Source organism: Schistocerca piceifrons, chromosome 4, assembly GCF_021461385.2.
Source record: "Schistocerca piceifrons isolate TAMUIC-IGC-003096 chromosome 4, iqSchPice1.1, whole genome shotgun sequence".
Lineage (NCBI taxonomy): Eukaryota > Metazoa > Arthropoda > Insecta > Orthoptera > Acrididae > Schistocerca > Schistocerca piceifrons.
The window spans coordinates 380,360,245-380,432,333 of record NC_060141.1 but is presented as its reverse complement, the minus strand read 5'-3'; positions in this window follow the sequence as shown (position 1 = coordinate 380,432,333).

Below are 72,089 nucleotides of genomic sequence, written 5' to 3'. Positions count from 1 at the left end.
CTGCTACAAGATTTGCCGCTATGCTTTCAACAGATGCAGCTGCCGACGTCCGTGCGTTTGAGGGACGTCTAAAGGCAACATAGGGGGAGATGAACGCTGTTGGTAAAAGCTTCTATTTCAAAGACGCGGGCGGGGTCTGGTGAAGATGAAATGTGTGTATAGCGGGAGCAGCGAAAAATCGGAAGCTTGACAGAATTATTTGTTTACGTTTCGTTGACGGCGATGGGCACATTTCCAAGTAAAGACTACGCTCTGCGACTTTGTGCTATGTTCCCGGGGCGTGGGAGCAGTTTCCCAGAACGGAATTTCCATATGCTTTTCTTAGGGTCGGTGCTCTACGCTCTGAAAGATTGATACCCTACACGAGTGATATTTTGCAGTACAGTAACGTCTAATAGAAACGCAGAACTAGATGCTGACCGAAATTTCAATAGTTTGTGACAGAAAGAGTTTCAGATGTCGAACAAGGTTGTGCAATCGTTGAAACACCGGACACGCACTCGGTAGCAGCGAGGTTCGAATCCCCATCCGAAAGTCTAGGTTTAGATCTTGGGGTGAGACCTCAATAAGGTTACGAGAATTTTCTGGTACATCATTGTCCAAATTAACAGGTTTTCCGCATACAACACTTTCGTTCCCGGCCCGTCGTTAAACTACCATCTTACCATGCAGAATTTTGAATTTTATAAATATTTGTTATGAAGTATGAGGATCATTGTAAAACTGAAGATAATTTGTTCCTCCAAACGTTATTATTCAAAATTATGAAAGCTGCTTTTATACATAGTCACCGTTCAAGTTTCGACATTTGTCTCAGCGCTCCACCAGCTATCATTTGTCTTCTGAATACTTAGCTGCCACCAAGTTTCTCAGCCAGTCACTAAGAACCTCTTTCTTCAGTCTCGGAAAACGATGGTAATCAATCAGACTCAATCAGAGTTTGGGCCTCAAAGTGAATGTTCGGAGGAACTGTCGAAGGAATTCTTTCGTCAACGAAGCGAAATTCGTTCTAGCTTCATCATGGAAAAGCGCATTGCGCTAAATAATAAAACATACCATACGTTTGAACGCTATTGATGATTCCATTGAGTGTGAACGACGTAAATATTGAAATTCAATCCTGTTATCGCATCTCGTGCGACGCGTGCCAGACCACATCTACAGAAACCAATTCAATCAGAATATAGTCCAGTAAGTTATTACATCGCCTTTCATATACAGAATATTACAGCATACTTCCCACGCCGAATTTGGTTGACGAGTAGACTATCATTCCAAAAGAAGCGTGCTAATAGTTGTAGTTGCTGACGGGCTTCAACTGCACTCGATTTTTGTCAGTCTACATCAGCAGTTACATTTATCGTATTATTTGCGGCGTGTGAGAGGTCTCAAGCTCCAAGACCATCACGGCAATTCACAGTTGCGCCAAATGCTTTCAAGAGGCAGCGCTGAAAATACACTGTTCACAGTTTACACTTTATTTTCAGATTAGTCTGGATATACCCAGAGTGGCGTTATGAATTACCACAGCAGCCGTGGGTGGCGACATGCAAAATCTCGAATGAACATGGCAACACGGTATCAACATCGTTTAGGTATTAATGTACGGGCAGGAGTTGTGAACAGAACAGTCTTGTAGGCCACAACACTTTATCCAACTCATTAACATGTATGGTTTATCGACAAATCCAATGTGACTAACTACCTAAGCTATTGGAAAACGTTATCTTGCAGAAAAACAACGGTCATTGTTTAATAACCTATTGACTGGAAGAGAAGGTCGAACAAGTCCTCTCCGAACTCTTTACTTCAATACTTCCGAATTTTTGGCTTCATCTTCTTTTAAGGTATTAGGCTGGAATTGCCTGTCAAGGTACCCATCTCTGTCGCCGTCTTCTTCTGTCTCTTCTCCAATGGCAATTATAATTTCTTCCCTTTAAGGGAAGTCTCTCACTCTCCATTCTTTGTAGATGTTCGTTCCATTTTCTTCGGTAATCTCGAATTTCATCATTGAGGCTAAAGATTTGCAGTTCTTCTCTAATATCTTGATTTATTAGCGTGTCTTCTCTTGTGAAACCTTAAACACCTCTAAGGAATTGCATTTTTTGTGCCTGAATGCGGTTTTCTTGCTTCTTGGTAATCACACAGGTCTCACTTCAACAGAGCAGTGCGGGAACTGCAACAGTTTTGTAAAATTTAATTATGTGTATTTCCTGGTTTTGTTTTTTAGGTTCCTATTGATTGTTCTACATATCCGACTAAATTTACAACGCTTAATTTCAATATCTCTGCTGTAACAGTATGTCATTTTACATCCGAGGTAACTGAAATGGTTTACGTGCTCTAAAATCTTCTGATATATCACTATTTTGATTCTGATTGGTTATTTATCCATGGAGGCCACTGTCTTAGGTTTTTTTTAATTTCCATGTTTAATTTTGCACTTTTTTTGTTTTAGCAAGTAGATTCCTTACTGAAGGACATCTTCCTTATCCGCTAGGATCACTGCATCATCAGTATATAGTAAATTATTTAAAAGAATGTTCCTGTCTAGATAGATGCCTTTCTGAAATTCTGATTTCCATATATGTGTTATTTCATTAATGTAGGTGTTGAACAAAGTTGGACAGATGCAGCAACCTTGTCGTACCCCTTTGTTGGTTGGTAGCTCATTAGTTGTTTTACCATTGAGATCTAGAGTGATATTTGTGTCTTGATGTAAACTTTTTACTGCATTCATTAGATGCTTTGGATATCCACAATTCGTCATTATTTCCCCAAAGTTTCTGTCTATTGACGTCAAAAGCTTTTCTAAAGTCAATAAAAGCAATGTGTGTTCCTTTATTATAATCTCTCTGTTTCTCTGCTATTTACTGTAGAATAAAAACTGCATCCATAGTGGAGTGTCCTTTCCTAAAAACCACTTGTTCCTCATGCATTTTTGGCTACGAGGTTATTTAAAAGCATTTATGTATGTCATGCCCCTTGACAACTCTCACACTCAACAAGAGCGTGGGGACTGATGACCTTAGCAGTTAAGTCCCATAAGATTTCACACACATTTGAACATTTTGAACAAACATCTCTCTTGTGTAAGATATTGTGTCTGCGGTTGATGTATAATTTCTTGTCATTTGAAAAGTAAACACTCTCTTAGTATCTGACAATGGGCCTGCCGTAAGAAACTTAAGTACTCTGAATATTTATAACTTGCATCAAGATAATAAATTATTCGTTCGTTGCTGGAAGCAAGTTTTTAAATGAGATAACTGTCATATTCATACAATGAAGAATGTCAACGCAAAATTAGTAAACATGATTTACATATACCAGTACATTGTATAAGTTATTTAAATGTGGGAGGGGTGGGGGCGGGGGGTGGGGGATTGCACATACCTGTTCTCTTTCAGCACACCATTATCCCACTCTGCCATTTCATACAGAATAAGGCTCTGTATGTTATGTTTAGAAAGCAAGTCTATAAAATTATACAATGAACTACAGGTTTTAACAAAGTGTTCAGATAAAAATAAATAATCAGTATCTCAGAGTTTAGTTTATACTTTTCTGCCAGTTGCAAAAACCAGAAATTCTTCTGTTTTACTTGCTTCACACTCAGATGATACTCAGCTCAAATAGCACGTGTCTTCTTGTTCCTGTTTGCTATCTACAGAAATTAGAGAAAGGCAATAGTAGTAGGAGCTTCAAATACTGGATGCCTAAAATTAACCGCTGCGAACAATTGCCCAACTACCCGTTAGGAGTTACGAGCGGTGTGGAATGAAACATGTGTTTGTGGACGGCAACAATAATCAGCATATTGCGTCGCTATATGTAGCCGGAGGTATTAAAGGTTAGAAATGCTATTGGTATATTGTACTAATGCGTAATCTGCTAGTGCCGCAATCTGTGGAATACAGTGGCTCTAGATCTGCTTTATCTGCTTTGTACTACACAAGGACAATTGATTCCTCCCCCACCACCCCGCCCAAATACCGTTACCTAATAAAAGCGTCAAAGGCGTCACCGAGTTCTCAACACGGAATAAACAAAGCTAAGTCATGGTAAGACTGTATTTTATTACAATATTCACACGTAAAGTACAACACAATAGTGATTTGCTTTTAGAAAATACTGCTTAAATATGACGCTAAATATGTACATTAAGATTGATAGACTGCGACTTATTCCTAAATAGCAAAAAACAATGCCAGTGGAGCAAGATACTTATTACACAACGTCTCAGCAACGTTTTGCATCACTATACTCAAACCCACCCGCCATCTCACGAATGTCGACGCAGAACCCTTGTGTAGGTTTGTGTTTCAACACGACTTGAACTGTTCGAACATCTTACGCCACGTTTCGAGAAATCTCTGGTTCTGTTCGGTTTTTTGGTCGGCCTGCGATCTAGTGATTTTTACTGGTACTATCAGAAAGACCTGCCTTACCTTTTTAATGCGCTATTGAGTTTAATAATAAAAATAGCTGTGAAACAGGGGCTTAAATATCTTTTAGGGTGCAGGTCATGTGTAACAACAGAAATTAATAAATAAATAAAAGTTTTCTATCACGATTCTGTCCAATTGTTGTGCTTTTGTTCATCTCGCTACCTAGTGACGTCCGACGGTAATATTTCCAAGACGGATCTTGCCATTGTAATCCATTCTCACGATTAACAATAGGTCACTTCAGTACAATTTGTTTCGTTTGTTCGGCTTTTGATTCTTGATAAATTTTCGTCGTTTTTTAATCCGAATGTTGCCCTCTTCTTTTCAAAGTGATTAAAATCTCGTAACGTTTTTATCTGCTATTCTAATATGTGAACAGGGACTGAATTGCTCACTTGCAACGTACTCGGCAGGTCATTAAAATATTGTGCTGGGTTTAGTCACGTGTTATTTTTTGGAGGATATTTTCATCTTCGTCTTTCTCTGTTACCTTTATATTAAAATGAGCAAAACCATTTCTATATTCATACATACCGGCACTGTATGAGGATCTGGATTGCAAATTTGTTCAAATTAAGTAGGAGTTGTGCAGTGGTAGAAATTAATAATTTCTCCACGGTCAGACGAAATTATGGAATTATAAAATTTAACTAAAGCCATAGGCGAATTTGTAGTCTCTTCTATATTCCTTGTACTCCCGCAATGCGTGTCAAATGTCTTGCGATTTTTCGAACAAGCTCGATACTGTATCGACCGCAGTCGTGTATAAGGAAATCTCGAACCCGTTCCAACGCGAGTATCGTTTACCCAGCCCTGCTCTTGTGCATCCACCGCTGACGACGCTTCACCTCCAGAGTGACCCGCACAACGAATTTTCGAGAAAGTCAATCAGGGGCCTGTACTTGCCTCCATGCTGCTACACAGGGTGGTTCAGTTGATCGGTTTTACGCAATCCGCTGTGCCTTCAAAAACCACGAGATTTTCATAGTCTCTCGTTCACTGCATGCATACTGTTAGCCCTTTAGAAAAAATGAACAGGCTCTTTGTGTAGGAAATTTAATGTTGTTAAATCTTGTAGGGATACGTTTTCACTAGGGGCCGTAATTTTCGATATATTCAAGAAAAACGTACAAAAGTGACCATAAAACGCGTTTTTCTTGGATAACTCGAAAACCATGACCTAAAGCGAAAACGTATCCAAGCACGAAAATCAACTACATAAAATTTCCTACAAAAATATCCTGTTCATTATTTCTGTAGGGCTAGTACCTCGCACGGAGCGAACGAGAGAATATGAAAATCACACATGCCATTTCTGAAGGCGTTGTGGGTTGCATGAAACCCATAGTTAGGGGCAGCTGAATCATCCCATATGCCTTGAATATATGACATACACAGTTTAAATAAAGGGCTGTGATTGGTTGATTCAGTTTCTGGGCAGACTCAAGAACTTTTTAGGCGTAGAAGTGTGGGTAGGAACGTTACTTCAGGGCCACCGAGCAGTCAAGGGTTCTAGTCTGGCGCTAGCCCATTGGCGGATTTAGCCGTACCTCATTTCATCCACCTTCCCAAAAAGATCTATTGTATCACTAGAAACCTCCATGAAGTCTCGTTCGCTGCTTTCCATTCCAGTACCTGCCCTCACGCCAGTTTTCATTGCAAACATATCACCTGACACTAAACAGGCTGACTCCCTATTTATTTGCTCTGTAACAGTATCTGTTTCCGCAACTACAATGCATGTTTCTAAGGAAAGTGCACTAGAATTTTAAGAAAGACAAGAAAGAAAAATAAAAGATATTGTTGTTACACTTGTTAATTAACGTTCCACATAATGGCCATGCCGTTCAGTGCAAGTGGTGAGCCTTGGCACAAGCTACTTTATGCCCTCTGCTCGAAGAACCCTCCCGCCAGCTCCTTCCCCCACTTCAGAACCTATTTCTACGCATGCTCCTCGATTGACAGTTTAATTCCACTCATGTGTGCCTTCATGGCCGTGAAAAGATAATAAGATGTTGGCGCCAAGACATGGGAATCCGGGATGTGGTTCAAAATATCCCAATAAAGTGCGCCTAAGAGCCTGGTGGAAACTCTGTGTGAGGACGGGCGCTATCTTGCAACGATCACACTCTGCTCGTAAGCGTTCCCCTCCTTTTGTCTTTTATGCACTTTTTGTATCCTCTTTAGGGTCACAAAATATCGTTGAGCACTGGCGGTCTGCCTGTGAGGCGGTAATTCGATCAAAATGATGCCTTTTCGATCCCGAAACGCCGAGAACATGACTTCTTGGCCCGAAATATTGGTTTTGAATTTTTTGGCAGACGGGGAATAAGTGTAACGTCACTGTGAGATTTATGTCTCAGGCGTATAATGAGCCACCCAAGTTTCATCTCCAGTAGCAACAGAGCTCAAAAAATTCTCGCTTTCCTATTCAAGTCACTCAAGTGCTACTGACCCGATTTTTTTGTGCTGCTCTGTCAGCTGTTTTAGGACCCACCTTGCGTCCTATTTCCGGTATCCCAGCGTTATTCTGAGTGTCTTGTATAAGAGAGCTCTGGAGAGTTCTGGGAACATTGCAGAAATTTCATGCACTGTCAATCGGCGTTCTTCAGGAATAATTTCCTCGATTTCTTGCACCAACTCCTCGGTCAAAATAGAAAGACTTCAGCTCCTCTATTCGTCATGAACATTTGTTCCCCCTATATCACATAAAGGCATTCGTTCTGTTAACGGTTTTCATTCACGAAAAAAATTCGTTACGTTTTATTTCTTCTGCGAGTAGGAAACGGATCACAGCACGTGTGTCACACTACAATGTGAATATACGTACTACAGTATTCGTGCGATGCTCGCTGTGGACAGAGGAACCCCCTCTACCACTCTTGTTGCCAAACTTCAAAAAACAAAAACAAAAAACTACAGCCCGTACTAGTCACATACACTATTTTTCTGAATAGGCCGCGTAGCTGTCCTCAGTTGGATAAGTGGTGTAGGTTAGCGACACGTAAGTCGCCATGAGTTTACGTACTATCGTGTTCCAGCGAGGCTTGCTCTGGTCTGAGGATGCCCTCTATCTCTCACTGTTGCCAACACACAAGAAACAAAAAAACACACAGCCTAATATTCACATTTCACTTACTCCCTGAATATGCCTCGTAGTTTAACCCATTTGGATAACTGGGGTAGATTAGGAATGCGAAAGTCGCCGAAGTAGCTTCCAATTAAAACTGTTGCAGCAGGCTGTTGTACCACACGAGATTATTACATTACTGGCCATTAAAATACCTACACCAAGAAGAAATGCAGATGATAAACGGATATTCATTGGACAAATATATTATACTGTATCTGACAAGTGATTACGTTTTCACGCAATTTGGATGCACAGATCCTGAGAAATCAGTACCCAGAACAACCACCTCTCGCCGTAATAACGGCCTTGATACGCCTGGGCATTGAGTCAAACAGAGCTTGGATGGCGTGTACAGGTATAGCTGCCCATGTGGCTTCAACACGATACCACAGTTCATCAAGAGTAGTGACTGGCGTATTGTGACGAGCCAGTTGCTCGGGCACCATTGACCAGACATTTTCAATTGGTGAGAAATCTAGAGAATGTGCTGGCCAGGGCTGCAGTCGATCATTTTCTGTATCCAGAAAGGCCCGTACAGGACCTGCAACGTGCGGTCGTGCATTATCCTGCTGAAATGTAGGGTTTCGCAAGGATCGAATGAAGGGTACCGAGCCGGCCGCGGTGGTCTCGCGGTTCTAGGCGCGCAGTCCGGAACCGCGCGACTGCTACGGTCGCAGGTTCGAATCCTGCCTCGGGCATGGATGTGTGTGATGTCCTTAGGTTAGTTAGGTTTAAGTAGTTCTAAGTTCTAGGGGACTGATGACCAAAGCTGTTAAGTCCCATAGTGCTCAGAGCCATTTGAACCATTTTTTTGAAGGGTACAGCCCCGTGTCGTAACACATCTGAAATGTAACGTCCGCTGTTCAAAGTGCCGTCAATGCGAACAAGAGGTGACCGAGACGTGTAACCAATAGCACCCCATACCATGACGCCGGGTGATACGCCAGTATAGCGATGACGAATACGCGCTTCCAATGTGCGTTCACCGCGATGTCGCCAAACACAGATGCGAACCAACATGATGCTGTAAACAGAACATGGATTCATCCGAAAAAATGACGTTTTGCTATTCGTGCACCCAGCTTCGTCATTGAGTACACCTTTGCAGGCGCTCGTGTCATTGATGCAGCGTCAAGGGTAACCGCAGTCATGGTCTCCGAGCTGATGGTCCATGCTGCTGCAAACGTCGTCGAACTGATCGTGCAGATGGTTGTTGTCTTACAAACGTCCCCATTTGTTGACTCCGGGATCGAGACGTGTCTGCACGATCCGTTACAGCCATGCGTATAAGATGCACGTCATCTCGACTGCTAGTGATATGAGGCCGTTGGGATCCAGCACGGCGTTCCGTATTACCCTCCTGACCCACCGATTCCATATTCTGCTAACAGCCATTGGATCTCGACCAGCGCAAGCATCAATGTCGCGATACCATAAACCGCAATCGTGATAGGCTACAATCCGACCTTTATCAAAGTCGGAAACGTCGTGGTACGCATTTCTCCTCCTTACACGAGGCATCACAACAACGTCTCACCAGGCAGCGTCGGTCTACTGCTGTTTGTGTATGAGAAATCGGTTGGAAACTTTCGTCACGTCAGCACGTTGTAGGTGTCGCCACCGGCGTCAACCTTGTGTGAACGCTCTGAAGAGCTAATCATTTGCATATCACAGCATCTTCTTCCTGTCGGTTAAATTTCGCGTGTGTAGCAATTTTAATGGCCAGTAGTTAATTATTACTGCAATTCGCTGCACTTGCTTGAATGCAGCCTAACTGTGGTCGCCAACACGTGTGGCTGCTGCAACACTAGAATGATAGCACATACGCCGAGGACAACAGTAAGCGAGCGGTGACGCAGGCCCTTGGCTGGCAGCCAGCAGGTGCTATCGACGGCGGCGCCCGTCTGGCCGGTGGCGGCCGCCGCGTCCCTGCAGCGCCGATAACCGCCCGCGGCCCATGAAAAATGGATGAAGACGCTGCTGCTGCTGCCCGCGGCCATCTGAAAGGTTTTGTGCTGGCTCCGCAGCGGCGGTCCCCCGGGCGTCCGTCCAGCCGGTAGGAGAGCGCTGCCTGCCGCCTGCCGCCTGCTATTAGGAGAAGGCAGTAGCGGTCCGCCGTGCCGCCAGCCACGTGCTTTGGCACCGGCGTCTCAGTGTGCTTCCAGAGGTCCTGCTGAATCAGTGGCGAGTGTTCCGACATTGAACATCTCAAAGAAAACCATCTTTTGACACATAGCCAGCACGGACCCAGAGAATACTGTTCTTGTGAAACGCAACTACAGGGAGGGACAAAAATATGGAAACACCAAAAAACACAATACATTACGGTGCCTAATATGGTGTGGTAAAACCGTTCGCATTTAAAACAGCTCCCACTCGTCTCGAAGTGGATAAATGCAGGCCCCGTATGGCTTTCAAGGAATCTTTTATCAATGTTCCGGTTAAATATTGGCAAGTTCAGTTAACGATGATGAAGGTTCATAGCGAGCACATGCACTTCTCTCGAAAGTGGACCACAAAAGCTCAAGAGTGTTTAGATATGGTGACTGCGATGGCCATGGAGATGCCACAATTGATCCTCGTGCTTAGGCAACCAGTCCTGTCCTCTCACACCCAAACCTCCATATCTCACTCAGATTGGTACCAAAGGTTGTGTGTCGATAGACTATCAACCAAAACACCCGAAACAACGGCATAGTTGATTGGCGACTCCATGGAGTGCTGAGTTATTGATCGTTTCTCAGCTTTGGTTACTGATAATAGCTTGATACCAGCCCCTATGAGTCATTTGTAAACCACAGCACTGAAGATGATCACTATGTGATTGAAAATCAATTTTGCTATCAATAAACCATCAATATTACGGCCAACGCTGACCTCCTTTTTAATTTAACGCCGATTTATTTCATGCTGTGTGCTGTCATACCGTAGAAGATGCGTACAGAACTACGGAGTGAAGGAAAACCGTATCAGTGTAATACGAACGTGAAGATTAGTGGTAGGCCATAAAGGCCCAACAGTACCGACCGACGGCCGAGTCATCCTCAGGCGTCATTGGATGCGGATATGGAGGGGAGGGGCATGTGGTCACTACACCGCTCTCCCAGCAGTATGCCAGTTTACGAGACCGGAACCGCTACTGATCAATCAAGTAGCTCCTCAGTTTGCTCTACAAGTGCTGAGTGCTCCCCGCTTGGTAACAGCGCTCGGCAGACCGGTTAGTGATCCATCCAAGTGCTAGCCCAGCCCGACAGCGCTTAAGTTCAGTGATCTGACGGGAACCGGTGTTACCATTGCGATAAGCCCGTTGGTCCCAGCTAAAATGAATATGACAATTAAACCCTCAATATTTTAAAGAAATCAGGAACTCAGTGCTAAGTTTGTCCAAAGATCTCAATCATGCACCCAAAAGGGCGTTACAGTAACTGAAATACTATGTCAGCTACATCCTAGTCTGGCAACACCCCCGCCGTGGCACTATACAAAAAAAAAAAAAAATAGCAACAAACTACTGAACTTGAGGCTGGAACGGGAGATCCGCAGAATCGTGTGTGACCGCACCACACTTAGACCTCGTGTGATGACAGGGAAGCCGCCATACCAGAAGAAAAACGTGTCCCATCCCCGGACCAGCAAAATAGCAATGTGCCAGCCGCTGCTGATACAAGGTTGTCAACATACACCAAACAACAAGAAACCGAAACAAGTTTGATAAAAATTAAAATACACAGTAATACTTAAACTGGCAATTAAAGATTCAGCTACTAAAACTTCAGTGTAGTAGCGGCTCTCTCATAACATTGCAAGTTAACCTTCCCAGAAATAACAAGAAGGTATGCACAAGGTCATTTAATAGAATAGTTACATAATAATACAGATTTAAAAGTTCGGGATATACCTTTACTGGGGCCTCTTAGAGGCTAATAGACACTGAAATTGGGATACACACCAAATGGCAGATGGCCAGTTAAAGTGTACACCTATAACTCGAAGGGCTCCTCAACACGGAGCAAGAGAGTGTGTAAATACAAGCATGCACACACACGTGCCCCACATGTGCCTACTTTAGGCTGAGCGCACCCAACTTTAGTTACAGGCCAAATCCAATAACTCGCCCCAGGAAGGTCCATGAGACAATAAACAGAAATTACAATAAGTTGTCCTCACAAAAATATTATTCAAAAATACGGCAAGATTTTAACTATAATATTAACATCGCAGAATGTGCTGGCATAAGCTGTTGCCAGCACAGTATTCGGTAAAGACGAAGTACGAAGATCGATAGCAGGCACTGGATCAAGTGTGCCTATCACGAAGAGGCCAGAGACACAATGACAAGCAGCAAGCCGCCAACGCCCTCTCAAATGGTTCAAATGGCTCTGAGCACTATGCGGCTTAACTTCTGAGGTCATCAGTCGCCTGGAACGTAGAACTAATTAAACCTAATTAACCTAAGGACATCACACACATCCATGCCCGCGGCAGGATTCGAACCTGTTACCGTAGCGGTCACTCGGTTCCAGACTGCAGCGCCTAGAACCGCACAGCCACTCCGGCCGGCACGCCCTCTCAGCAGCATGTATTTTGGCCACCCTTGTGGTAAAGATATCCTCACTGACTCACACCGACTCACACTCCAGTTTGGCGTCTGTCAGAATACTTGCGGAGCTGCTCAGCTCACACTGCATGTTATGACAGTACATAGCGGCCAGATTAGTGACTGAAGTTTGTAATAGCAAGATGACCAATACTGTCTGCAAGAGGACTATTACTGATAAGCTTATACTACAACACATGAACTCTCCTCAATAAAGAACCGTGTTAATCTACGTGTGCATTTGTGTTGTAGAAAGAGGATACTGTTCACCCATAACAACACACACTCCTTTGGTTCCTTGCGGTACAAGACTCTACACAAAATACTAGCTTGGTCCATACGCAAACCTCCAGATTCAGACACACAGCCCCAAAGTTGTCACCGAAAGCCATAAAGAAACGTGATTCCTGGCCAGCTCACACCGGGCAGAATTAACAATCTCTAGGTACAGTACTTACTAAACCCACCAGGTTAGCCGAGAGCGATAATACGCTACTTCCTGGACTTGCGTAGGCGCGCCGACTACGGATCGAATCCGCCCAGTGGACTAATGACATGGGCCGGTGTGCTGTCCAGCCTGGATGTGGTTTTTAGGTGGTTTTCCACATCCCAGTATGTGAATACCGGGTTGTTCCCCACATCCTGCCTCAGTTACACGACTCCCAGACATTTGAAACACGTTCACATTATTTCATGGTTTACACTAGAAGCAGACAGCTGAGATACACTGATTCCTTCCTGGAGGGTATGGGGTGGTGGCAGGAAGGGCATCTGGCCAGACCTTTAAATTAACCTTGCCAAATCCGATTGTAGCAATGGCGACATTGCGAAAAATGCGGGACAAAGGCACAATCAAAACAAGAAGAAAGAGGTACAGTACTTAAAATGCCAAGAATGCCAATAGCTTCTGAACTCCAGGTAGACACCGGATAATACTGCCCTGCTGCTCGTGGCAGCTAAGTTGTTGTTCAATACATATCGGTGTGTTTAGCACACCACTAACTTGCACGTGACGAGAGCCGCTCCTTACCCACTAAACTCGCGGTAGCAACGGTCAACGCTGCAGGAGAACGCGGGCCCCCCATAGCCCAAAGTTCAACGGTGTTAATTCGCTGACAACGCCAGGACGCCGAGTACTCGGACACACCCTTCCAGCTCCGTGTCCGACACACCACTCACTATCACACAGCCCGAGAGGGAACACACAACGCAGCAAAGAAGATATGACGAGGGCCACAGTCGATGGTATGCGAGCACAAGTGGCCCAAAGTAGGATGACAAGCGCGCCTTCACGGAAGCCGCCACGGGTCAAGGGCACTGCACAGGTGCCGTGCGTGTTGAAATACAACTTCGCCACTTGCAGGCTTTGTTAGCTAACATCTCCATTTATGTTCAAGTATGCATTTCTCGCTCTTTCAATATTTTCTTCCGAGCCCTTGCTGCTCATTACTCGTGCGAAGAAGTGAGTGCAATCGGTAGCGGATCTAAAATTGATTCCATATTTCTAGATTTCCAAAAGACTTTTGAAACTATACGTCACGAACACCTAATTTAATTGTTTGCCTATAGATTATCGTCTTAGTTGCGCGACTATCTTATAGCCCCTGTCCTAAACGTGACCCAGGCATCAACTTCCTCTCGTAATTGGAGGCGTAATTAAACTTGACCTCTCGCTTAATCAACGTTATTGTGCTCAAGCTACTATCGGAAATTCAGAGCGAGTGGGGATGTTACGAAGCTGCATAAGCAAAATCCGTAGATTGACTCAGATAATGTGTACTGAATCGATACTTCAGTTACACATACAAGAACCTCACTTAATCAGTTAATTTCAAATGGCTCAAATGGCTCTGAGCACTATGGGACTTAACATCCGTGGTCATCAGTCCCCTAGAAGTTAGAACTACTTAAACGTAACTAACCTAAGGACATCACACACATCCATGCCCGAGGCAGGATTCGAACCTGCGACCGTAGCAATCAGTTGATTTGATATCTACATCTACATCTACGTCCATACTCCGCAAGCCACCTGACGGTGTGTGGCGGAGGGTACCTTCAGTACCTCTATCGGTTCTCCCTTCTATTCCAGTCTCGTATTGTTCGTGGAAAGAAGGACTGTCGGTATGCCTCTGTGTGGGCTCTAATCTCTCTGGTTTTATCCTCATGGTCTCTTCGCGAGATATACGTAGGAGGGAGCAATATACTGCTTGACTCTTCGGTGAAGGTATGTTCTCGAAACTTCAATAAAAGCCCGTACCGAGCTACTGAGCGTCTCTCCTGCAGAGTCTTCCACTGGAGTTTATCTATCATCTCCGTAACGCTTTCGCGATTACTAAATGATCCTGTAACGAAGCGCGCTGCTCTCCGTTGGATCTTCTCTATCTCTTCTATCAACCCTATCTGGTACGGATCCCACACTGCTGAGCAGTATTCAAGCAGTGGGCGAACAAGCGTACTGTAACCTACTTCCTTTGTTTTCGGATTGCATTTCCTTAGGATTCTTCCAATGAATCTCAGTCTGGCATCTGCTTTACCGACGATCAACATTATATGATCATTCCATTTTAAATCACTCCTAATGCGTACTCCCAGATAATTTATGGTATTAACTGCTTCCAGTTGCTGACCTGCTATTTTGTAGCTAAATGATAAGGGATCTATCTTTCTGTATATTCGCAGCACATTACACTTGTCTACATTGAGATTCAATTGCCATTCCGTGCACCATGCGTCAATTCGCTGCAGATCCTCCTGCATTTCAATACAATTTTCCATTGTTACAACCTCTCGGTACACCACAGCATCATCTGCAAAAAGCCTCAGTGAACTTCCGATGTCATCCGCCAGGTCATTTATGTATATTGTGAATAGCAACGGTCCTATGACACCGCTGCGGCACACCTGAAATCACTCTTACTTCGGAAGACTTCTCTCCATTGAGAATAACATGCTGCGTCCTGTTATCTAGGAACTCCTCAATCCAATCACACAATTGGTCTGATAGTCCATATGCTCTTACTTTGTTCATTAAACGACTGTGGGGAACTGTATCGAACGCCTTGCGGAAGTCAAGAAACACGGCATCTACCTGTGAACCCGTGTCTATGGCCCTCTGAGTCTCGTGGACGAATAGCGCGAGCTGGGTTTCACATGACCGTCTTTTTCGAAACCCATGCTGATTCCTACAGAGTAGATTTCTAGTCTCCAGAAAAGTCATTATACTCGAACACAATACGTGTTCCAAAATTCTGCAACTGATCGACGTTAGAGATATAGGTCTATAGTTCTGCACATCTGTTCGACGTCCCTTCTTGAAAACGGGGATGACCTGTGCCCTTTTCCAATCCTTTGGAACGCTACGCTCTTCTAGAGACCTACGGTACACCGCTGCAAGAAGGGGGGCAAGTTCCTTCGCGTACTCGGTGTAAAATTGAACTGGTATCCCATCAGGTCCAGAGGCCTTTCCTCTTTTGAGCGATTTTAATTGTTTCTCTATCCCTCTGTCGTCTATTTCGATATCTACCATTTTGTCATCTGTGCGACAATCTAGAGAAGGAACTACAGTGCAATCTTCCTCTGTGAAACAACTTTGGAAAAAGACATTTAGTATTTCGGCCTTTAGTCTGTCATCCTCTGTTTCAGTACCATTTTGGTCACAGAGTGTCTGGACATTTTGTTTTGATCCACCTACCGCTTTGACATAAGACCAAAATTTCTTAGGATTTTCTGCCAAGTCAGTACATAGAACTTTACTTTCGAATTCATTGAACGCCTCTCGCATAGCCCTCCTCACACTACATTTCGCTTCGCGTAATTTTTGTTTGTCTGCAAGGCTTTGGCTATGTTTATGTTTGCTGTGAAGTTCCCTTTGCTTCCGCAGCAGTTTTCTAACTCGGTTGTTGTACCACGGTGGCTCTTTCCCATCTCTTACGATCTTGCTTGGCACATACTCATCTAACGCATAATGTACGGCGGTTTTGAACTTCGTCCACTGATCCTCAACACTATCTGTACTTGAGACAAAACTTTTGTGTTGAGCCAACAGGTACTCTGAAATCTGCTTTTTGTCACTTTTTCTAAACAGAAAAATCTTCCTACCCTTTTTAATATTCCTATTTACGGCTGAAATCATCGATGCCGTAACCGCTTTATGATCGCTGATTCCCTGTTCTGCGTTAACTTTTTCAAATAGTTCGGGTCTGTTTGTCACCAGAAGGTCTAATATGTTATCCCCACGAGTCGGTTCTCCGTTTAACTGCTCAAGGTAGTTTTCAGATAAAGCACTTAAAAAAATTTCACAGGATTCTTTGTCCCTGCCACCCGTTATGAACATTTGAGTCTCCCAGTCTATATCTGGCAAATTAAAATCTCCACCCAGAACTATAACATGGTGGGGAAATCTACTCGAAATATTTTCCAAATTATCCTTCAGGTGCCCAGCCACAACAGCTGTTGAGCCAGGGGGCCTATAGAGACATCCAATTACCATGTCTGAGCCTGCTTTAACCGTGACCTTCACCCAAATCATTTCACATTTCGGATCTCCGTCAATTTCCTTCGATACTATTGCACTTCTTATCGCTATAAACACGCCTCCCCCTTCACTGTTCAGCCTGTCTCTACGGTATACATTCCAATCTGAGTTTAGGATTTCATTACTGTTTACGTCAGGTTTCAGCCAACTTTCTGTCCCTAGTACTATATGGGCATTGTGACCGTTTATTAAAGAGAGCAGTTCTGGGACCTTTCTATAGACGCTCCTGCAGTTTACTATTAGCACATTAATATTGTTATTCCCTGTTGCATTTTGCCTACTCCTACCTTGCCGCGTCTCAGGAGGCGTCTTGTCGGGCCTAGGGAGGGGATTCTCTAACCTAAAAAAACCCCTTGTGCACTCCACACGTACTCCTTGTAGCCGCTTCCGGCGTGTAGTGCACGCCTGACCTATTCAGGGGGACCCTACATTTCTCCACCCGATAGCGGAGGTCGAGAAATTTGCACCCCAGATCTCCACAGAATCGTCTGAGTCTCTGGTTTAAGCCTTCCACTCGGCTCCAAACCAGAGGACCGCGATCGGTTCTGGGAACGATACTACAAATTGTTAGCTCTGATTCCACCCCGCGAGCGAGGCTTTCCGCCTTCACCAATTCCGCCAACCGCCCGTACGAACTGAGGATGACCTCTGAACCCAGACGGCAGGAGTCATTGGTGCCGACATGAGCAACAATTTGCAGTCGGGTGCACCCAGTGCTCTCTATCGCCGCCGGTAGGGCCTCCTCCACATCTCGGATGACACCCCCGGCAAGCAGACAGAGTGAACACTGGCCTTCTTCCCCGACCTTCCCGCTATTTCCTTAAAGGGCTCCATCACCCGCCTAACGTTGGAGCTCCCAATAACTAATAAACCCCTCCCCCCCTGTGCCTGCTCGGACCTTGCTGAAGGAGCAGCCACATGTCCACTCACAGGCAGAGCGGGTGATGCCACACGGCCAGCCTCCACATTGACCCTCCGCCTCGTGCGCCGCGAACGCCGCTGAACCCGCCACTCCCCTTGGGGAGAGGGTGGCCCAACCGCGCCCGGTACCGGCGAAGATGTCTCGGCAGCAGGGACAGTGTGTGAAGCATGTAACACCTGGGGTGTACCCTGCGACGCACCAGACTCCCCACTGCCGCTACACTCCGAGGCAGCAGCCTGAAGACGGCTGACCGCGGCCATCAACACGCTCAGCTGTTCGCGAACAGTGGCCAGCTCCTCCTGCGTCCGTACACAGCAGTCACACATCCTATCCATCCTAAGGAATCAATTTACTGAAGAGAGTTGTTCAACCTTTAACTAGACTGCTAATTCACTAAAGGCGGCTGTTTATTCACTAAACTGGGGTTGCTAGCCACTTCTTGTAGAAAACAATTAAAATTGCACTACCTGTCTCTGGACTGTATTGAAAACAAACACTGACTCTACTGGCACTATGGTTGACAAAAGGGACTCTGACTGTATTCAAAACAAACACGAAATCTATGGAACACTATTAATAGCACCAGACAATTAAAGCTTCTTAAAAGCAAATACACACGGAAGAAGAAGTGACAAGTAAGAAAAATACAGTTAATACTTAAATTAAGGTAGCTCGCTGCACAGCAGACGTGAAGCAGACGGCAGTTACGACGACACTGACTCTACTGGCACTATGGCTGACTAAAGGGACTCTCTGACTGTATTCAAAACAAACACGAAATCTATGGAACACTATTAATAGCACCAGACAATTAAAGCTTCCTAAAAGCAAATACACACGGAAGAAGAAGTGACAAGTAAGAAAAATACAGTTAATACTTAAATTAAGGTAGCTCGCTGCACAGCAGACGTGAAGCAGACGGCAGTTACGACGACACTGACTACTGGCACTATGACTGACTAAAGGGACTCTCTGACTGTATTCAAAATAAACACGAAATCTATGGAACACTATTAATAGCACCAGACAATTAAAGCTTCCTAAAAGCAAATACACACGGAAGAAGAAGTGACAAGTAAGAAAAATACAGTTAATACTTAAATTAAGGTAGCTCGCTGCACAGCAGACGTGAAGCAGACGGCGGTTACGACGACACTGACTCTACTGGCACTATGACTGACTAAAGGGACTCTCTGACTGTATTCAAAACAAACACGAAATCTATGGAACACTATTAATAGCACCAGACAATTAAAGCTTCCTAAAAGCAAATACACACGGAAGAAGAAGTGACAAGTAAGAAAAATACAGTTAATACTTAAATTAAGGTAGCTCGCTGCACAGCAGACGTGAAGCAGACGGCAGTTACGACGACACTGACTCTACTGGCACTATGACTGACTAAAGGGACTCTCTGACTGTATTCAAAACAAACACGAAATCTATGGAACACTATTAATAGCACCAGACAATTAAAGCTTCCTAAAAGCAAATACACACGGAAGAAGAAGTGACAAGTAAGAAAAATACAGTTAATACTTAAATTAAGGTAGCTCGCTGCACAGCAGACGTGAAGCAGACGGCAGTTACGACGACACTGACTCTACTGGCACTATGACTGACTAAAGGGACTCTCTGACTGTATTCAAAACAAACACGAAATCGATGGAACACTATTAATAGCACCAGACAATTAAAGCTTCCTAAAAGCAAATACACACGGAAGAAGAAGTGACAAGTAAGAAAAATACAGTTAATACTTAAATTAAGGTAGCTCGCTGCACAGCAGACGTGAAGCAGACGGCAGTTACGACGACACTGACTCTACTGGCACTATGACTGACTAAAGGGACTCTCTGACTGTATTCAAAACAAACACGAAATCGATGGAACACTATTAATAGCACCAGACAGTTAAAGCTTCCTAAAAGCAAATACACACGGAAGAAGAAGTGACAAGTAAGAAAAATACAGTTAATACTTAAATTAAGGTAGCTCGCTGCACAGCAGACGTGAAGCAGACGGCAGTTACGACGACACTGACTCTACTGGCACTATGACTGACTAAAGGGACTCTCTGACTGTATTCAAAACAAACACGAAATCTATGGAACACTATTAATAGCACCAGACAATTAAAGCTTCCTAAAAGCAAATACACACGGAAGAAGAAGTGACAAGTAAGAAAAATACAGTTAATACTTAAATTAAGGTAGCTCGCTGCACAGCAGACGTGAAGCAGACGGCAGTTACGACGACACTGACTCTACTGGCACTATGACTGACTAAAGGGACTCTCTGACTGTATTCAAAACAAACACGAAATCTATGGAACACTATTAATAGCACCAGACAATTAAAGCTTCCTAAAAGCAAATACACACGGAAGAAGAAGTGACAAGTAAGAAAAATACAGTTAATACTTAAATTAAGGTAGCTCGCTGCACAGCAGACGTGAAGCAGACGGCAGTTACGACGACACTGACTCTACTGGCACTATGACTGACTAAAGGGACTCTCTGACTGTATTCAAAACAAACACGAAATCGATGGAACACTATTAATAGCACCAGACAATTAAAGCTTCCTAAAAGCAAATACACACGGAAGAAGAAGTGACAAGTAAGAAAAATACAGTTAATACTTAAATTAAGGTAGCTCGCTGCACAGCAGACGTGAAGCAGACGGCAGTTACGACGACACTGACTCTACTGGCACTATGGCTGACTAAAGGGACTCTCTGACTGTATTCAAAACAAACACGAAATCGATGGAACACTATTAATAGCACCAGACAATTAAAGCTTCCTAAAAGCAAATACACACGGAAGAAGAAGTGACAAGTAAGAAAAATACAGTTAATACTTAAATTAAGGTAGCTCGCTGCACAGCAGACGTGAAGCAGACGGCAGTTACGACGACACTGACTCTACTGGCACTATGACTGACTAAAGGGACTCTCTGACTGTATTCAAAACAAACACGAAATCGATGGAACACTATTAATAGCACCAGACAATTAAAGCTTCCTAAAAGCAAATACACACGGAAGAAGAAGTGACAAGTAAGAAAAATACAGTTAATACTTAAATTAAGGTAGCTCGCTGCACACTAGACGTGAAGCAGACGGCAGTTACAGCGAAATGAGCAGCAAAGTGTGCTTAAACTCATCTACTTGTACACTCTCTTGCACCGACAGCTCATGCTCCGTCAACAGAAGAGAATCATAGGCAATAAATGCTGAAAAATACGAAAAAATGGAGGTGAGCGAAGTAAAATTGTGTCAAATGAAGCTTTTACGTTACCTAGTGGCAGCATGGATGATTCTAGCAGACGTTAGTGATGATACTTTCAAGCTATCGTAAAATTATGCATTGATAGAGGTGTACGGACAAGCGAGTAACAGGTGACTGCCCGCTCGGTTGGCCGTGCGGTCTAACGCACGGCTTTCCGGGCGGGAAGGAGCGCCTGGTCCCCGGCACGAATCCGCCCGGCGGACTTGTGTCGGGGTCCGGTGAGCTGCCCAGTCTGTGGATGGTTTTTAGGCGGTTTTCCATCTGTCACGGTGCATGCGGGGTGGTTCCTCTTCTTCCGCCTCAGCTGCACTAGGTCGGCGATTGCTACGCCAACAAGTTCTCCACGTACGCGTACACCACCATTACCACGCAAACATAGGGGTTACACTCGTCTGGTATGAGACGTTCCCTGAGAGGAGGGGGGGGGGGGGAGGTCCACCTGGGCCCAACCGCACAATAAGCCTGTTATGGGGCGGCGGAGGGGTGAAGTGGACTGCGGTAGTCGTCGTGGGGTTGTGGACCACTGCGGCTGTGGCGGGGACGGAGCCTCTCCGTCGTTTCTAGGCACCGGGTTAACACACAATACAATCCAATACAATACAACAGGTGACTAAAACGATTTACTCATTAGAACCTGGCAGCCTTCTCAAAACTTCTGCCTCTCTGGCACTCATGAACATAGCCACAGTTGGACGCCTAAATGGCTTAGGGTTGGTTGGTTGGTCGAGGTAACCAGACAGTGAGGTCATCGGTCCCATAGGATTAGGGAAGAGTGGGGAGGGAAGACGGCCGTCGCTTTCAAAGGAACCATACCGGCATTTGCCTGAAGCGGTTTAGAGAAATCACGGTAAACCTAAATCAGAATGGCAGGACGCGGGTTTGAACCATCGTCCTCCCGAATGCGAGTCAAGTGTGCTAACCACTGCGCCACCTCGCTCGGTGTGGCTCAGGGACTGATGCTGACTTTTGCACAGCTGTCCAAACAGTGAAAGCCACTGTTCTGGACGCTGTTTAAAACCTCTGCTCCTAAGGAAAAAGTCAGCAAACCAAAGCGGCACTGTTTTTTATGGCTAACAGAATAGCGTCTTCCGCAGCATATCTGGAAGGGTCGCTATGGGACGTTGTCAGAAACTCACGTTTCCAGACCCCCAACTACACCTGGCCCAGTTGCCAGCCCACCACAAAATACCACGTGTGGAGGCGGAAGTACAGCAGTTAAGCTCTTGATCATCGCCAATGTATAGAATTTGAGCTGAAATGCGCAGGTCTTCTGCTGCGTAAGAAGGTACACTATATTACTTCGCAGCAACAAGCATTTTGAAACATTTCTCCGCCTTATTAACGAAAATTAAAGCATTTTTCTTTGAGAAAGGTGTTAACTGTCTAGAACTACCCAAAAACTTTATTTCAAGATAGATACTGTCTTATCTAATCCATCTTACTTGTAAACTCCAGGAAAGAGGAAACAATTTTTTTTCATGTTAGAAGACCTTTCCTTGTTCGAAAGACGTTGTCTCATTCTGCGCTAGATTTTGAAAGAAACTTTGATTCGCTTTCGAAGCCTGTTGAAACATCGCCATGAAAATAATTCCGATGTTGGCATTTCTATTTTAAGCCAACTGTTTTAAAACTGAGGTAAGCTTTTGTCAACAGGTTTCAGAAATTCAGATACAGGAAAGCGAATTTAGCCTTTGTTAAAGAAAACCTATTATGCTACCTTAACAGAATTAAATTTTCCCCCTTTGATATTGTCAGTTGCAACTTTGAAACGCGATTACTGGATTTAAAAATCAAAGAACTGTGGAGACTTAACTTTGAATTTCTTTTTGCTGATAAAGAAACATTGGAGAAAAACAAGTGTGAACAAAGTTAACACCGCAAATGGTCTGCCATAAGAGATGTAGAGAAAGAAAATTTACCTACTTTTACACTTGGAACGGTATTTCTGACTCATACGTTCAGCTGAAAAAACTTGAATTTGCTGTTCTTTTTTGATTTGGGTATAGTTACATATTCATCCAGACAACCATTTTCAAGCACATTTCTTATTAAGAGGAAATAGAGAGGTCACCTTACTGATGAGGACACACAGTCGTGCCTACCTCTAACAGTAACAACATAGGAACTGTTTATCAGTCATTGTCCTTGTTTAATTTCATGGATATCTTACAATTTAATTTTATCAATAAATAATTTTATTATTAAGTATGAAGCATTATTCAACGTACCTATAGCTTAACTAAGACTTCAGACTTTAAGTTAAGCTTGTTAAGTTAATTCTATGGAGTGTTGTGAAGTGAGAGAGAATCTAGTGTCCAGTATTGATAAAAAACACGTGGAAGTTGACTGGACAAATAGAGGAAATGGACGGCAAAACTACATAAGACGAGTGTGGATGGTAGATTTAGAAGATATCGGTCTCAGTGAACGTACTTTAATCATATTGAGGGCTTTTCAGAAAAGGCCATCTCAAAAAAATGGTTCAAATGGCACTGAGCACTATGCGACTTAACTTCTGAGGTCATCAGTCGCCTAGAGCTTAGAACTAATTAAACCTAACTAACCTAAGGACATCACACACATCCATGCCCGAGGCAGGATTAGAACCCGCGACCGTAACGGTCGCTCGGCTCCGGACTGTAGCGCCTAGAACCGCACGGCCATTCCGGCCGAAAGGCCATCTCAGGAATACTGTAATTACGTTAACAACAAAGTACGTCCCTTTATTATTTCAGTTTAAGAAATTAGGCTCTCAAAAGAGATTTTAAATGTTGTACTATTGAGTCTGGTTCTCTCGACTAATGAGTTTGCCTATCACTGACTTAACAGTTGTATCCTTTTGCGTCAAAGCGTTCATCTTTCTGCAAGAACTGGTTCTAGCAGAAATCATTATCTTGTTGATAATTAGATACTTTTTAATACTAAGTGTTGACTCGCAAGAATCAGAGTAAAATCCTTCGACGTCTATATGTCTTCACCAACCATTTATAATCTCTCGGCCGCCCTGGCGTTACAGGTAAAACTGACGTGCATATTTTCCCATTCATTGATGTCTGAATTTTATGAAATCGTTTTTAGCCGCGAGTGCTTCACCTTCTTTGGTCTGAGTAATTCTGAAGTTTTATCTACATTCTTTGAGGGTATGTCATCTCATACTTGGAAATAGAACACGGGAGGAACGAATTTTTTGGTAAGACTCCTTATGAGCTCACATCTCCGTGATATGAGCGTCATAGATATTTTTCGTGATGATGAAGAAAATAAGGATTGGAGAGGAGCAACAGATGGACTAAAAGACAAGAACAGGAAAGCTGTACGTGGGTGCTTTACTGAGAAGCAAGAAAAGAAGTAAAACAAAACCAGAAGTAAGGGAGGAGCTGGGCATTTCTGACTGTAATCGTACGTGTTCCAATACCTAAGGAATTTAGTTTATTACGTACTTTGGCGATTTTCTCTACATTTATGCTGAAATACTACACATTTACAATCTAATTAACAACAGTAATTCAGTTCTAAATACCACGAACAGTGTTACCATCTCATAAAATCGAAAATTTTCCGGATTCTCCGCTATAATGGAATCATTGTTTGCACCTTTAGTACTGACTCAACAGAACTTGGCGTGTGATGCTGTACGGGACCATCGTATTTCTTCGGATGAAGAGCTTACTGTTGCCGCAGCGAGGTGTCCTTTACTTACTCACGGAGGAACCGTTAACATGGCATAAAGTTTACAACCACTACGTTGACCATAATTTCTACATCTTGTAGCAATACGCCATTAAAAGCACAAAAAGATAACCTGAGTAAGGACAACTCGTAATTTATCATCAGATTTGAATCCTGGCAGCATCACTGATACTACATCACATCGGAGTGCCTAGGAAAGGTCTTATTCTTACAGTCACATAAAGCATAAGAAGCTATTAAGAAGGTTGACGACTATAAGGTGCTTAAGTAAAATTTAGTGTAGGAGTTTATGTACTAAACCCTGACGCTTGTGCTCCGAAGCCAAGCATGATATCAGAGGTCAAGTGTTTTTCCGGCAAGTGTTAGGGCTTCAGGTGCAAATAAACCATGAAAAGAGGTACGTAGTGGCGTAAGTTGCAACTGCTGGATAAAAACAAGAAATTTTGAGTGGAAAGGGGCATGTAGGTTTAAGATACGACCTGAGAGTGGAAACAAACGTTTTTAACCGACATTTTGCCCCGAATGTAATTCTGGAGAACACTTAGAAGGATCTGTAAAGGTAGGTGATTTTAATTATGCGTCAGACTCTTGTTGTGACGACTGTGAACTACTGAGTCGAAATAGGAAAGATTTGGCCGACTCGCTGCTTCAGTCGACAAAACTGCGATCTCTGCACTACGATCTGCTGAACTGCATTGCAACCATCAGACTACGAGAAATAATTTTGAAAGTTCATTCTTTCATATGACTGTGTGCTATGTTCGAGCTCAGCTGAGGATCACAGATAAGTGCACTTCTGTATCGTAAAATGGATGAGTCATTCTATTCGGGGAATCCAAAGTAATGAAGGGTATGTGACAGTAATTTTGGAAGTTTTGTGTATTAATCTTTAAGAGTTACAGTAATTATATACCGTTTTAAATAATAATAGGTAGAATGAAGTGTTACATTTGTTATGAGACAGTTAAAGGATGTGCATTTTATTGCACGAAAATCAGTACATGTGCGTCACATCATACATCGAGTGATGTTCATGAACGAAATGGGTGTTAAGGAGAAGTGGCAGCTTTCCTTTTCAAACGAACCAGTATACACTGCAAAGGTAAAGATCATCGGATTTCAAGCAGCGTTTCTAGTACCGTGCAATACGCAAACTCCCCGCGTACGTATTAAATCTGCAGTTCGTTTTCTGAATACGAAGAACAGCAAACCGGTCAACATTCATCTTCAGCTTTACGGAGAAAACGCGTGGAGTGATTGAATGGTAAGGAGATGCATCTGACATTTCAATGAAGGACGTGATGAAGTGCACGATGACGAAGTAAGCGGGAGTCCATGTTTGGTTTATGGAGAGTAGGTTGGTTCAAATGAAGAACACGTAACAGCAAACCGCAAGTTTACATTGAGCCCCGTTGTTCCGGCGACAGACGGACCAATTGCATCCGAGCGATCGTCGAGCCATCCATCGGCCAGCGGCGTCACTTGGTTGCATTATGGAAGGACGTATGGTCAGCACACCGTTCTTCGGCCGTTGTCTGTTTGGCACTCCTGGAACCGCAACTACTCGGTCAAGCAGCTCCTCATGTGGCACTACGAAGCTGGGTGGATCGCGTTCCAGTCCTCCTACTAGGGAAAAGTCCCTGGCAGTAAAGGGAATCTAAGAGGTGTGATCCACATGGCAGCCATCTTTACTCGGCTACGGAGGCAGGTCGAGCAAAATTTACAGTAGCCCTTTCTTATCAAAACTTTCAGCAAATTTCAAGATCACTTCACGAAACCATTTCTGAAGAAGTCGTGATGAAGCTAGTTTGTGGGGCGCTCAACATCGAGGTCATCAGCACCCGTACAAGGTCCCAATATTTCCGATGTAGCCACTTCCCGAATGATGATGAGGACAATAGAAAGTCCCTGGGTGGAGAAAATCGAACCTGAGACCCCGTGATCCATAGGTAGCAACGATATTCGCTAGACAAGGAGCAGCGGACTTTTCTAGAATTGAATTTTCGGAAATTGCGTGGTCGTTTGCTTCCAGCAGCTCTCACAGAGCAGCAAAAATTGCAACTTCTGAGAACTTCTCTGACATGTGACAACAGAGATGGTGATGATATTCCAAGCAAGACAGTGAAGGAAAATGAGGCATGGGCCGCTTATGAATCCTCTCAACCGAAACGACAGTCAATGGAACTGAGGCTCACTGCGTCACCACTAAAGACGAAAGTCATGCAAACCTTGACACCTCGAAAAGCCATGCACGCAGTCTTCTTGGATAAACAGGGTATTTCACTACGCATTTTTTACCGTGAGATGAAAAAGTCAGTGTTTACACTGAGATCCTTCCGAAACTACGTCTCATAGCCCAGAATAAGAGCCGCCAAAAGTTTCACAAACGGTATTGGTTGATTCATGATAATGTCCGACGTCGTCATGTGTACAAGACGTGACATCCGTAATAGGATTTTCTTGGCTGGAGCCAATTTCTAAATCCTACGTACAGCGCTCACCTCGCCCCTAGCGATCTCCATCTCTTTTTGCACCTGAAAACATTCTTTGGTGGTGGAAAATTCAACAGCTACAACAGGCTAAAAGAACATGTTACTATGGGGGCGCGCTGAAATGTAATGCCTTCAATTTCTAACATGAAAGTTCTTAAGAGTTTTAAGTAACACAAGCATTATTAGCATCTTATATCTTTATTCTTCATGTCTACATATAACGGGTGATAAAAAAGTCAGTATAAATTTGAAAACTTAATAAACCACGGAATAATGTAGATAGAGAGGTAAAAAATTGACACACATGCTTGGAATGATATGGGGTTTTATTAGAACAAAAAAAAGTATTGCTAGACGCGTGAAAGATCTCTTGCGCGCGTCGTTTGGTGATGATCGTGTGCTCAGCCGCCACTTCCGTCATGCTTGGCCTCCCATGTCCCCAGACCGCAGTCCGTGCGATTATTGGCTTTGGGGTTACCTGAAGTCGCAAGTGTATCGTGATCGACCGACATCTCTAGGGATGCTGAAAGACAACATCCGACGCCAGTGCCTCACTAAAACTCCGGACATGCTTTACAGTGCTGTTCACAACATTATTCCTCGACTACAGCTATTGTTGAGGAATGATGGTGGACATATTGAGCATTTCTTGTAAAGAACATCATCTTTGCTTTGTCTCACTTTGTTGTGCTAATTATTGCTATTCTGATCAGATGAAGCGCCACTGTCGGACATTTTTTCAACTTTTGTATTTTTTTTTTGTTGTAATAAAACTCCATGTTATTCCAAGCATGTATGTCAATTTGAACCTCTCTATGTACACTATTCCGTGATTTCTTCAGGTTTCAAATTTATACTGACTTTTTGATCACCCTGTATATTTCTCAACGTAATTACCCTGGCAACGAACACATCTCTCCCAACGAGAGACCAGATTGTTGATACTGTCACTGCAGAAAGTTTGACTTCGTTGACGGAGCCACAACCTCACCTCTGCTTGCACTGCTTCATCAGCATCAAAGTGAAGTCCTCGAAAGCGTTCATTAAATTTCAGAAACGGATGAAAATCGGACGGGATTATTTGAAGTATGATCGATAACAGTGAACCCAAGGCGAAGAATTGTTGCAAATGCTGCAGCGCTCAAGTGTGATCTTGCATTGTCATGCTGCACGGTAGAGTGCTCCGTGTGTGGACGAACTCTCCGAATTCGAAACTCGATTGCAGCACACTGATTCTCACGCAACGACACAATTTCGTTACACACCGCCATTTACACGCTACAGATCGGTGCCCTCTAGCCGATGAGGGCTGCAGGATCGTATACATGGAGAATGAAGTTGTAAAAGTTAATAACGTTTGTTTTACTTAAAGAGCTTAAATAGTTTTCACACAAAACATTTGGAGGCGTTACTTTCCAACACGATTTCGTATGTGGTTGACAACACATTCAGTCAGGAAAGCATACAGAAATTTGTGCCACCAATAACAAGTAGCCTACAAAATGATGGGAGCTACGTGGGAAGATAGTTACAGAATACCACAGCGAGTGTTACATCGATTCGCTTCCGCAGGCATCACGTAGCGGTCTCACGTTCGTCGCCACACGAATGAAACGCCCGAAATTGCATCAGCGCACAGGCTGACCTCACGTATTAAAAGAGAGAAAGAAAAAAATTCTCGAACACGTTTGGCATTCTGATATATCGTGTGTGGTAGCCAACAAACAAATAATTTTGTTTTGTGGACAGGGTTTTAAAAAATGCTGCGGGCCTTCCTGTCCTTCTCCCCGCTCGCCAATTCTCGCAATTTTTGTGGTTTTTTAAATTTTTGTATATTCAGTTATCATTTTTCTTTGGTGACTGCTCTGACTTCAGTGAGCACTCAGCTAATATCTCTGTTCGTGAATGCATGTCACTAAAAGCGGCCGCAGATAGTTTGATGCGAATATTAATAAATCCTGCACACACACACACACACACACACACACACACACACACACACACATTTTCACTGACCGAATTTCTATTCTACGTGGTGTTAAAAACGGTTGTCTATTTTTTCACTTGTAGCAGTACTGGTCAATTGTAGGCCAAAACGTTCTATAATTATAGGTCTGCATCTGTAAACAGATACTTGCTGAGATATCGGTCATTTTATTTCTGTCGAGGACGGTTAGTTCTCGGGGGTGTAGGCTGCCTTCCTGTTGACGTTCCCTATTAATTTATTATCAGCTGATTTGTCTTCTGTACTTAGCCAGCTTAATCTGTTCTTCCAGCCCTAGAGATACCACACAACAATCGTAAATGACTGTTAAGTAGATGAAGAAATTGGAGAACAGTGCTGGTTTTAAAGTTTCTACCGAAAAATCTATGCCTGTGTGTTCTTTCTAACCGTCCCAGAAGCTTTTTTAAATCTTCCATAATTTAAAATGGGATACACTACTTTAACTCTTAAGGATTCGGCGAGATTCTTGGTCGTTATGTCTGATGAAAAACTAAGTTGGCTGTCACACTTGAGATAGCTGAACAAACTGCCTCAAAGAGCGCTCAGTATTTTGAAACATATTGCCACACTAAAAAAAATAAATAAATAAAAAAAGAAGAAGTGGAACATCGCAGGCTGAGAGGGTATGTGATGTTATTTCAGTGAGTTCATTAGTTTGACGTTGCCTGCATTCATACACTGAGTAAATTCCAATTTGTATGTGTAAGTACGCTGTTTATGTTTTCTTATTGGCAATGTTACGTAGCGCTCTGTACGAAAATCATTGGCAGTTCTGTGTGCAGTCTGTGGCTAGTTTGCATTGTTGTCTGCTATTGTAGTGTTGGGCAGCTGGCTGTGAACAGCGCGTAGCGTTGCGCAGTTGGAGGTGAGCCGCCAGCAGTGGTGGATGTGGGGAGAGAAATGACGGAGTTTTGAAATTTGTAAGACTGGATGGCATGAACTGCTATATATATCATGACTATTAAGGTAAATACATTGTTTGTTCTCTATTAAAATCTTTCATTTGCTAACTATGCCTATTAGTAGTTAGTGACTTCTGTAGTTTGAATCTGTTATTTAGCTGGCACTAGTGGCGCTCGCTGTATTGCAGTAGTTCGAGTAACGAAGATTTTTGTGAGGTAAGTGATTTGTGAAACATATAGATTAATTTAGTCAGGGCCGTTCCCTTGTAGGGATTACTGAAAGTCAGATAGCGTTGCGCTAAAAAAAAAAAAAAAAAAAAAAAAAATTGTGTGTCAGCTTAAGCACAGTCTTGTATAATTGTTCAAAGTGGGACGTTTCATGTGGCGACCCTGCCAGGATACCTCACTGGAATCTTCTGATTTTTTCTTGTAGTTCGTGTAATTAGTGTAGATTTTGTTTATTGCTAGTGCATGATTGTAGAGAGAATCTCCTTTGTAGTTGCAGTTGTACAGTAAAACAGTTGTGGCATGAATGTAGATTTGCACCAAGTATTTCGCAGCTGTGCTTGCAATTAACAAGATATTATTTTCTATGCTATGTTAATGTGTTTTCTTATTTTGCTCTTCAAATTGTAGTTTTCTGTGTTGTCGTGTGAAATATCGTGACAATAATGGCGTGTGAAGAACGAAATACTAGGCTCCAAAGTAAACTGAGAAATGACAGTGAAGACGAAAGCAGTGTGTTAGCGCCACCGTGTAATGAATTAACTAATGTTCAACATAGTAATTTGGTAATTGTGCATAGGGAAATGGAGCGGGAGGCAAACAATGGTGTAGGCAGTGAAACAATTAGTGAACAAGGAAGCATTATCGATCGATCACTCGCCAACAGCTTGCCTCAGGAATCCGAAATGGCAGGACACAACTTTGCAAATACTGTAGATTCAGGTTTTGCGTCCTCACCGTTTTCTCATATAAGTCAAGACATATTTTCTGCTTGTCAAAATGTGAATGTTGCCGGTGCAAATTCACTGCCAAAAAGCGTAGAGGAACAGATTCCGGACACTAATGCATTGTTATTACAGTTAATGCAACAAATGGGACAAAGGCTACAAAAGTTAGTCACTACGCTCGAACAAAATCAGAAACAAATGGGACAAAATCTTCAAAAGTTAGACACAATGGAACAAAATCAGAGAGAATCACAGCAAAAGCTTCAAAAGCTAGACACCACACTTGAACAAACACATGAAGATTTAACTACTGAGTTACATAACATTGAATCGAAATGTCAAAAAGCCTGTAATGACGTAAAAACACAAATTTGTGAGCATTTTCAACCTATTTTTTCGCGGCATGAAAATGCATTACAGAATCACGAAGCAGCCATAAAAGAACTACAAACCATTATTCATAAAAATAACGACACCTTGCAAGCTAAAATTGACTCAGTTGCATGTACCGATTCAGTTACACAACTTGCAAAAACTCAGGAAAACTTAAAGGACACGGTAGATACTCTGAAACTTGGTTCAGAAAAACACACTGGCGAAATAAGTACACTATCGGAGAAAGTAGCCGAACTTTCGGATCAGTTCACTAACTTATCTACAAAGGTAGATGACGATCTGAATGACACAAGACCTGTAGCCATCACTGACACAGAAGAGTATGAACAAATTAAGAAATTCAAACAAAATCACAATCAAATTAATAGGCAACACAAAAGAGAAATCCTGGAAGTACAAGATCAGTTGGCACAAGTAATACAAAAATTTTATATTTCAGAGGACACTGGCGCTCCAGTACGGGAAGAGGGACATAGAAATACGGAACAACCACAAAAGAATAACACAGGACATTTCGGAAATTATGAAAGAAATTGGCAAGGTGCACCGAATTTTGAAATGGCACCGCCGAAACGACGTAACAATGACCGATATGCGACTCGCCGACGTGGTGATTTTGACTATAAGCTGTTCATTACTACACGTAAATTTAAAACATTTAAGAATTCTGGCAACGACATTCATCCACAAGCGTGGCTCCATCAATTCTCTCATTGTTTTCCTCCCAACTGGTCATTAGAGCACAGATTAGAATTTATGTGTGGCTATTTAGAGAATGAACCAGCTGTAAGAATGCGATCAGTCATTCACGATTGTCACAGTGAAGGAGAATTTTACCATGCCTTCCTCTCAGCATATTGGTCTCAAGCTACACAATACCGAGTAAAACATAGCATCATAATGATGAAACATTTCGAACAATCTGAATTTTCCAGTCTTGTGAAATATTTTGAAGACATGTTGCACAGGAATCAGTACCTGTCAAACCCATACAGCCCCTCAGAACTCATCCGCATTTGCTTGATCATATTACCTGAACATTTACGACATATTATTTTGGCAGGACGTTGCAAAGACAACATTGAAGCTTTTCAGGGACTGTTACAAGAATTAGAAATTGACACTGACAATCACGGAACGCGAAAACAGGAACACAACAATTACAGGTCACATCCGTCGCAATTCTGTGATGAAAGAAATAATAACTGGACACGACAAGGCTATTTTCACAACACAAACCGTGACCAAAACAGACACCACCCTTATGACAACCGTTGGCAGAATAATAGTTACAGAGAAAGATCGCACTTCCGTAGTAATGAATATGACAGAGATAACCACAGAAACAGACAATACGGGAACCAAAACAGTTATTATCAAGGGAGACAGAATAACTTCAGACGCAACAGTTCAGAGCGCACTTACGATTGAGGGAGAAATTCTCCACCGCTTAACCGACAAGAAAGAAATTACAGAAATTACCGACATGACGACAGACAATATAATCGTAACGACAGACCTTAATTTCATCGGAGCTGGTGGGATTCAAACATGGCAATGCACTCTCGACAAGGTGAATTTGTAGAAGTTAGACCTCCAAATCCCAATAACGACGCGCGCCAACAAAGAGGCAGACAATGACCTGCACCGCGGGCAGCCACGCGCGCCGGCTGGCTCAGAGAAAAATAACATAGACGCTAACCTTGAGAAAAATTTTAGCATTCCTCACCGACGTATACAACATGATAATTACTTTGAAGTTGAAAATCTGCGCACTAGAAAGGGTAAAGGACTTCACCACATTTCACACGTAAAACCGTTTATTGAGAGATAATCTGATTTTTTTTTTTAACTTAGCCGTTGCCATAAAACTTTTCACTTAACGCTACTAGTACAATTTGTCACACTGAGAAACTTAACATGCAACAATGTTTTGAAGTTAACTATCCAGTCTAGAACCTAGGGAACATTTTTAAACAGAAATTACGAATGCATTGTTATAGTGAACAGACGACACACTGTTGTTATTTGTGCATTCTTGCTTGTTAGTTGCAGATTACGTAACTACTATAAGGCTCACATACTTAGAACATGTACCAGATTTGCTAATGAGATTTTAATGCAACATTTAGGTTTACTTGAAAATACATTCTGGATTTAAAGTACTTTCTGAGAGATACCAGATGACACAGTGGTTAGTTTATGTGACAGCTACACGATTTTATCACGGCGCTACTAATGGGTGACAATTTACAATGTTACTTTTGCGGTGTTTCTGTTTTATATCTGCACAGTTTTTCTGAATTCTTCTGGAAAGTAAAACAAGTTTAAGTAGTAACTTTTGTGGTAGAGCTACAATGAGACTGCCTTTTCCATAGCACAACAATACGTTACAGCACAGTACTTTCTTAATCACGGCAATAAGCGTAATAACTAAGATATCTATACGCAAAGCATTTCACTTTTGTTTATCATGAGGTAAGTACTTTGACTTTTGCGGAACTTAGCTTTCGGAGGACGATAACTACGACACTTCCACAGAGATTATCTTACAAGACGCACAGTTTAGCGCTACAGTACACATATTAGACTGATTAATTTTGTACTTAAAACATTTATTTTTAAAGATATTTGAAGTACAATGATACGAAGGTTTTCCATGATACATTTCATTCCATTGCTGTAATCTGTAACACCTGAGGGTATTATTCATTTATCCTCAGGGGGGTACACGATTACTTTGTGTACCATGTGTTTGGCAAGCACAAGGAGCCCTAGCTAATGTGGTATTTGCTTATACAACTTTACACATCGGTACCATATTTCTCTAACACATAAATTACACAGCTATCTGATCATTTAACTGAGAGAGACAAACATTTTTTTTTACTACATCAGTGACATGTTTACGCAATTACACTGTTGGATAACTTCTCACTTATGAAACTGCATTTTGTCTGTACTTTGTGAACTCTTAATATGTTTTTGGAACCATTGTGATACTACGAGAGCGTTGAATAATGTATTTGGTAAGGGAGCATGATTTTAAAGTGCGTTTGAGGTAGATGACACTATTGAAATGAGCAGAGAATTTTTTTAGGTTTTGAAATTATTGCAGAAAGCTACAACGTTTTTGAGATTTGACTGAGGTGCTATGATGTTTTTATTACGACTACGATGTGTATTATGCTGCTGAGGTATGTTTATGATTAATAAGCTGATGCTCTATGAGGAATTTGATTATGCTACGTATTTATTATGATGAAATATTGCAGAAGTGTCGACGAATATGTATATGTGTAATAAGGTAAGGAATAATGAGTAGTGGTTAGGGACTCTGATTTGTGAAAAAGTATGTTGGAAACCAAGAACCGTACTTTAAGAGTTATGAAATGTGTCTAAATGCGTGAATTTATCACAATGCCGACGAATATTTTTTGGACACTGTTATATTTATAGGATTTTGTTTCTACAGATTTGCAACGCAAATACTCGAACTCAGAAATTTTTATGTGAGACTGTCACTGTAGTGCAAACTGGTGTCTAAATATTTCGGTAAGAAAGTTAAGTGACCACCTGCACGTAATGTGTCGTGGGCACCAAACTGCGTGAGACGCCTGGAAAAAAGCATTAGTGTGTGCCTTTCAGAGGCACAGGTGGAGAAAAAAAAAGAGGCCATTATCCTCGCCATTAACATTCCTTTGTAGAAAGCATCGCAAATATGACATACTCAAACTTGAAAACATATGATAACACTGTGGAGCTCTTAATTTATGATATTTACTGAAATGCCTCATGAATTGATGAGAAACATTTTACATTTATTGTCTTTCTAGTTGAGAGATTCTTTTGCCTTTGGAGACGCCATTTGCCTAGTGAATGACTTTTCGTGCATTGCTCTATATAGGCTATATATATTTGCTCATTTCGTTTAATATCTAGTTTCCAGCTGCACTGCAGCATTGGTTATTATAAAATTTAATAGATGTACTAATATCACTACTTTCTGTCTACAGACCCGGGAAACAATACATTCATGATGTACTTTCTTAGAAAAGAGAGCACAAATAGTCATTTCCCTTCACAGGAACTGCATAAATAATTTTTTAAACGATTTGGTAACTTGTCTGCTACAGTAACTTATCGTGATGCATCACTCTAGTATTAAGATGTGACATAGGTATTAGACATGGCCATCTTTAGTGTAATATTTTTTCTGATTGAGCTTTGTCATGTTTAGATATAAGTTATTGCATTTGCTGCTGTTGTTTGCCAGGCGTAGTGCTACTAAATTTCACTTTGTATTACTCTGTTAAGCTAGTTTTACTACTGATTTACTTTTCTTGTTGCTGCACATTGGCTCATATTAGTTGTAATGGTGCATTGCTTGGTAATTTAGATTTACTGCAGCTTGCTTTGACAATTTCCATTTTTTTCATTGCTGTTTGTATTAATTGTTTTATGCTGCTGCATTGCCTCGTCCCATAGTTTAGCATCTGTGCTCAGTAGATTTAAGTTAGCTTAAGGGGGGGTAGACTATATAAGAGAATGAGTTGCGATGAATTGGAAGAAATGCATTGAGAAGTTTTACGAAAAAAGTACAGAAAGCAGGTATAGATAGCACTTTTTGAAATAATGAAGAACGAAGGGAGATCTCCAAGAAGTAAAGAAAGTTTTGTTTGCAAGATACTGCAGTAAAACAAACCCTGTCCTTTCCCTTTCTGTTATTCCGCCATGTGTTTGTGCACTCTTGTATATTTGTGTTCTTCCTGTCTTTATGTGTTTATCTGATGAGAGTTACATTGTAGAAATTTCTGATAATATGTTATTTACTTTGAAAAGATGTTTAGACATTATTTATTCTGTTTTGTTGCTCATATGTGAAGGTGATGTTTAGAAAGTTATTCTGATCTTTTATGTATGTACTTATGTCATAATTCCCGTAACACTGATGTATATGTTATTTCGATTCTTTTGTAAAGCCTGTATTGCCACAAATGTTATGTGTATAGTTATGTTCTTTAATTATGTATTTTGCACCTTTCGTATTGTATTCTTATGTTATAAAATTGTAATTGACACCAGTTCATCATATTATTAATTTGTAAGTTCCATTTCTCTGCACACGTTTCTGTTCGTCATAGTATATGGACAATATGTGAGAAGTAGGGACTGTTAGTGTTTGCAAGTGTGTTAATAATTCAGCAAGGGACTGGATAACAGCATTGGTGGTTCTAAGGACAGTTCCAAAAACTTTGTGAGTGCACAAGTGGTGGTTATGGTCTTGCTATATTATCCACAAGACTCTTCAATGGTGATTGTGCACCTGCACAGTCACAACAGATGGCTGCTGGCCATCTCTACAAGGACTACAGTGGGTCTACACCTTTGATGATCCACCAATACCATTATTTCTACAAGGACTGCAGTGGGTCTGCACCTCTGGTGGCCTACCAATACAGTAATTTCTAACAGGACTACAGTGGTCTGCTCTGTGATGACCTACCTACCAATATTCTTCAAAATTTCGAATGATTCTGCTGTGGGTTTGCTCTGTTGTGGCCCATTACCTGTCTGCATGTCGAGAGTCAGCACTATCTTTCCGTTGGAAGGACAACACTACTTCTTCAAGACTGCATGGAAATCCACTACTTCCGTGTGCATTTTCTTTTACTGCTCAGCCTTTGAGAAAAACACTGCAATTTTACTGTGATGAATGATCAGGACTGTCTTTATAGACTGTGAGAAAATTTTATCTTTTGACCAACATTGCATCAATAAGTGTGTGCATTTGATATTTTTGTTATTGTAATTATGAAAAATTTTATCAAATCATTATTGGCCACTGCCCAAAACAATTTGTAAAATTTTTTGTGGGGAGCATGGGGGCTATGTAAGTAGGCTGTTTATGTTTTCTTATTGGTAACGTTACGTAGCGCTCTGTATGAAAATCACTGGCTGTGCTGTGTGCAGTCTGTGGCTAGTTTGCATTGTTGTCTGCCATTGTAGTGTTGGGCAGTTGGTTGTGAACAGCACGTAGCGTTGCGCAGTTGGAGGTGAGCCGCCAGCAGTGGTGGATGTGGGGAGAGAAATGGCGGAGTTTTGAAATTTGTAAGACTGGATAGCATGAACTGCTATATATATCATGACTATTAAGGTAAATACATTGTTTGTTCTCTATTAAAATCTTTCATTTGCTAACTATGCCTATTAGTAGTTAGTGCTTTCCGTAGTTTGAATCTTTTATTTAGCTGGCAGTAGTGGCGCTCGCTGTATTGCAGTAGTTCGAGTAACGAAGATTTTTGTGAGGTAAGTGATTTGTGAAACGTATAGATTAATTTAGTCAGGGCCATTCTCTTGTAGGGATTACTGAAAGTCAGATTGCGTTGCGCTAAAAAAAAAATAAAATAAAATATTGTGTGTCAGCTTAAGCACAGTCTTGCATAATTGTTCAAAGGGGACGTTTCATATGTAAAGAATGACAGTGCTGGAAAAGCTCTTACGTTATTTGTTTTTCAAACAGCTGAGCAGAAACTCAACGTACTCAGACAGTTTTCTCTTTACTTATTCTGATCATCACTAAACTGACACACAATATTTTTAGCGCAAAGCAATCTGACTTCCAGTAATCCCTATAAAGAAATGGCCCTGACTAACAATAACCGATACGTTTCATGAATCACTTACCTCACAAAAATCTTCGTTACTCAAACTACTGCAATACAACGAGTGCCAATACTGCCAGCTAAATAAAAGATTTTAACTACTGAAGGCACTAACTACTGATAGGCATAGTTAGGAAATGAAAGATTTTCACAGAGAACAAACAATGTATTTATCTTAATAGTGTTTAAAAGTCATAATACATACACACACACACACACACACACATATATATATATATATATATATATATATATATATATATATATATATATATACAGTTATACAAATTTCATTTTTCTGATGGACACACGTTCTTATCGTCCGCTCAGATCGCTAGCATCTCTCTCTCCACATCCACCACTGCTGGCCGCTCGCCTCCGACTGCCCAACGCTACGCACTGTTCACATCCAACTGCCCAACGCTAGATAAGCGAATATTCCAAAAATGACTCAAACCATCCACAGACTGCACACAGAGCATGCAGCAATTTTCATACAGAGCACTGCATGGCATTACCAACATAAAACCTTAACAGCATACTTACAACTGATCCAGATGGTGAGGGTATCGCTAAGCCGAGGCAAGCTGGCCCTCGAATGTTGCAATTGGTCCCTGATATTCTGTACAATGGCACTAAGTCAGAGTTGACGTATGAGCTGCTCCCACTCATATGTTCTATCGGAGACAGATATGGAGCTCTTTCTGGCTACGTGAGTATCTAAGCATCAGAGAGACAGCACATAGACACAAGTGCCTTGAGTGGACGAGTATTGTCCTGTTGAAAAACAGTATCACGATGATGTAGCATGAGACGTTACACATCAGGACGGAAGACGTCCGTGACGTGCTGTACAGCCATCAGAGTTACCGCAGTCATTACCAGACGTGGCCTAAAGTCGTACCACAAGGTGACGCCAGGAGTTACAGCGCTGTGCTCCTCAAAACATTAGAGTAATGGAACCTCTGCCCAGGTCACCTTCGTACTCGCTGATGTTGGTCATTCGGGGTATTGCAGAACCGTGATTCATCGCAGAACACAATACGACGCTATTTATTGGCAGTCCATGCTTCCCGGCCGTGTCACTATTCCAGTCCCAGCCGTTTGTGTGGTGGTGTTAACGGCAGCTTACCCATGCGACGACAATTCCCTAGCCAGGCTACAGGTATCTCCAACATATGGTGCGAGACGTCACATAATGTTGCAGGAATACACAAAATTTTACTTGATAGCCTAATTTCATAAATGGCTGCTATAAAGTACCTTTCTCTATCCTTACTCCAGGTTGGATTATCACGACTCCTACCCGCCAGTACGGGCCAATGGTGCACAGCAAGGCGATCTCCGCTTGTAGTGGTCATAAAAGGTCGACGAGACCTTCGACAACGCGTATGACTGCCATCACGTTTCCATGCATTCCCACGTCGGGCCACTGTCACATCTGAATTCCCCACAAATCTGGATATTGTACGATTTGACCAGCCGCCAAAATGGGGACCACCTCTGTCAGGTGTTGCTAATGCTACCTCACACATTACACGTGGCATCTCTGTATCCTTCACAGAGATCACACAGCATCTGTCGCTGTTCGCGCTCCTTATATAGCCTACCAGGCGTGGTAAGAACATTAGACACGAACAACACTAACGGACTCTGGTGGCCGTTCTACTTGTCATAGACAATTGCAGCTCTAATCATTTACATACCCGGTGACGATATGTAAATGATGAGGGTCACAAATGTGGACTGATTACGTTAGACGAGCAGGTAGGAACACATCAATTATACGAGGGTTGGAACTTTAATAGTAGCAACTATTTATTTACAGCTCGTACAAAATAGATACGTGTTTCAAAGTTATACTGATCTTCAAAGTAGTCACCAATATTGCGTACAACCCGTTGCCAGCGATGTGGAAATCGTAGCATACTCTTAGCAGTGCCAGTTGTGTTGACGGCTCGAGCGGCGTGGTCTATTGCCCGACGAATTAGCTGGTCGTAGGTTGTGTTCCAAAAATGAACAGCACAGAGACAGAAGTAAAGACACTTTCTGCAGGACCTGGCCATCATTTTGCAGGACAATGCTCAAACACGTACAGTGCAAGCTGTTACTGATTTGTTTGACTGATGGCGCTGCTACGTGCTATACCACCTACTACGCTCCCCTGACTTAAACCATCGTGACTTCAACTCGATTTGTAACCTGTTGGGACTACTTCACGGCATTCGCTTCAGAACTGCTACAAATTCGTTGTGCAATAGACCGCGCCGCTCGAATTGTCAACACAACTGGCACAGCTAAGAGTATCCTACGACTTCCACATCGCTGGCAACGTGTGATACACAATGGTGGTGACTACTTTGAAAGTGAGTAAAACTTTGATACATTTATGTATTTTGTAAGAGCTGTAAACAAATAGTTGCCACTAGTAAAGTTCCAATCTTCGTAATTAAAGAAAACACGCGAAATTGTGAAAGTAATCATTTCACATTTTACACACATTTGCGCGGCCATAAACATAAAGCAGAAGAAACAGAAAGTGCAATAAAATTTCTGCATCGTGAGTCTTAAGAGACCATACAGGCAAAATTCTTAATGAGCGAACGGAACTAAAACACAAGCAATATTTAGGAAACATTTCAACAGTTGATGCCACGAAATAAATAAAAAAACAGTAGAACTATCTAGACAAATTATATCTTAGCACAGTACATGAAAGTATAGAATAATATCACACTCCGCGAATGTGAAGTGTAAATTCATTACAAACATGTATGTGTGTGAATGGAGTGGAGTGTGCTGTCAAACCAACGTAAGTGCAAATTAAAAAATTCACACAGTCCACAAAATTGTAACACGCCTCAACAGCACAGAAACTGAGACTCAATCTCTACAAAATGCTGTGTTACCACACGCAGAAACATAAAAAACTACAGAAATAGACGTAATTCAATAAACTAACATTTTACAATTTTAAACGAAAAATCCCCATTGTATATTGTAGAATAGCTTAAAAATGGAAATTGCCGAAAAGAGACTAGTTGTTTACGTTAACAACGAGATAATAAAATCACTGTGCAGCATGAAACGGGAAAATATTTAATATGTCATTGACTGATCTACATGCATGCTAATTTCACTATTTTTCTTTCTAAGATTTAATTGCTGTCATTTATATCTGACCAGCCATCTAGCAGCGAAGATAGGTCGATTTTTTAGTGCATTCAGTTGTGCGTTAATCGGAGCTAATTTGTTTCTTTAGTGCTTGAAGACATTTTCAGGTTTAAGTTTGGAAACTTAAAAGTAATTGGGATATGGAAGTGCTTAAAATTAACAATTTATGTACTAAGAAGATATGTAATTTTATTGTGGTACGATGCAGAGGGGTTGAAACACTTCAGCGGAGACACATTTCTGCGTATCCAGGTGTTCTTGCTAGGATACGAGGTTTTCCGCAGGTAGTCTACTAGCAGACATGAGGTTTTTTTCTGTTTAGCAGAGTAGCACAGAGTGTCGTACTGCGAGACACGTGTTACCAGCAGTTAGTTTTAATAAAGTTGAAATTTTGAAAAAAATTCAACCGTTTACTTTGTAATGATAATGTATTTTCCTTTTACCAATTTCGGGCTGGTTTGCCCATCTAGCCAAACGAACTCTACGTTAGGCTAGAATGTGACTATGGGCGAGCGAATGTGAAAGCAAAAGTCTATCTCAAATGCCCTGTGCTCCTCAGAAATGTCGTTCCAACTCCGCGCTACTCTCACTCCGAATACCTGTCACAAATGTCAGACGCTGGGCTCGGCCGACAAATTGGAGAGCATAGTTTTATGCTGCTCGACGGCATACGATCCCCACCCATCAACCACTCATCCGCGGGCTCGCAGCGGGTCAGGCGACCACTCAGCGTTTACGGGTAGCGCCGTTAACCACCCGAGGGCGACGCCCTCACAGTGTATCTCCAGTGTTGTAGGTTCAAAATGGCTCTGAGCACTATGGGGCTTCTGAGGTCATCAGTCTCCTAGAACTTAGAACTACTTAAACCGAACTAAAGAACATCACACACATCCATGTCTGAGGCAGGATTCGAACCTGCGACAGTAGCGGTCTCGCGGTTCCAGACTGAAGCGCCTAGAACCGCCTGGCCACTCCGGCCGGCCAGTGTTGCAGGAAGCTGACGGCACGCCTAGTCAAAATCTTCCAGCTGACGCGATAATGTCCACTGGAATGCTTCAGATTTGCCCTTTAGGTATTCTACATTTGGTTGACGATGACATGTGAAACGTACTGCTTTCAGTTTCGCGTGCTGTTGCCTTTCCCGAGTCAGTACATAGCTGATACCACGAGCTCGGGGTAGCTACACAGCTCTGGACTTTCCCTTTTACGGTTTTGCGGCCCGCATCTCGTGGTCGTGCGGTAGCGTTCTTGCTTCCCACGCCCAGGTTCCCGGGTTCGATTCCCGGCGGGGTCAGAGATTTTCTCTGCCTCGTGATGGCTGGGTGTTGTGTGCTGTCCTTAGGTTAGTTAGGTTTAAGTAGTTCTAAGTTCTAGGGGACTTATGACCACAGCAGTTGAGTCCCATAGTGCTCAGAGCCATTTGAACCATTTTGAACGGTTTTGCGGTTATCTCCAGTGGTGTGTGTGCTCACAGCAACTCAGCTGCCGCTTCCGGTCGCTTCCATGTCATACTATCTTGTCAGGTAATGTACAAAGAGTTCAGGTTTGTAGACAGTTACCACGACCTGCTGTCCAGGATGAAGTACCTCTGAAAGACATTGAGCATTTCGCTCCTGGGTAGACACCGCCAATTCTACTACCCGCGAGTGAAGACCCCAGTAATGTTTTGAGCGTCTCGCCATGCGTGGTGTGGTCTCACATCAAGGTGAGGTCCCCTTTTTTCTTCTATTCTGCTGAGTAGCATGTGTCGCCCTCCGTTTCTACATTCTAGTTTTTTTCCCTTTTTCAGTCTACTATTACAGTCTAACGTGCACTCTTTCGTGTCTCTTTGGGGATAATCACTAGTCACATTTAATTATAATGTTACTACTCTTGATTTGTTAGGTTCCTACCATGTATACTTATCTACACGAATTGCTCAGAATTATCCGGATACTCCTGTGTAATGCGAAATTAACCACTAGGTGTCACGACAGCCGATCTCGCCAGATTGAAAGGACGCAAGGAGGGTTGTGTTGCCAGTAGAGAAGCTGTAACAACAGAATGAGTCTGTCAGGAGAGCACAGTCATTGAAAGTCACCTAAGTAACAAATCCATCAGAGGCATTTCAAGCCACATAAAGCTGGACAGGTCGACTGTTTTTGATATTATTCTGAAGTGAAAACGGGGAGGAACAACCACACCTAAATCGACACCAGGCAGATCCAATTCAGTGATGAACAGGGTCCAACGAAAATCGATGAGTGTGGATGTAAAAAATTGCATGAAATGAGCGGAAGGAAACACCCATGTGCTCCAAAATGTTACGGGACGTCCATTTAGCGCGATGGGTGTGCGCAGGGAGTTAAAAAGAAGAGGGTATGCTGATCGAACAGCTCTTCATAGGTCACACAGTTCGGTAGTAAATTCTAAGCAAAGTAAGGTGCTATAAAGAGCGACGGCACTGGGCAGAGGATGACTGGAAACGAGTGATGTGGCGTGACGACTCATGCTATACTCTGTGGCAATTTAGGTTTGACGAATACCTGCAGAATGTTACCTGCCAGCACGTGTAGCGCCAAGGTAGTGTTACGGTACGGTGATCTTTTTCATACTTAGAATGTGATCCCCGCATTGACCTTCGCTAAAAGCGGAAGGGTATGAACACATTTTACTGCATTGTTTCCTTCGTGCAGTAGAGGAACAGGGGACGACGTTGACTCTATCAGCATAACAATGCACCCTTGTCCAACGCAGCACGGTGAGGCAATGGTTTGTGGAGAATAACATCAAAAATGGTTCAAATGGCTCTATGGGACTTAACTTCTGAGGTCAGCAGTCCCATAGAACTTAGAACTACTTAAACCTAACTAACCTAAGGACATCACAAACATCCATGCCCGAGGCAGGATTTGAACCTGCAACCGTAGCGGTCGTGCGGTTCCAGACTGTAGCACCTAGAACCACTCGGTCACCCCGGCAGGCGACAATAACATCCCTGAAATGGACTGGCTTACGAATATTCCCAACCTGAACCCAGAGGAGCACCTTTTGGAATGAGTTAGAATGTCGCCTACGTTCCAGACTCCAGCATTCAACATCAACATCTTCTCTGATTTCAGCTTTTGGGGATTAAAGTACTGCTATTCGTCGACAGACATTTAAGACACGTAGAATGAGTGCGGCTGATCCCGGCGGAGGTTCGAGTCCTCCCTCGGGCATGGGTGTGTGTGTTTGTCCTTAGGATAATTTCGGTTAGGTAGTGTGTAAGCTTAGGGACTGATGACCTTAGCAGTTAAGTTCCATAAGATTTCACACACATTTGAACATTTGAACGTAGAATGAGAATTTCACTCTGCAGTGGAGTGTGCGCTGATATGAGACTTCCTAGCAGGTTAAAACTGTGTGCCGGACCGAGACTCGAACTCGGGACCTGTTTTTCGCGGGCAAGTGCTCTACCATCTGAGCTACCCATGCACGACTCGCGCCCCGTCCTCACAGCTTTACTTCTGCCAGTATCTCGTCTCCTAGCTTCCAAACTTTACAGAAGCCAGGAAGTTTCATTTAGACACCTAGTACCAATCATCCCCAACAGCGTACATGCCGCCATAGAGGCGATTGGTGGACACATCCATTTCCACTAAAACCTGCCCGGGTGCTTTCTTTTAGACAGTGCACGTATAGTGGTGTTCTGTATAATATAGCGATCGGTATTGTTTCATCCCTTCGAATATGCTAGTACGAATGTGTTAGTAATGTGGCTCAGAGCGAATCGTACTGAAAGCTGACTGCAGGGAGAAAGCCGCGAAGGCGCACTCCACAAAATTTTACAAGGAGCGTTTCGGAAAGCAATTAGGGCTGCCAGCTCACGGCGGCTCCCTGTGGAACTATTAAACTGGGAAAATGAAATGCAGGCGGCAGGGTGGGGGAGTGTATTACTGGCCACATTTAATTTGCGGTTCCAAAAGAGCCGCCCCGCGCTGGCCTCATTCCGCGGAACGAGTTGCTCTGTTACTGCCGGCCGCAAAGTTCGTCTCCAAATTCCAGTTTTGTTTCACGACGGCCCACGTTCATATTCCACTTAAACCCCTCCTCCTGAGCGTTCAGGCACTGTTAACTTCGCCGCTATTCTCGGGAGAGTTAAACTTAATACGATGTTAGTTCCGTGTTCTCATCGGCATTACGTTGCTGCGATAATGCAACGTAAGCGATCTGTTTATTACTGTCGTCGCTAGCACCATAGTAAACGGTGTCAGACGTGTTGAAACCGAAGCAGCTATCTTTGTGACCGAAGTACTGTGCGTATCGTCATCTTGTGACACATTTCGGTTGGTTTACTTAACATTCCCTGCTCTCATATATGGTAATATTTTTGGACAGCGCAGATCATACTTTCTCCGTGAAACAACGCCGTCCGTACCATATGTAGTGTCAATTTGTGAACGTTAGGTCAGCAGAATGTGTTAATCTAGTTGGTGATTCTTACGATGACAAAACATATGCATGTGCTACTTTATCGGATTGGAATTCCTGTTTCCTCCTGCTGTATACAACATTAAATAGCTCCATACAAAACACAAAGCAACAGCTATCCCATACACAGATAATATGTCACAAAACACACAACATAAAACAAGTCTCCCTACTTGCAACAAATTGCACCTGAAGCTGGTAAACTCTGTAGTCTATGATGGTACGTTGAGACTCGTCATTTCGTGGACATTATCGCGTGGAATAACTTCCCCATCTAAGGACAGCAACACAAAAACTTTTTGCTATTGCTAGTAACAATACAACCATCAAACCTTCTACCAGCTGCGTCAGAATGCTCGGGATTTCTGCAGCACATATTTAGAGGCCGTAAGGTTTTTCACACACAACACAGACGTGAGATCAGAAATAGCCACAAACATCAACAGGTCAGCAGTTTGGAAACAAAGAAGAAAATTCCAAAGCACTTCAATAATTAAATAAAAGTTATTAAATCCATTTGTTGGAAAAGCTGGAAATAAACTGGAATTAAAAGAAAAGGAGTCAAAATAATAATTAAAATATTGGAATGGAAATTTCTGTGGACACTTCGACATAATTGGCTTGGAGCCGTGTAAAGAAAATGAACCGCGTAATTTTGACACAAATGAGTAATTCTCGTACTCTTTATACTAGCAAAACGTTCCTCAAATTCAGAAAATAATGCTCTGTTAACGATTTGTAACATTATACAAAGGGGTAAGGAACACACTGAAAAGTTTATATATAAGAGTGTTTAAGGGTAGGTTGCGCTGCGAAATAACTGTTCAGAAATAAATTCAGTACGTTGCGCCATTTTCGAGTTAATTATCATTGAAGATAGCAAAACAGGCCGTTGCGTTCGCGAATTCAAGCGGCTCGCCACCTATAATTAGGATCAGTTGTTCTCATAGCAAATATGATAGTGTACGAAACTGCTCAGTCCTTGGTTCGCGACCGATTCTTACTACCAGCCAATATCCATTTTTTATTAACAACTCAAGTTCAGTTTTAGGAAAACAAACGCAGAGCACGTTTCATGACACCGTCTCTTGCGGGCTGCTTGAATTTGGGGTTGCAAAGGTGTGACTGGCTAAGTTCAAAGCCAATTAGCTCGGAAAAGGCGCAATGCTTCGAGTTGTATCTTAACAATTATTTCTCAGCACAACCTACCCTGCAGCACACTTGAAAGCTTTTCAGACTGTTTCTGATCGCTCTATCAATTGTGACTAGCATATCCATGCTTTTTGGTTTTGACGTGTTCGTTATGTTAAGGCGTCAGATTTGTTTATGTCTCTAATTCTGCGCTTGCAGAACTGAAGTAACTGATAATAAGCATACGTGACTTTATACTGGGTAGAACTGTAATATTATTTGTGGCTTCTTCCTTCCCTTCGTGGTAGAACATTTCCATCTTTCAGGTACATTGTCTCTGTTCTACTGATTTTTATTTATTTCTAAACAGTTTTCGGCTTAATATGCTATACTCAGGATACAGCTGATTGGTATCTGCATTGGACACTTTTTCTTAGGTAACCAAACATTGTAAGCAAAGATACAATCCACTTTCACAGAATTTTGTGCACCCCACTTATTTTTTTAAGCTAAAATTACACATTACGCAGTGGATAATATGTTGTTGTTGTTGTTGTGGTCTTCAGTCCTGAGACTGGTTTGATGCAGCTCTCCATGCTACTCTATCCTGTGCAAGCTTTTTCATCTCCCAGTACCTACTGCAACCTACATCCTTCTGAATCTGCTTAGTGTATTCATCTCTTGGTCTCCCTCTACGATTTTTACCCTCCACGCTGCCCTCCAATACTAAATTGGTGATCCCTTGATGCCTCAGAACATGTCCTACCAACCGATCCCTTCTTCTGGTCAAGTTGTGCCACAAACTTCTCTTCTCCCCAATCCTATTCAACACTTCCTCATTAGTTATGTGATCTACCCATCTAATCTTCAGCATTCTTCTGTAGCACCACATTTCGAAAGCTTCTATTCTCTTCTTGTCCAAACTATTTATCGTCCATGTTTCACTTCCATACATGACTACACTCCATACGAATACTTTCAGAAATGACTTCCTGACACTTAAATCAATACTGGATGTTAACAAATTTCTCTTCTTCAGAAACGCTTTCCTTGCCGTGGATAATATGAAGCTCAATAAATAATTAAATTAACGATTATTGTATAACAAATTGCATGTTTATAATGGTAAAATCTATAAGGTCTTGACACTGGTTAAGAAGCTGTCAACCTGAGCACTCTTCAATTATGTTGTGAACAAAGCTTGCTTTTTAACATTTTAAATGATACTTTGCACGACTGCAAAGTGTTGAGCACGTCGAACGAGAGTGTCCGCACGTTCCGGCATTGCATAAGTCGCTGCTGTGTGCAGTCGGCCGTCAAAAGGAACATCGGACAGATTTGCGTGATCTTGTTGCGATGATGACAGACCCTTCACCCAACGACTCACCGTGCTTTTGTTCACTGCAAGGTCTCCGTAGGCATTCTGCAAGCGCCTATGAATATCTGCGATATGTTGGTATTCCGCCCAAAGAAGCTCAATGACAGTTTGTGTGGTGTCACCGCCAGACACCACACTTGCTAGGTGGTAGCCTTTAAATCGGCCCCGTCCGTTAGTATACGTCGGACCCCCGTGTCGCCACTATCAGTGATTGCAGACCGAGCGCCGCCACACGGCAGGTCTAGAGAGACTTTGTAGCACTCGCCCCAGTTGTACAACCGATTTTGCTAGCGATGGTTCAGTGACAAAATACGCTCTCATTTGCAGAGACGATAGTTAGCATAGCCTTCAGCTACGTCATTTGCTACGACCTAGCAAGGCGCCATTAACAGTTACTATTGATACTGAATCATGTACAGTCTAGAGCGACGCTCATCGTTAATGGATTAAAGTCAAGTATTCCACCAGCTACGTCCGTTTTTCTAAATTCTAATTTCCTTGTCCTGTTCCAGACCTCACGCCAGCCTGCGTGAGCTAAAACGCGTGCCTTTCGGCTTCCTCTAGTAACCCGGTGTTGGCTCTCCTGCCAACCCACAACAGTTTGCTTCTAACGCACCTCCTTTAACGACGCCATTTTTGACGGCCACGTATAGCACCGCCACCAGCCAGAGCTTCGTGAAGCTGCAGGGGCTGCAGCGGGAATATTCCACGATGTCCCACAAAAAATTCCGCATTTTTTTAATTGAAATTGCCCCAGAAGAAAAATTTGTTGCATTATTTATTGAAGGCTCTTCGTATATTTTTCTGAGGGGAGACAGAGGAGAAAGTAAGAGACTCACAGGCGTAAATACAACAGCGGAAACTGAGGCTCAGGACAGAGCAGGGCAGGGCAATACAGTATCTGCTTCCATCTTCGCCTCGCAGAGTACACTACACAGTTTATTGCGCGAGCGCAACACACGCTCTCCCGGGGTATTATTGCAGAAACACGACAACAAAGGTGCAAGTATTGGAAATAGTGACAGTATGAGGGAGCTACATCCCAAACAGAGGGACTGCAGGACTGGACAGTTCCTCATCAATAAAGCACAGCTGTATCAAAGAACAACAAAAGAAAATGAAGAAACTAGATTTTTCCAAGCACATACGACATTCTATTGTGCAGCGTGAAGAAAGGGCAAATGAAAGAACGACTGTATGTAGAAATATTGAAGACTCAAACTCCGCTAGTGACCGATTCTACCATTTTTTCATGTCGATGTATCAAGCAACTGAAGATACGCCATCAACAAGCCAACATTTCATTGGTGGTAAAACACTGAATTGATTTCGCAAAGTGAGGCGTGTCTCCTATGAATTCACAGTCTCCACCTTAAGAACGCGAACCACCTCGGAATTACTACACTACAAGAGCTTCATATCCGCCTTACACCTGGGCACCTGGGAAGACGCAGGTACGTGTTTAACGCTTCTTCAAAACTAAGTGGACGTGCCAACAAATTCTATAGCTGTTGGATCTTATGCTCGACTCATAAATAGTAGGCCGGCCGGGGTGGCCGAGCGGTTCTAGGCGCTACAGTCTGAAATCACGTGACCACTACGGTCGCAGGTTCGAATCCTGTATCGGGCATGGATGTGTGTGATGTCCTTAGGTTCGTTAGGTTTAAGTAGTTCTAAGTTCTAGGGGACTGATGACCTCAGAAGTTAAGTCACATAGTGCTCAGAGCCATTTGAACTGACGCAGCGTACTGTAAGCAGCAGAATCGTCCGGTATTCCTGTCGGGAACAAGCCGAGACGGTGTTTCTGTATGGCCAGGCAAATGGAAAGGGTCGAAACGCAGCATGGCTATACCAAAATAACTACCCCATAGACACTAACCACATCACATAAGAGTTTAATTCCTTTTGGTGTTTCTGTGATCAAGTGTCCCTTCAGATAGACAAACGTGTAGGGAGGCTGTGGACTGTGTGTACTCTAGATTTGTAGGACCGGATTCTCCAGGCTATTGAGACGAACCCTACTACAAGCCCCAGACAACATGTTGTAAGGCAAAGTACGATTACGCGTATCCTGCATGACAACTGCACTGCTACTCTCCGTATCACATGCAACTAGTACATGGGTTATCAGCAACGGATCACCCCCCATGGAAGGATTTTGTCAATGATTTTTGCACCAGACCCTCAGATTTATGGGTTTTCTCTACTTGGTTCAAATGGCTCTGAGCACTATGGGACATAACATCTGAGCTCATAAGTCCCCTAGAACTTAGAACTACTTAAAGGTAACTAACCCAAGGACTTCACACACACATCGATGCCCAAGGCCGGATTCGAACCTCCGACCGTAGCGGTCGCGCGGTTCCAGACTGAAGCGCCTAGAACCGCTCGGCCACATCGGTCGGCTTCTGTAATTGGTCCTGTTTACCGACAAAGAAAACATTACCAGAAATGGCATCATCAATCTACATCATCCGTGGACTACAGACAATCGTAGGGGAATTGTTGAGGCGTCTTATCTGCATCGGTTCGTCATCAATGTGTGGGCAAGAATTTTTGGAGACCACGTACTTGGACCGGTTATTAGTCTACAACGCGCCGACGTAGGGACGTACATGGACTTCCTGAGGAATACTCTGCCTGGGCAGCTTCGGAATGTGCCTTTTGCAATACAACAGATTACGTGGTTTCCGCAAGACCACCACTACACTTCACTTACACCTCAACAATGACTTCCCCGGACATTGAACCGGCCGTTGTGGCCGAGCGGTCCTAGGCGCTTCAGTCTGGAAACGCGCAGCTGCTACGGTCGCAGGTTCGAATCCTGCCTCGGGCATGGATGTGTGTGATGTTCTTAGGTTAGTTAGGTTTAAGTAGTTCTACGTTCTAGGGGACTGATGTCCTAAGATGTTAAGTCCCATAGTGCTCAGAGCCATTTGAACCGGACGTTGAATGGGACGCAGAGGCTCTGTAGCATGGCCTGCTAGATCAATAAACTTAAATCTACGGGAATATCTGAAGAGCCTTGTGTACGCTGAACCAGTTCCTATGTGCAGACCCTTCAAGAACGTGTTTGCGACACCTGTGTCGCTATTCGGAGAGAGGCTGGATCGTACGAAAGATTGCGGCAGTTCATGCCGCGAAGGGTGAATCTAATGGACGTCACTTTGAACATACGTTGTGATGTGGATGCTATCCTGCTCTGTATTGTGTTCCGATACGGTTTGTTGCTGTACGCACACCGTCCATTCCCTGACACATGATCCTTTTTTCCTCCATTTAAGGTCAGCAATCCATTCCTGAAGTTTCTCGGTGATATTAATGTTCAACCTGTATAACACTTCAAAACGGAAGAAATCAGAATCGAAAAGCGGACACGTGGACAAGAGGAATACTCATGGAGAAATCGCTTTGGCTTTAGGTTCACAACCTCATGCGGAAATCTGTATTTTCTGATAGGTGTAATACACGAAAACCTATAAGAAGTGAAGGAAAACTTGATGTGTTTTTCAGTTTCGCTGAATTTTGTTACACAGTAAACAAATAAGCAAGATTAATATATGTTACTTAAGAAAATTAATGAGGGATATTATTGTTACTATTTATGAAAATAATGGTTCAAATGGTTCTGAGCACTATGGGACTTAACTTCTGAGGTCATCAGTGCCCTAGAACTTAGAACTACTTGACCCTAACTAACCTAAGGACATCACGCACATCCATGCCCGAGGCGGGATTCGAACCTGCGACCGTAGCGGTCACGCGATTTCAGACTGTAGCGCCTAGAACCGCTCGGCCACCACGGCCGGCACGCTGCGTCAGTCACACCGCCTGCAACACACAAGGAACAGATGTCACATGGTCAGAGGGAAATGTCATTCGTCAGTGCCATCTGCCATGGCAACGATGCATTTCCGCACACACGTTCAGGGGCCTTTTTTCCATTTTCAGTCAGGAATCCGTCCCTGCAGTTTGTCAGTTTTATTAATGTTCATCATGTAGGACGACATCATCGTGTCTTTTGCCTCATCAGAATCCGACTCTGAACTAATATGCGTTGAGATCGGCGATACTTTCACAAGGAAAGAATGCGCACTGGATAAACAAGACTGCCCGGCAATGGCTGAACTGCATCCCAATACACGCACACTCCGTGTCGCCCAATATTTCATTCTCTGCAAAGCGCTGCACTAACATTAATAGAGAACGCAGCATGTCATTCTCAGTGGGGAGAAGTCTTCTGAAGTAAGAGTGACGTCAGGTGTGCCGCAGGGGAGTTTCGTAGGACCGTTGATATTCACAATATACATAAATGACCTTGTGGATAACATCAGACGTTCACTGAGGCTTTTTGCGGATGATGCTGTGGTATATCGAGAGGTAGTAACAATGAAAAATTGCACTGAAACGGAGGATCTGCAGCGAATTGACGCATGGTACAGGGAATGGCAATTGAATCTCAATGTAGACAAGTGTAATTTGCTGCGAATACTTAGAAAGAAAAATCCCTTATCATTTAGCTACAATATAGCAAGTCAGCAACTGCAAGCAGTTAATTCCATAAATTATCTGGGAGTGGAATGATCATATAAAGTTGATCGTTGGTAAAGCAGATGCCAGACTGAGATTCATTGGAAAAATCCTAAGGAAATGCAATCCGAAAACAAAGGAAGTAGCATACAGTACGCTTGTTCGCCCACTTCTTGAATACTGCTCAGCAGTATGGGATCCGTACCAGATAGGGTTGATAGAAGAGATAGAGAAGATCCAAAGGAGAGCAGCGCGCTTCGTTACAGGATCATTTAGTAATCGCGCAAGCGTTACCGAGATGATAGATAAACTCCAGTGGAAGACGCTGAGGAGAGACGCTCAGTAGCTAAGTACGAGCTTTTGTTGAAGTTTCGAGAACATACCTTCACCGAGGAGTCAAGCAGTATATTGCTCCCTCCTACGTATATCTCGCGAAGAGACCATGAAGATAAAATCAGAGAGATTAGAACCCACACAGAAACATACCGACAATCCTTCTTTCCACGAACAATACGAGACTGGAATAGAAGGGAGAACCGATAGAGGTATTCAAAATACCCTCCGCCACACACCGTCAGGTGGCTTGCGGAGTATGGGTGCAGATGTAGTTGTAGTCTGCATCCGAATGTGCGCCCGGCCAAAAGTGGGAGGGTGCTGCTGCAGGAATCAAAGAGGGAAGTTGGGTGAGTGCTAGCATTAGAGATTCCCCAGAGAGTTAGGTGGATGGGCAGGTTGAGTTGTGTGGCAGCTGAGACGAGCGGAGCGGAGTGCACCGTGGGCCAGATGCCGCGCGTGCCGCCCGCCGGCCGGAGGCGGGCAGACAAGTGCTGGCAGACACAGCCGCCGCCGCCGCCGCCGCAGCCGACCTTGACCCGCAGCTCACGCAGCGCGAAAGCCGACCAGCCAGCGCCACGGCGAGCCGGGCCGTGCCGAGGAACCACCACGAGCACTCGCCAGACAGCAGGACGCCGCTCAGCACTTACAAGGAATGGCAAAAACCTACCGGGTACAACTGAGATCGATGTTTTAATCCCACATTACAGGTATTTATCCGTATTTACGTACATCACTTGCCAGTAAAATTGCTACATCACGAATATGACGGGCTACAGACGCAAAATTTAACCCACAGCAAGAAGACGCTGTGATATGCAAATGATCAACTTTTCAGAGCATTCACACAAGCTTGGTGCCGGTGGCGACACCTACAACGTGCTGACACGAGCAAAGTTTCCAGCCGATTTCTCATACACAAACAGCAGTTGACCGGCGTTGCCTGGTGAAACGTTGTTGTGATGCCTCGTGTAAGGAGGAGAAATGCGTACCATGACGTTTCCGACTTTGATAAAGGTCGGATTGTAGCCTATCGCGATTGCGGTTCACCTTATCGCGACATTGCTCCTCGCGTTGGTCGAGATCCAATGACTGTTAGCAGAATATGGAATCGGTGGGTTCAGGAGGGTAATACGGAACGCCGTGCTGGATCCCAACGGCCTAGTATCACCAGCAGTCGAGATGACAGGCATCTTATCCGTGTGGCTCCAAACGGATCGTGCAGCCACGTCTCGATCCCTGAGTCAACAGATGGGGGCGTTTGCAAGACAATAACCATCTGCACGAACAGTTCGACGACGTTTGCAGCAGCATGGACTATCAGCTCGGAACCATGGCTGCGGTCACCCTTGACGCTGCATCACAGACAGGAGCGCCTGCGATGGTGTAATCAACGACGAACCCGGGTGGACGAATGGCAAAACGTAATTTTTTCGGATGAATCCAGGTTCTGTTTACAGGATCATGATGGTCGCATGCGTGTTTGGCGATATCGCGGTGAACACACACTGGAAGCGTGTATTCGTCATCGCCATACTGGCGTATCACCCGACGTGATGGTATGGGGTGCCATTGGATACACGTCTCGGTCACCTCTTGTTCGCATTGACGGCATTTTGAACAGTGGACGTTCCATTTCAGATGTGTTAAGACTCGTGGCTCTACCCTTAAAAAAATGGTTCAAATGTCTCTGAGCACTATGGGGCTTAACTGCTGTGGTCATCAGTCCCCTAGAACTTAGAACTACTTAAACCTAACCAACCTAAGGACAACACACACATCCATGCCCGAGGCAGGATTCGAACCTGCGACCGTAGCGGTCGCGCTGTTCCAGACTGTAGCGCCTAGGACCGCTCGGCCACTCCGGCCGGCGCTCTATCCTTCATTCGATCCCTGCGAAACCCTACATTTCAGCAGGATAATGTACGACCGCATGTTGCAGATCCTGTACGGGCCTTTCTGGATACAGAAAATGTTCGACTGCTGCCCTGGCCAGGACATTCTCCAGTTCTCTCACCAATTGAAAACGTCTGGTCAATGGTGCCCGAGCAACTGGCTCGTCACAATACGCCAGTCACTACTCTTGATGAACTTTGGTATCGTGCTGAAGCTACATGGGCAGCTGTACCTGTACACGCCAGGCAAGCTCTGTTTGACTCAATGCCCAGGCGTATCTAGGTCGTTATAACGGCCAGAGGTGATTGTTCTGGGTACTGATTTCTCAGGATGTATGCACCCAAATTGCATGAAAATGTAGTCACATGTCAGTTCTAGTATAATATATTTGTCCAATGAATATCCGTTTATCATTTGCATTTCTTCATGATGTAGCAATTTTATGGCCAGTAGTGTATGTTTGCAGGAAATTTGGAAATTTGTGGTAAGGTTCTATGGGACCAAACTGCTAAGTTCATCGGTTCATAGGCTTACACACTAATTAATGTAACTTAATCTAACTTACGGTAAGGACAGCACACACCCATGCCCGAGGGAGGACTCGAACCTGCGACGGGAGGAGTCGGGAGAACCGTGACAAGGCACCGAAGACAACGCGACTGCCCCACGTGGCTATGTTTGCATGTGGGGGTATTCAGCTGCCAAATAATTGTTAAAATTCATGGTGAAACCTTCAGCTGTCATTTATCTTGCCGAGTTCGCTACTAGTTTCGGTCAATGAACATTATCAAGCTTAGCCTAAAACGAATAAATCACAGCATTAGAGATTACACAGTTTACAGGGAAATACCATGAAAGGAACGAAAGGTAGCATAGTTTGAACAAATGCAGTTTGCACTTTCAAGCCCACCATAATACATAAAAGGTTAAATATTCGTCAAGAAGCAAGTTCACATCGGCAGCTAGTAACACGCTGACAGATGTAACGATACCATACAATCAAGGATATTAAGACAATGTCTTGTCAGAGATAAAAATATAGTTCGTGCTGGCAATTTCAGTATAAGTTTACTAAGAGATACTGTACATTAGTGAGCTAGATCGTGAAATTCCATACATACAAACAAAGTACATCAAAAAATGCCACACTGGTGACCTTTGTAACCTAAATTACATCCTAACCACCAAAAATAAATAATCTTGAACCATGGCTTTCTATGCTTTAAGCTGAGCCATCTGGACACAGCGGGCTTTTCAGCTGCACGCGCTGCCCTAGTTCATCTCCTGTCTGAACCAGTCTCTCAAGTTATCCATCACACTAGTAATTTACTGCCCCTTGCCCATTGTCCTCATTACTCGCGGCATTTCGCCGATTCCCGTAAGAGTTCGAGTGTGATGTGCATCGGCACAGAAGAGAGCAGTGGCCGTCTTGCATTTATACGAGGTTAGTTCCAAAAATTCCGAAACTTTTTTCTGCTCTTATTTTTTACTTATTGTGTATGGTCACCTTCGAAATACTCTCCTCCACGATCAATACACCGCTTCCAAAGCAGTTTCCACTTCCGGAAGCAGTCTTGGCACGCCTCTTGCAGGATCACGTGAAGCGGCGCCTGTGAATTTCCTTTTATCTCGTCTGTTGTTGTAAATCTTCGCTGTAGCAACGGGATTTTCAACTGGAAATTAGAAAAGTCCGCAGGGGCCATATGATTCTCTTAAGGAACATCTCGTTTTCATTTGCGCGATCCAGATGCTCTTCACGGATTGTGAGATAAGGGTCTTTCCGTTCTTCACTCATGAGCCGCGGGGCGAACTCGGCGGCAAGATGATGCATCCTGTGCCAGGATTTCATGACATGATCCAACTGAAATGTTACATTCTTCTACAAATCTCGGACAGTCAGTCTTCGATTGGCACACACAGTTTTGTTGACGTTCCTTACATAAGCGTCATCGGTAGACGTGTAAGAGCGTTTTGAGCGAGGGTCATCTTTAACTTCCGTCCGGTCATTTTTAAACCGGGTGAACCATTCGTTACACCGAATTCGGCTGAAGCACTAATCATTTGATGTACCTCTGTACGGATTTCCTAGAGTTTCACGCAAAATTTAATGAAGACATGTTGCTCCTCTAACTCTGCCGTTGATTGGATAGAAAGTTTCCTAACAGACAGTATGTCGTCCTGAATGAGGTGACTTCAACACAGAAACAAGCGTAACTTCAGATGTGTCCCAGGGCAGCGTAACAGGTCCGCTGCAGTTTACGATTTACATAAACGATCTGCTTGATGGTATTGACAGCGACATTAGGCTATTTGCCGATGATGCTGTAGTATTCAGTAAAGTAGTATCACAAGAAAGTTATGAACAAATCAATGAGGATTTGCAGAAAATAAATGCATGGTGTAATAACTGGTAGTTATCTTTCAGTATTAGTAAGTGTAACCTAATGCGTATAACAAGGCGAAAATCCCCATTAATGTACGAGTAGAAAATAAATGCCTAGTCTTTGGAAGCGGTAACATCCGTCAAGAATCTGTGTGTGACTATTCGAAATGATCTCAAATGGAATGACCAGATTACACAAGTGACGGGCAAGGTGATCTCTAGATTGTGGGTTATTAGTGGAATCCTGAAGCGATGCAGTCCTTCAACAAAGGAAATTGCTTACAATACGTTAGTTCGTCCAGTCTTAAGGTAGTGTTCGTCTGTATGGGACCGTTTCCTGCCGGGGCTGATTCAACAGATTGAGAAGGTCCAAACAAGAGCGGCAAGATTCGTGACTAGTACATTTAGCCGTCGCGAGAGCGTTACAAATATCATAGAAAGTTTGAAGTGGGACACACTTGCAGATAGACGACGCGCTAAACGCGAGGGGTTGCTCACTAAATTCCAAAATCCGATCTTCGCCAAGGATGTAGAGCATATATTATTACTACCAGCTTTCAAATATCGCAATGATCACCATTCAAAGATAAGGGAAGTTAGAGCTCGTACTGAGGCGTTTAGACAGTCGTTTATCCCTTGTGCGATCCGCCAGTGGAACAGAGGGAGGAGGTGGGGTGGGGCATATGACTTTGGCGCGAATTGTGCTCTCCGCCACACACCGCTTGGTGGCTAGCGGAGTCTATACGTAGATGTAGAAGAACGAAGTCTCCTTGTAAAATCGATCCGCGGATGAATAAACCCACCAATGATCTTGGGACGAGAGAACATTCGGCGAATGGATTGGTCTGACCATGACTTAATTACCACATAGCACGTGTGGGGTATAATCGGGAGACGATCTGCAGCACTTCCACATGTACCAATGACCAGTTGTGGAGGAATGAAACGCACTACCACAAGAATTGCTTACCAAACTTGATACAAGCGTGGAAGCACGTTACAGGTCAAGTACTGTCGTCTGTGGTGTTCATACACCTTACTAAGAACAATTTCTAGCCTTTTGGAATGCCCAGGGCACAATCATAAATAGCGGTGGCTTCAGTGTAATTATTGTCTTTAATTAAAGTGTCACTTCTGTTCTCTGTAATACAAGTTCCTTCTGTAGCACACTGTAGCAGTTCTTTCTGTGTATGGTCCAAGTTCCAGCGAGCTATGTCACTTGTCAGTGAAATATCATGCGAAAGTCCCTTTCATTCATTTTGAAGTTTTGCACACCAGCGTAAATAGTAGAGCACCTCGTGAACACAGCAGAGCACCATCCATACCTCAAGAGCTAGTCAGCTTAGATATATGAACGCCACTGACATACACGTGTCTCATCAAGATGTCTAACGTGAGAGAGATATTACCGCCAGACGTCTGCCTCAGACAGCACCACGAGCGGGCCTTATGTTTCTTACTATGTGTGCCCTGGGATCAGAAGTCCGTCCACACAGATCGTAAAGCCGTTTGATTTACTGCAGGTCCGGCCTTTAGAACGCCGCCCGCCTGTGGTCGGTTGGCTTTAGGAGCGCCCCCGGCGTGGCCATCTGCAGCTGCAGGTTGAGAGGTCGCCGCCGATATGTGCCGCTAACGGCTGCAGATACCGCGCCGTGATGTCACCGATGCCCCGCTATCGGCTTAACTGCCATACGCTAAAAGTGCGCCCTTATTTATCAACCCACGAGGCGCAGCGATCCAAGCTCCGTCAGCGGCAAACACACATCGGTGTCTCAGCTGACAAAGGTGAGAACGTTGGGAGAGTGTGCAGTCTGAACTCTCAAGCACACAGCGTACCGAAGTGCAATAGTCTATTCACTGTGCTAACAACCACCGACTCTCCTTCTATGGCCGGCCGGAATGGCCAAGCGGTTCTAGGCGCTGCAGTCTGGAACCGCGCGACCGCTACGGTCGCAGGTTCGAATCCTGCCTCGGCCACGGATGTGTGTGATGTCCTTAGGTTAGTTAGGTTTAAGTAGTTCTAAGTTCTAGGGGACTGTCCCATAGTGCTCAGAGCCATTTGAACCATTTTTTCTCCTTCTATACGTATATTTACATACACTGTTTAACCCCCCCGCCCCCCCTCCCCCAAACAAAAGGGAAAATACCTAGCAGACATGGTCAGATGTCAAAGTAGCTTCGTACACGTAGACACAACCGACAAGTTTGGAAATGAGTAGATTTTCAGCTCTCTGTGCCAGGTAAAGCGATCACCAGAGTGCTTTAATGTCGTTCGCTACTATAGCGGCCCTCACGGAAACAGGGACGTCAAGCATTTTACAGCATTGCCAGTTTGTGATAATGTAGTAAAAACTCCGAGAGATATTAAACATCAAGTTTTTGCCAGCTGCCACAAAAAAGTACAGTAAAAAAATTAAAATAAAAACAAACGTTACAAGAAATTTTGAAGAAAAGTATTTTTCGCTGATGAATTTTTCTTCTATTGGACTATGCACAAACTTCCACCGAGGAAATTGTTAAGAAAACTGTGAAATTAATTTTGGTAACATCTCAGACATTACTGTGTCTTGTTATGTATAAACGCATTTTATTTGCGAGAGATGCCGTGCATGGCAGCATGCGAATACTTGCACTCTGCCACCAGCAATTTAGTTCCGACAGTTCGTCCTAACACGACCAAGAATAGTCCCTAGTTCCCGAATTTTCTCCTATTTGGAGCTCTTACTGATCTTTCATCATTGCACCCATCACCTAAATCGCCGATTTACGTTGTAAAAAAGTAGCTGTTGGTACTTTCAGGGCAATATTTCCTTTGAAGTCGACCAAAATATACACTGATTGGCCAGAACGGTTACGACCACCGACTCACTATCCATACAAACCTGTCGAGGTGATAGCAGATTTTACTGGCGAGGAAAGACCGCTAGTCAGACACAGGCACAATGAGTGTGCTGTCCGTGTGTAGAATGGAGAAGGCGCGTGGTCAATCTGAGTTTGACCGAGGACAGATTGTGATGGCCCGGAGGCTCGGCAACCTGGGCAGACAGGTAAAACGCGACAGGCGGCGAACTGTGGCGCAACTAACGTCAGACTTAAATGCTGAGCAGAGTACTAGTGTGTCTGAACACACAGTGCACCGAACACTGCTAACGATGGGCCTCCGCAGCCGAAGACCTATGCATGTGCCAATGTTAACACCATAACACCGACAACTGCGACTGAAATGGGCACGTGATCATCGGCACTGGACATTGGCGCAGTGGCAGAGCGTTGTACGGTCTGATGAACCCCGATACCGTATTCATCACGCGGGGGAGGGGGGGGGGGAGGTGAAGGGAAGGCCGCACGGGATCATCCGAGCGGTCTTAGGCGCTGCAGTCATGGACTGTGCGGCTGGTCCCGGCGGAGGTTCGAGTCCTCCCTCGGGCATGGGTGTGTGTGTTTATCTTTAGGATAGTTTTGGTTAAGTAGTGTGTAAGCTTAGGGACTGATGACCTTAGCAGTTAAGTCCCATAACATTTCACACACATTTGAACATTTACAATCAAAACTGCTCCTATCACAGCACACAAAAGACGACTAGCTTATCTCCTGGCCAGACATAGGGATCTAATGAAGGAAAGTAGCTTTTCGGGGGTGGGGAATACATCGTCTTCCAGACGAACGGCTCCTTGACACCTGTACTGCGGGCCGGAGACAAGCTGGCGGCGGCTCCGTTATGCTCTGGGGAACATTCACCTGGGCATCCACGGGTCCAGTGCAGCTCGTGCAAGGCACCACACAACGGCCAAGGAGTATTGCTTCATGACGATCATGCTACGCGACAGCAGTGGCATTTTTCGATAATGTACCACGTCACAAGACCAGGATTGCGGTGGAGTGGTTCGAGGAACACAGTGGAGGATTCCAATTAATTTGTTGGCCCCCGAACTCGCCAGATCTGAAACCGATCGAAGACTTCTTGCATGTGATTGAACGTAGCGTCAGAACTCATCGCCCCCCTCTCTTGAATTTACAGGAATCGAGTAACTTGTGTATGCAGATGTGGTGCCAGCTTCTTCCAGTGACCTACCAAGGCCTCATCGTTTCCATGCCACTCTTATCCGTGCAAAGGTGGATATACAAGCTATTAGGCAGGTGCTCATAATGTCCCAGCCTTAGCAAATCATAATTTGTTTTTTTTTTTTCCAAACATATTTCACTGCCGTTGCAGCATTATCAGTGGGTCATTATTTTAAGGTTGTTAAACATAAAGCATGTTCCTTACTGTTTGTATGCATGTAAATATTAGTTTTTAAAATCGTAATTACAGATTTTTGAAGAACACAGTGTATGTTTGTCATTGGTTTTGTGAAACCCAAATTTTATCGATGTGTACTACAAGATTATTGCCCTCAGCACTCATTAAGTAGCCGGCCGCTGCGGCCGAGAGGTTCTAGGCGCTTCAGTCTGGAACCGCGCGACCGCTACGGTTGCAGGTTTGAATCCTGCCTCGGGCATGGATGTGTGTGATGTCCTTAGGTTTAAGTAGTTATAAGTTCTAGGGGACTGATGACCTCAGATGTTAAGTCCCATAGTGCTCACAGCCATTTTGAACCACGCATTAAGTGCATTTTATACAAAACACGGTTCTTGCTGCTGCAATGTCTCTGCATTCCATTAATAATTTTGACCACCATAATTGTTTCTGAATGAAGAACCAAGTGAACGGAGAGGATAAAGACCGGATGTCTTTCAGGCAGAAAAAATATTTTTGACAAGCAAATCACTCTATGTTTTTTCTGGCCTTCGGATTCTCTCCTCTATCGTACTATCCAATTCTACGCAATATCGTTTTGCTAAAATTGTGAAATTTGGTAATATGCGTTTTAGTTTACGTGCCTTTCTTGAAGAATTAAAACACTTGAGCACATCTAGAAATTCTGCTGATGTTACTGCACTGTGAATACAGAATACCGAGCGAGGTGGCGCAGTGGTTAGGTACTGGACTCGCATTCAGGAGGATGACGGTTCAAATCCGCGTCCGGCCATCCTGATTTAGGTTTTCCGTGATTTCTCTAAATCACTCGAGGCAAATGCCGGGATGGTTTCTCTGAAAGGGCACGGCCGACTTCCTTCCCCATCCTTCCCTAATCCGATGCGACCGATGACCACGCTGTCTGGTCTCCTTCCCCAAACAACCAACCAACCAATACAGAATACAGTCGATTTCGAAATACGCAAGGTTTCGTTGACATTTTACGAAGTCGCGCAAACTGGCTGCTTCATTGTTTGCCAGATCAATAAGAAATTTTCAGCACGTCCGTTATGAGAATTTCAGATTGTTTGCGAATGTCTTTTCGCTCTCTACACACTTCGACCAGGGTAGCACACATGTAAGCTCTCATTCCTGCAATTGAACAACTGAAACACAGAACAAGCAGCTGACGCCGGCCTGCTACCTTGTTGACAGTGTATATGCGGCAACCAAGCTATGAGGCGGGCGAATCACAGCGCTTAGCGCTGGCGGACTGCATGGAAACAGTGTGACCTTGCGACGTCTAATTTCGTGACGGCCCCTCTTGTGCTGTTGCCAGGCCAGGTAGTACAGAAAAGGAGCGTGAACAACATCAGATGTTAACTGATGACTACGAAGGATACTGAGATACTGCGTCCTCTTGAGATAGCTTTATCAGGACCTTCAGAGTTGGAAAGAAGCCTCCTTGCGGCTCTCTAATTCGTCAGCGGGTTGAATCGTGAAATGTCCAGATGTGTGGGGCATTCGGGTGTGACAGTGACAGTGGCCCGACGTTGAAATGCGTAGGGACGTGAGGGTTGGTATACTCATCGTCATGTTTCCGGTCAACCATGTTTGACCACCAACAGGGAGGATCGCAATATTGTGCATGGAGCACATCCAAACCCCTTGACATCTGAGCCTCCGGGGTCAAACGTGGTTGACCGGAAACTTGACGACGAGTATACCTCCGGCGCGTTCCCACGCATTCCAAAGTCGGGCCATTTCATGATCATTGACTCGCAAGTCGCCGAAGTGGCGTCAGTTAAAGAGGACTTGCAATACGGCGGCCGAACTTCCCCGCATGGGGCCTCCTGGCCAACAATGCCATACGATTATTACAGTTTTTTCAATGGGTTTCCTACAACAATCTGTCATCTCGCACCATTGATCGGGGAGTAGCAGCAGTCGGACTCGAGAACCACTGTCTCAGGCGTAGGCTGCCGTTAACATCACAGTGCAAAGGGCTGCGTTTAGAGTGGCGCCGTAACCTTGAAACATGGACTGCTGATGAATAGAATCGCAGTGTATTCAGTGACGAATAGCGGTTCTCCACGAGTACAACGGCTATCTGACGAGAGGCCCCATTCTTAAAGGGTCTTGGAGGGGCACCGCGATATTTCTCTTGCCGTTATGGTGTGGAAAGTCATCGGGTGCGACTTGTGCTCAAGGTTGGTATTCACTCACGAAACTCTGACAACAGTCCACCCCGGCAGTTGCGCGGTCAGAGCCATGGACTGCTAAGCGAAGGGGCCCGGGAATGATTCACGGCTGGGTCGCAAACATTCTCTGCTCGGGAACTGGGTATTGTGTCGTCCTTATTTTCGCATCATCAAAAATGACATTCCACTATTGAGAATGCTGAATGGGCATGTACCGAAAGCCAATTTAAAAAAATATGCTCTGGCGGCATAAAGGTAAATCATGGACAGCCCACGTCCTCGTGTGTTTACATTCTTCCCACAGTGTCGAGGTGCCATTGTACAGCAACACTCGCCCACATATGACACTTGTCTCTGTGAACTGTCTACATGTTGTTGGAGTACTCTCAGGGCCTGCCAGATGTTCAGGTTTGTCTAGTGTCCAGTATATCAAAGACCAGCTACAACAGTTGTGGGTGAGATAGCCTCTGAATGGGATGCAACGACTGTATGATACCCTTCTCAACCGAATCAGTGCATGCATCCAGGTCAGAGGTGCTGCAACGTCACATTGATAATTGGGTTCAAACAGCCAAGTTCTCTGTAAATTTGACACAATTTGGTAATCACTGCAATAAATCCCACAGCCTCCCAACCAATGAAGTTTCGTTTAGTTTGCTCCTCTCTTCATGGCCGCTTCCGTTTTTTGTTAGGCTGTGTACACCCTTATCAGAAGATAAGACATGTGCTACTAACATATTCATCAACAGAGCACTACTCTCCGCAAAGAGAACAAAGGGATCTAGCACGGACTGTTGATGGCGTAGACCACATAATTATGTAGCTATGAAAACTTTACAAAGAAGGAAAAGTTAGTGGATGGCATACATAAAGTAAATCAAAACACCAATAATTAGAAAATAATGAAAAACGTCTATTATTTGAGTATAGCCTATCAACTATATACGGTATTTTATCAGTTTCATATGCCATCTTTATCATTTTCTTCCCAGACCAATGTCTACGAGAAGTGATCTGTAGTGTGTGTGTCTTATTTTAACCTGCCTTTCCCTTTATTATCAGCTACCTTAATTTCCTGAACACTCTCTGCATTGCATGAAATCAATTCTGTTCGTTTGCCTGAGAGCTAAGGTGAATTTTCTGCTCTCTCGAAGTTTAGGAAAGGAGGGCTGAATCATTGAAATGCACATGGCAATAGCAGGGTGAGAGGGAGGGGGAAAATAGAAGAACAAGGAGAGAGATTGGAGCAAAGGACAGCAACTCTCTCTATCTCAGCGTACGTGACGTGGGGCTCGTAGGTGGAACGATCTTTCCCACCAAATTCGTAGAGAGGGGGAAAATAGAATAACAAGGAGAGAGATTGGAGCAAAGGACAGCAACTCTCTCTATCTCAGCGTACGTGACGTGGGGCTCGTAGGTGGAACGATCTTTCCCACCAAATTCGTAGGCGTGTGGTTTCATTGGTTGTTGGAAATTAGCGTTAAAAGTTTCGAGATCTGTAGAAAGAGCTGGTCTTTTGAAACGGGAGAACAAGGAATCTATAGGGCGGACTTTTGAAGCCAGCAGATTGGGCCAAAGCGCTGTGCCTGGAAGCTGGAGCTATGATTGGCCAGGAGGTGCGCCAAAAACTTGCGAGAAACAGGCTGGACGCACTGAAGGTGCTGTCGGCCAGTTGGGACACGCTGAGCAGCTATACCACGAGTCAATGAGATGCAATGCTCCTGCTTGCTGATGTACCGTTAGTTGGTTCGTGATCAGAACTCGTTAGTTGTCCTAATTACACTCCTGGAAATTGAAATAAGAACACCGTGAATTCATTGTCCCAGGAAGGGGAAACTTTATTGACACATTCCTGGGGTCAGATACATCACATGATCACACTGACAGAACCACAGGCACATAGACACAGGCAACAGAGCATGCACAATGTCGGCACTAGTACAGTGTATATCCACCTTTCGCAGCAATGCAGGCTGCTATTCTCCCATGGAGACGATCGTAGTGATGCTGGATGTAGTCCTGTCGAACGGCTTGCCATGCCATTTCCACCTGGCGCCTCAGTTGGACCAGTGTTCGTGCTGGACGTGCAGACCGCGTGAGACGACGCTTCATCCAGTCCCAAACATGCTCAATGGGGGACAGATCCGGAGATCTTGCTGGCCAGGGTAGTTGACTTACACCTTCTAGAGCACGTTGGGTGGCACGGGATACATGCGGACGTGCATTGTCCTGTTGGAACAGCAAGTTCCCTTGCCGGTCTAGGAATGGTAGAACGATGGGTTCGATGACGGTTTGGATGTACCGTGCACTATTCAGTGTCCCCTCGACGATCACCAGTGGTGTACGGCCAGTGTAGGAGATCGCTCCCCACACCATGATGCCGGGTGTTGACCCTGTGTGCCTCGGTCGTATGCAGTCCTGATTGTGGCGCTCACCTGCGCGGCGCCAAACACGCATACGACCATCATTGGCACCAAGGCAGAAGCGACTCTCATCGCTGAAGACGACACGTCTCCATTCGTCCCTCCATTCACGCCTGTCGCGACACCACTGGAGGCGGGCTGCACGATGTTGGGGCGTGAGCGGAAGACGGCCTAACGGTGTGCGGGACCGTAGCCCAGCTTCATGGAGACGGTTGCGAATGGTCCTCGCCGATACCCCAGGAGCAACAGTGTCCCTAATATGCTGGGAAGAGGCGGTGCGGACCCCTACGGCACTGCGTAGGATCCTACGGTCTTGGCGTGCATCCGTGCGTCGCTGCGGTCCGGTCCCAGGTCGACGGGCACGTGCACCTTCCGCCGACCACTGGCGACAACATCGATGTACTGTGGAGACCTCACGCCCCACGTGTTGAGCAATTCGGCGGTACGTCCACCCGGCCTCCCGCATGCCCACTATACGCCCTCGCTCAAAGTCCGTCAACTGCACATGCGGTTCACGTCCACTCTGTCGCGGCATGCTACCAGTGTTAAAGACTGCGATGGAGCTCCGTATGCCACGGCAAACTGGCTAACACTGACGGCGGCGGTGCACAAATGCTGCGCAGCTAGCGCCATTTGACGGTCAACGCCGCGGTTCCTGGTGTGTCCGCTGTGCCGTGCGTGTGATCATTGCTTGTACAGCCCTCTCGCAGTGTCCGGAGCAAGTATGGTGGGTCTGACACACCGGTGTCAATGTGTTCTTTTTTCCATTTCCAGGAGTGTATTTGTACCAAACCTTTTCCGAATTGCTGTGTGTTCGTTCTCTTGTTTTAATGATTGTATTAGCATCCATTTTTTGCTCGTTCCACTCTTGTCCCATTCCAAACTGTTAACGAATTTTTAAATTTATCAGCCCCGCAAATTTCTGTGAATTAGTAATAACAATTTTCTATCTTGTTCTTTGCCCTCAGCAATGCTTATCTCTGTTACGGCTTGTTGGACCACGCACATGTTTGTAACATTCTTTTTTTTGTTCCTACAGACGCAACCCCCACCCCATTCTGATCACTTCGTCTGCTGTGTTATTGTCAAGTCTGCATTTTATAAGGGAAAGTAGCATTTAAGAACATTATTTGTTACACAATTCAACTTGCTCCATGTAAAAAGTAACTGCAATAAATTTAAACGTTGAAATTCAGTATTATATACTTGCATATATGGTACGGATAAACATAGCGTTCTGCATGGTTCCATTGCGTCAAGTAAATAAATTGTTTTTACTTGTTTCGAGAGCAGAAATTCCTTCTTCAATTAACCACAGCGTGGACATTGCACTTATACGGTACGACACCCTGATCAGTGGATGTGATAAAAGGACCGTAGGTGCTAGCAGTTACATTTGTTAAGTTCCCATTTTTACCTGTTTTTGAGCAAACAGGCAGATTGAGATGGTTAATTTACCAGAAGATCACTCCATGCTACCACGCATAAAAATATATCAAATACACTATAATAATATTTTTTAATTGTGGACATCGCACAGTGTTTGTGCAAGAGAATAGCTAACTAACATTAGTTTTCAGAGTAGCTCGTGTCCTCCAGTTTCCTTGTATTGCTCCCCACTGCCGTGTGAAGCACAGTGATTTGTTCAAACCAAGTCTTAAGCTAGAAATGAATTGATGTTTACGCCATGGCTGTGTTTCACATCCTTATTATCCAGACAGCTCATGAGTGAGAAAATGCCAAGAGATAAAAATTCCCTCTTTGTGTCCTGTCTGCGTTTCAAAGGATGTGCGACGTTATCTCCAGACCACACCAAACTGAACAGTCGAGCACTAGCTATATTGGAAGTAGCATGTTGCAGAGAACACGGTCGTTATAGCTCGTGAAAAGCTTACACACGTTCTTTAGCCGACAGTGAGAAAAATTTGAGCCTACTAGGTAACATCACATCCACTTGTCACCAGAGAAAAAGTACTGTAACTTCATTCGAGTGGATCGCATTCACCACTTGCCACGCAGCGACGCTGGATGTGTATGCTCCGTACCTGTTCGCCATCCGTTCAAGTTTTTCGTACGGTTCCAGCAGTCCGCCTCGCTGACAGCTCCGTTCTATATTTATTGCGAGCGGCCTTGATATACTGCAGCGCTGTCGCCATGACACGAAATTCGTTTTTTCAGCACTCCGGGAAAAGCCTGGCGTCTGCAACGGGGAGCAGCGGAGGATGAGGCACTGCGGTGGGGGAGAGAATGTGAGGCGTGAGGCACGACCCCGTCACAGAGAAGGCAATTCCTCGCGAAAACTCTCTGGCTCGCCATGTTCCCTACCTCCCAGCAGTTGCGCGGTATCCTCGCACGCTGTGGACGCCATTCAGCTGTTTTGTTTTTTTTTTTTTTTTTCCTCTTTCAGCATATTTGTTGTTGGCTGCCTCTTCCATCAGAAAGGCATGTTTTTGTCTCATCCTGAGTGCACGCATCGCGTACGCAAAACACATACTAACACACACACACACACACACACACACACACATACACACACACACACACACACACATACACTCTAAGGAAGAGAGAGTTTGTGAGAGAAAGAGACCTCTGCAAAACAGAGAATTTGCTGTTACACTGTAGTGCGAAAGAAACTGGTTTAGGCATGCATATTCAAATACCGAGATACGCAAACAGGTAGAATATGGCGCTGCGGTCGGCAACGCCTATATAAGACAACAAGAGTCTGGCGCAGTTGATAGTTTGATTACTGCTGCTACAATGGCACGTTATGATGATTTAAGTGAGTTTGAACGTGGTGTTGTAGTCGGAGCACGAGCGATGGGGCACAGCATCTCCGAGGTAGCAATGAAGTGGGGAGTTTCCAATACAACCATTTCAGGAATACAACGTCAGCGTCAGGAATTCGATAAATCAACAAATCTCCGACATCGTTGTGGCCGGAAAAAGATCGTGCAAGAGCGAGGACTAAAGAGAATCGTTCAGCGTGATAGAAATGCAACGCTTCCACAAATTGTTGCAGATTTCAGTGCTGGGCCATCAAAAAGTGTCAGCGTGCGAACCGTTCAATGAGACATCATAGATGTGGGCTTTCGGAGCCGAGGGCTCACTCGTTTATCCTTTATGACGGTGCGACACAAAGTTTTACACCTTGACTTAGCATGTCAGCACCGACATTAGACTGTTGATGACTGGAAACATGTTGTCTGTTCGGATGAGTCTCGTTTCAAATTGTATCGGGCTCATGGACATGTTCCGGTAGACAACCTCATAAATCCATGGATCCTGCATATCAGCATGGGACTGTTCAAGCTGGTGAGGCTCTGTAATGGAGTGGAGCGTGTGCAGTTGGAGTGATATGGGAACCCTGATACGTCTAAATACGACTCTGACAGTACGTAAGCATCCTATCTGGTCACCTGCATCCATTCATGTCCATTGTGCTTTCCAACGGACTTGGGCAATTCCAGCAGGACAAATCGACATCACACACGTCCACAAGTGCTACACAGTGGCTCCAGGGACACTCTTGTGAGTTTAAACATGTCCGCTGGCCTCCAAACTACGCAGACATGAACATTATTGAGGATATCTGGGATGCCTTGCAGCGTGCTGTTCAGAAGAGATCTCACACCCTTGTACTCTTACGGATTTGTGGGCAGCCCTGCAGGATTCATTTTGTCGATTGCCTCCAGCACTGCTTCAGACTAGTCGAGTCCATGCCACGTCATGTTCTGACACTTCTGAGTGGTCGCGGGGGCCCTACACGCTATTAGGCAGGTGTACCAGTTTCTTCGGCTCTTCAGTGTAGTTTATAGAGACCAAAAAATAGAAGTGACATACCGAGAAGACATTGTCAAACGTCACTATAATGTTTATCAACACCTCACAGGTGTGAAAGGGGCCTCAAAAAAAGGTTCAAATGGCTCTGAGCACTGTGGGACTCAACATCAGGGGACTGATGACCTTAGAACTACTTAAATCTAACTAACCTAAGGACATCACACACATCCATGCCCGAGGCAGGATTCGAACCTCCGGACTGAAGTGCCTAGAACCGCACGGCCACCGCGGCCGGCAAAAGGGGCCTCATTATGGGTCTCCATCTGGCCCGCTGTTCGTATCGTGCAGTATCCAGATTTCAGGAGCATTGGGATAAGACGCTGGCCCGATGTTGTACAATGTATTGGAGGGGGGGGGGCGGGGAGTGTACTCCTCATTAGGTTTCCGGCAGACCATGTCCGACCACCATGTTGGATTGTATGTAATGTGAGGGAAGGCACACTCGCAGTCAAAGTTCCGGTCGACCACGCTTGACCACCAAGAGAGGATCGTCGTATTATGCACCAAGCACATCGTAGCCCCTTCATATCTGCGCCTGCCATCTGTAAACATGTAATTGCTTCATCTGGTTCACACCGAAGAGTAAGACTCATTGATCTGTCCGTGGCCTTCTATCGATTCGGGGCGCTTTGTTTCTTAGCGACGGCATCTCGGGCACTTCGCGAGGGGGCATGCGACAAAACCGTGGTCTGATCAGACGAGTCCCGATTTCAGTTGATGATATCTGCTGGTGAGGTTCGAGTGTGGCACAGACCCCGTGAAGCCACGGACCCAATGTCGCAACAAGGCACTGTGCAAACTGGTAATGGTTCCATAGTGGTGTGGTCAGTGTTAATATGAAACGGGCCGAGTACTCTTGTGAAACTGAACCGATCATTGACCGGAAACAGTCATGTTCGTCTATCTGCAGACCGTCTGCAACCATTCATGGATTTTCTCTTCCCAAACAACAATGGAATTTTTTTGGATGAAAATATGCCATGAGACAGGGCGACAAGCGTTTGGAGATGATTGTGTACAATTCTAGCGAATCATTTGGCCATCCAGATCCGCCGACATGAATACCACCGAATACCTATGGGACATAATCGAGAGATCAGTTCGTGCACTAAATACTGCGCCGGCAACGCTTCCGCAATTATGGATGGCTGTAGAGTCAGCATGACCCAATTTTTCTGCAGGGTACTTGCAACGACTTGGTGAGTCTATGCATACCATGTAGAGATTCTGTACTAAGGCGAGGTCCGCAGCTCGTGGTCGTGCGGTAGCGTTCTCGCTTCCGACGCCCGAGTTCGCGGGTTCGATTCCTGGCGGGGTCAGGAATTTTATCTGCTTCGTGATGACTGGGTTTTGTGTGCTGTCCTTAGGTTAGTTAGGTTTAAGTAGTTCTAAGTTCTTGGGGACTGATGACCATAGATGTTAAGTCCCATAATGCACAGAGCATTTGGATTACTAAGGCGGGCAAAAGGAGGTCCGAAACTACATGAGCAGTTATCCCACGACTGCAGTCACTTCAGTGTAATCATTAAATCGAGTGCTTGTGTACGAACGCCATCGATTGAGAGCTGGAGAAAGAAGTGCCGAGACAGAATGTGCCTTACATATCCAACAACTGCTCCCCAAATAACGCTGGTGGAATAAATCGCAACACCAGATGGTTCAAATGGCTCTGAGCACTATGGCAGTTAACATCTGAGGTCACCAGTCCCCTAGAACTTAGAACTACTTAAACCTAACTAACCTAAGGACATCACACAAATCCATGCCCGAGGCAGGATTCGAACCTGCGACCGTAGCTGTCGCGCGGTTCGACTGAAGTGTTTAGAACCGCTCGGCCACTCCGGCCGGCTTGCAACGCCAAAAAATAAGTAATGCAGAGTAATGAAATTTTAAGGAATACATTTGTCCAGGTAACATATTCAAGTTGTTAACATTGCAAGATCGCAGGTTAATGTAAGAGCGGGATGCTCCATTGCCAATCTGAAATACTGGTGGATTAATAATTGGTGTAACCTCCAGAATATTGAACGTAAGAATGCCAACGCGCTTGCATTGTTTTGCACAGG